We start from the raw sequence: 71,298 nt of genomic DNA on the forward strand, positions 1-71,298 counted from the left end.
CTGTCTCTCTCCCTACCTCTCTCTCTCTCTATTCTGTCTTCAAGGGTGCTGGCCAGCTTGCGCTCTGTCAGAAGTAATTTCACAATTCTGGCAAACCTCAACAGCTCCACTGTAAAGTTAGTGTACAGAGTTAGTGTAGTCCCTCTCGTCTCCTCCCCTCCCCCGATCTCCTCCCCCTCTCCATCTCTCCTCCTCCCCTCCCCCATCTCCTCCCCCCTCTCCCTCACCTCCTCCTCCCCTCCCCCCTCTCCTCCCCCCTCTCCCACCTCCCCTCCCCCCTCTCCCTCTCTCCTCCCCTCCCCCTCTCCCTCTCCCTCCCCCCCCCCTCCTCCCCTCTCCCTCTCTCCTCCCCTCCCCCATCTCCTCCCCCTCTCCCTCTCCTCTCCTCCCCTCCTCTCTCTCCTCCCCCTCTCCCTCTCTCCTCCCCTCCCACTCCTCTTCCACACCTCCACAGACGTCTTGGTAGAGCTGGCTCTGCTGTGCACATGTGATGTCTATATAGATCTTTGTTTCTCCACAGGAGATCACCACTGAATAATCAGTCTTCTGGCCTTAGGACTTCTCCTTCAGGTTAATCCTCTTTGACACCCACATGAGGATCTGCAAAGAAACTGCAAAGCATTCTGGACAACAGTGTCTACAGTTGTTTTAAGTGTGTGTGTGTGTGTGTGTGTGTGGTGTGTGTGGGGTGGTTGTGTATGTACATACATGTGTGTGTGTGTGTGTGTGTGGGGGGGGGGGGGGGGGGGGGGGGGGGGGGGGTTGGGTATGTACATACACGTGTGTGGGGGGGGTGTTGTGTGTGTTTGTGTTTTAGATCAAAAGTATCAGCAGCTGTCTGTGGAGACTTTAGCAGAGTTAGACTGGTGTTTGGACCAGCTGGAGACTATTCAGACACATCGCTCTGTTAGTGACATGGCATCTAGCAAGGTAATGTCCAAACACACACACACAAGAAGGTAACATCCAAACACACACACGCATGACGGTAACGTCCAAACACACACACACGCATGACGGTAACGTCCAAACACACACACACGCATGACGGTAACGTCCAAACACACACACGCATGACGGTAACGTCCAAACACACACACATGCATGACACTAACGTCCAAACACACACACACACACACACACACGACGGTAACGTCCAAAACACACACACACACACACGACGGTAACGTCCAAACACACACACATGACGGTGATGTCCAAACATACACATGCATGACGATAATGTCCAAACACACACGATGATAACGTCCAAACACACACATGCATGACGGTAATGTCCAAACACACACATGCATGACGGTAATGTCCAAAACACACACATGCTATGATGGTAATGTTCAAATACCCACATGCATGACGGTAATGTCCAAACACACACATGCATGACGGTAATGTTCAAATACACACATGCATGACGGTAATGTCCAAACACACACATGCATGATGGTAATGTTCAAATACACACAGGCATGACGGTAATGTCCAAACACACACATATGCATGATGGTAATGTCCAAAACACACACATGCATGAATGCACAGACATAATAAATTACATTATTATAAATTATCCTTACAGGTCTCCCTTTTCCTGTGTGTGTGTGTGTATTCTCAGTTTAAAAGAATGTTGAACAGGAGTTGTCTCACTTGTCAGAGATGAGTCGATCTGGCAACCAGGTGTCTGAATACATCTCTACCACATTTCTAGGTAGGTTTGTGTAGTTGTGCATGTGCACACGTGTGTGTTTGTGTTTCTGTGTCTATATGTGTGTGTTTATGTATCTGTCCAACTATTGTTGTCATGGTGACCGGCGTCGACCAGAAGAGGGATGGGTTCCCTCAAGGTTTCTTCCTCATACTCTTAGGGAGGTTTTTCCGTGTCACTGTCGCCCTTGGCTTGCTCACTGGGGGCTTGGACTCAGACACTTGTAAAGTTGCTTTGTGACAACAACTGTTGGTAAAAAGCACTATATAAATAAAATTTGACAGATTGATTGTTTGTATGTGTGTCTGTGTACATGTGAGTGTGTGTGTGTGTGTGTGTTGTGTGTGTGTGTGTGTGTGTAGGTGAGTAATTATTTTACTTTTACCAGCAGCTATGTGCTACCAGTGATGGCTAAGTTACCTTGAAAAAGTAATCCGATTACTGATTACTCCTTTTAAAAGTAACTTAGTTACGTTACTGATTACTTGATTTTAAAAGTAACTACGTTAATTACAAGTTACTTTAATAGTTACATTCAGCAGCAAAATAAATTTTTCCAATACTCACTTTATTGGAAGTGCATTTTTAAACAGTAACAATGTATTGAAGCAGGTTCGGTAAACCGAGGCAGAAGAAACTGCTTAATCCAAAAATCCTGTAGTCGCTACAGTATCTCCTGACATTACGTTTGTGTAGCTGCGCGGTATTATTTGTAAATTTATTTGTAAACGTAATACAAGCGTTCAGTCAGACAGCTTGTGAAACAAAATACCATTACAATTTCAAGCATTTTAAGTAGGCGACGTTAGTCAAAATTCCAGCACTTTTCAAACGTTGGAACACAGTGCAACATTAAAATTCATCAGGTAAATGTTCCTTCCCCTGTTTTTGAGTGGTGTTTCTTTACACTACCACATATCGTTACGGGAGGACACAGCAAAGAATGACTTGTAAAACGTGCTCGCGCTCTCACAGGGTCGCGCGCAGCGTGCGGAGTCGAGCGCTACGGTCAGACGCAAAAGTAGAACTGAGCCAAGAAGAAAGCAAAAATATATATTTTTACTAGGGAAAATAAAAATAGTAACGCACAGTTATTTGGATAAGTAACTTTAATCTGATTACGGGACTGGAAATAGTAGCGCGTTATATTACTCGTTACCGAAAAAAGTGGTAAGATTAGAGTAACGCGTTACTAAGTAACGCGTTACTGACATCACTGTGTGCTACAGATCTGTCCTCATTCACCACTGATGCCTTCTTACCTCATCCAAAATGGAGGAAAAGCTAGGTTTAGGATTAGGGTTTGGTTTAGGTTTAGGGTTAGTAAAAAGTAAAAATACAGGAAATGGTGTTCATTGAAAAAAAACGGTGATGTAAGGCACTTTGTTGAGAAACCACATTACAAACAGGGTTAGGGTTAGGGGTTAGGTTTAGGGCTAGGGTTAGGTATCTGTAAGACCAGATTAAAGACCTCAACGACAGTGAATCAGGCTAAAAGAGAATAACACAGCATCAAAAAGGTCATCAAATGTAGTAACCCATAGTAACCCACTAGGGGCCTGTTAAAATATGCTACGGAATAAAACAGAAGCTTCCTCAACACAACCACTACTTGTACATTGTGTATTTTTTTTTACACTAAACACAGTCACTGTGTATAAACACTACACACCATCACTGTATTTAAACACTACACACAATAGAATAGAAATTTAGAAATGGCTGAAATTAATAACAATACTGCGTCAATAAAAGAAGAATGTGAGGCTTATCTCTGTGTGTGTGTGTGTGTGTGTGTGTGTGTGTGTGTGTGTGTGTGTGTGTGTGTGTGTGTTTGGCCCTGGTGTCAGACCAACAGAATGAAGTGGATATTCCATCTCCCACTGTAAAGGACAAACCCATGTGCCACATCAGTGGCGTGAGGAAGTTGTCACGCACACACAGTCTGGGCAGCAGACCACTGCCACGCTTCGGGGTTACGACTGAACACGAACACGCATTGGCAGAGGTGACACACACACACACACACACACACACACACACACACACACACACACACACACACACACACACACCCAGTCTGGGCAGCAGACCACTGCCACGCTTCGGGGTTACGACTGAACACGAACACGCATTGGCAGAGGTGACACACACACACACACACACACACACACACACACACACACACACACACACACACACACACACACACACACACACACACAGTCCTGTTATTGTCTTTCTAGGGCCCTGTATTGACATAATAATTAATGTAGCTATCCCTAACCCTAGTTAATGATCCCTAAGCTTAACTTTCCAAAACCAACAATGAATTGTTCTGTTCATTTTTCTTTTTGAACCATTTTTGTGTAAAAAGTAAATAAAAAATGAATTGGCAAGTAAAAAAATGTCTGCTGTTCAGTCTGTCTCTGTCCCCATCTGTCTTCCCCCTGTCTGTCTATCTCTCTCCTGTCTCCCTGCTCCTTCCTTGTCTGTCTCTCTCTCCCTCTGATTGGCTGTCTATCTCTCCCCTGTCTGTCTGTAGGTGATGGAGGATTTGGATAAGTGGAACTTTAATATATTCCGTGTGGCTGATCTGTCCAGTAATCAGCCTCTCAGCTGCATCATCTACTCCATATTCCAGGTGCGTGTGGGTTCTTCTTTGCTGGTCATTTTGACTTTCCTGATCAATAATGTGTGTGTGTGTGTTCTTTGTTGGTTCTTTTTTGCTGGTCATTTGGACTTTCCTGATCAATAATGTGTGTGTGTGTGTGTGTGTGATAGGAGAGAGATCTTCTGAAGACATTCCGTATCCCTGTCGATACATTTGTGTCCTACATAATGACACTGGAAGATCATTACCATAGCAACGTAGCCTACCACAACAGTCTCCATGCTGCCGATGTTACCCAGAGCATCCATGTGTTGCTCTCCACGCCTGCACTTGATGTGAGTGTGTGTGTATGTGTGTGTGTGTATGTGTATGCGTGAGAGAGAGAGAGAGAGAGTGTGTGTATGTGTATGCGTATGCGTGAGAGAGAGTGTGTGTGTGTGTGTGTATGCGTGAGAGAGAGTGTGTGTGTGTGTGTGTGTGTGTGTGTGAGAGAGAGAGAGTGTGTGTGTGTGTGTGTGTGTGTGTGTGTGTTGTGCATGTGTGTGAGTGAAAGTGTGTAAGTATGTGTGCATGAGAGAGTGTGTGTGTCTGTCTCATTTCAATTCAGTTCAATTCAATTCAATGGTGATTTTTTTTCAATGGTCTCATTTCAATGTCTTTTTATTGTTCTCTCTGTCTTTATTGGTCTGATTACACACTATTCTTTCTGTATTTGTCTGATTTTGCTGTCCGTCTGTCTATTTGTTTGATTTCACTCTCTACTGTATCTCTGTATTTTTCTGATTTTACACTATTCATTGCTCTTTATGTGTTTGTCTGATTTCATTCTCTCTATTGTTCTCTCTGTCTGTATTAGGCTGTTTTTACAGATCTGGAGGTATTTAATGTTCTGTCTGTCTGTATTAGGCTGTTTTTACAGATCTGGAGGTCTTCAATGTTCTCTCTGTATTAGGCTATTTTTACAGATTTGGAGGTCTTTAATGTTCTCTCTGTCTGTATTAGGCTGTTTTTACAGATCTGGAGGTCTTGGCTGCTCTGTTTGCTGCTGCCATTCATGATGTGGACCATCCAGGAGTCTCCAATCAGTTCCTCATCAACACCAGTAAGGCTAGTTCCATTTCAACACCAGTAAGGCTAGTTCCATGCGAACACCAGTAAGGCTAGTTGCTCATTAACACCAGTAAGGCTAGTTGCTCATCAACACCAGTAAGGCTAGTTCCATGTCAACACCATTAAGGCTAGTTCATCATCAATACCAGTAAGGCTAGTTCCATGTCAACACCAGTAAGGCTAGTTCATCATCAACACCAGTAAGGCTAGTTCATCATCAACACCAGTAAGGCTAGTTCATCATCAATACCAGTAAGGCTAGTTCCATGTCAACACCAGTAAGGCTAGTTCATCATCAACACCAGTAAGGCTAGTTCATCATCAATACCAGTAAGGCTAGTTCCATGTCAACACCAGTAAGGCTAGTTCATCATCAACACCAGTAAGGCTAGTTCATCATCAACACCAGTAAGGCTAGTACATCATCAACACCAGTAAGGCTAGCTCATCATCAACACCAGTAAGGCTAGTTCATCATCAACACCAGTAAGGCTAGTTCATCATCAACACCAGTAAGGCTAGTACATGTTCAACACCAGTAAGGCTAGTTCCTCATCAACACCAGTAAGGCTAGTTCCTCATCAACACCAGTAAGGCTAGTTCATCATCAACACCAGTAAGGCTAGTTCATCATCAACACTAGTAAAGTCAGTTTTGCCTTGTCACCACTATGGCCACTAAGACAGGTTTATCACCAGTAAGGTTAGTTTCTCATAGTTTCTTGTCATGCCCAGAAATGCAAGTTTCCCATTGTCACCAGCAAGGCCTGTCATTTAAACACCAGTGAGGTCACTACCATTAAAGCCTTGTAACATTATTATGTCAGGTTTATTGATACTAGGACATGTTGTGGATAAGTGTCCTTCTGCTTCTGCTTCTGAACAGTTCTGATGTTTCAGAAACTTATGACTGGCTTTTTCTTGTTTTTTTCTATGTGAATAATGGTCATTCTCACCTGGAGTTTGATTAGATCTTTAGAGCTTGACCAATGTCACTAAATCCTCTGCAACTTGAATCCTATTGATTTTGATATTTGATCCCACTCTCTCTCTCTCTCTCTCTCTCTCTGTTAATTCCTGTTTCTATCTTCCTCTGTCCCACCACTCCAGACTCCGAGTTGGCTCTGATGTACAATGATGAATCTGTGTTAGAGAATCACCACCTGGCTGTGGGGTTTAAGCTGCTCCACCATGACAGCTGTGACATCTTCCAGAATCTCACCAAGAGACAGAGACAGAGTCTGCGCAAGCTCGTCATCGACATGGTACACACACACTGGGGTATAGCACCATCCAAAACAATAGTACATGCTCATTTATATGAATATTTATTTTGTATATTTTTAAAATAATGTTTATTTAAGAAAACGAAGAACATATTAGAAATAGCTCATGTTGCTCATACCTGGGGTGGGGGTGTTGGAGCTCCACTTACTTGTGTTGATGTGACAGTAAGAAGGTGGAAGAGAGACAGGAGAAGGGTGGAGGAGAGACAGTAGGGTGGAGGAGAGACAGGAGAAGGGTCTTCCTGTCAGTGGTGGAGATGCTGCTGCCCCAGCAGACCACTCCATAAAATATGGCTGATGCCTCCACAGCATCAAAGAAGGACCTCAGGAGTGTGTGCTCCACTCCAAAGGACCTGAGTCTCCTTAGGAGATACAGTCTGCTCCGACCCTTCCTGTAGAGAGCAGCTGTGTTGTCAGTCCAGTCCAGCTTGTTGTTAAGGTGGACACCAAGGTATTTGTAGGACCTCACCATCTCAATGTCTGTGCCCTGGATGTTTACAGGCACAGGATGAGAGTGTTTAGTCCTGCAGAAATCCACCACCAGTTCTTTAGTTTTGCCTGCATTGATCTGCAGGCAGGTCTTCTGGCACCATGTGACAGTCCTGCGTCAGTCCTCTGTACTCCCCATCATCTCCATCACTGATGAGGCCAACGATAGCAGAGTCGTCAGAGAACTTCTGCAGGTGGCAGCTGGCAGAACTGTACTGTAAATCTGCAGTGTAGAGGGTGAACAAGAAGGGAGCAAGAACTGTTCCCTGTGGAGCCCCCGTGCTGCAGACAACAGTGTCACACTGACAGCCCTTTGTCCTCACGTACTGCGGTCGGTTAGTGAGGTAGTCCAGAATCCATGTGGTGAAGTGGTGGTCCAGTCCAGTGGGCCCCAGCTTGTCCTTCAGGAGCATGGGTTGGATGGTATTGAAAGCACTGGAGAAATCAAAGAACATGATTCTCACAGTGCTCCCAGTGGTCTCCAGGTGGGACAGAGATCTGTTTAGCAGGTGAATGATGGCATCCTCCACCCCGATGCCAGGTTGATAGGCAAACTGGAGTGGGTCCATTGATGAACTCACAAGTAGGCGGAGGTGGACAAGGAGTAGTCTCTCCAGGGTCTTCATCAGGTGAGATGTTAGTGCTACTGGCTTGTAGCTGTTGAGGTCTTTGGGGTGTGGGGTCCGGGTCTTTGGCACCGGTACCACGCAGGATGTTTTCCACAGCTGTGGGACTCTCCCTAACCTCAGGCTGAGATAAAAAAGGTACTGGGTTACTCCACACCGCTCATCGGCACAGGTCTTCAGGAGCCTTGAGTTGATGCCACCTGGACCTGCAGCTTTCCTGACCTTTATCGTCATCAGTGCACTTCTCACCTGGGATGTTGTCAGTGTCAGACTGGAGTGGGGCAGGAGAATGATCAAACCTATTGAAGAAGAGATTGAGATCATTCACCCACTTCTGGTCCCCCACTGTGAGTCAGACTTTTTGTGACCTGAAGTAGTGTTGAGACTATTCCTAACGTTGTTCTGCTGCAGTTGGTCCTCCATCTTCCTTCTGTAGATGGTTTTACCATCTCTGATCTTCCTCCTCAGCTCCTTCTGCACAGATTTCATCGCCTCCTTGTCACCTAATCTAAAAACCCTCTTCTTCTCCTTCAGTAGAGCCTTTATATCAGGGTTAATCCAGGGTTTGTTGTTGGAGAAACACAGCACAGTCCTGGTGGGTACAGTTTTTTCCACATAGTCCGTTATGCAGTGTGTAAGGCCCTCAATGTCGTCCCCGTGAGGATCACACAGTTCCTCCCACAGTGTTGTGGTAAAACAGTCCTTCAGAGCCTCTTCAGCCTCTGTAGTCCATTTCTTCACTGTGCGAGTGACAGCTGGCTCTCTGTGTACGAGGGGTTTGTACACAGGCAGGAGATGAACCAGGTTGTGATCTGATCTTCCCAGGGGAGGGAGGGGTGAAGAGTCATATGCCACCCCTGTACTGGCATAGAACAGGTCGAGTGTTTTAATGTCTCTGGTGTGGCAGGTGACGTACTGGGTGAAGGAAGAGCTAGGTGCCAACATCTAATGTTGTTTTATTCAGAATAGAACACAAATCACAGATCAAAAGTTTAAACTGAGAGAATGTATCATTTTAAGGGAAAAATATGTTTCAAAATGTCATGGTGTCAACAAATCCCAAAAAAGTTGGGGCAATACCATTTTTACCACTGTGTGGCATCCCCCTTTCTTCTTACAACACTCAACAGACGTCTGGGGACAGAGGAGACCAGTTTCTCAAGTTTAGAAATAGGAATGCTCTCCCATTCATGCTGGAGGCATCTACATCAGATCCACGCAAGATGTTCAAAATCTTCTCTTCTCTCCTCACACCCTCCCCCCTCCAACTCCTACTTCTCTTACTGCAGATGATTTTGTCACCTTCTTTGAAGAGAAGGTCAATACGATTCGCAGCACCTTTTCCCTAGTCCGTGTGCCCACTGTGTCCCCTCCTACTCCTCCCTTTTCTCTAACCTCCTTCTCTCCTCTCTCAGCTGAGATAGTGCTTCAGCTGCTGACATCCAGCAGTCCCACCACATGCCCTCTGGACCCCATTCCATCCACACTCCTCCAGACAATCTCCCACGAACTCCTCCCTTTCATCTCGACCATCATCAACAACTCCTTATCTTCAGGAATTGTGCCATCATCATTCAAGGCGGCTAGGGTGGTTCCAATCCTAAAGAAACCCAACCTTGACACCACCAACATCAGCAACTACAGACCGCAACTATCTCTCCTCTCATTCCTCTCTAAGATCCTTGAACGGGCTGTACACAACCAGCTATACTCTTTTCTCTCACAGAACCAGCTTCAGGACCCCAACCAATCTGGCTTCAAGCCGGCACATTCTACGGAAACTGCATTCATTCCAGTAACTGAGAAACTCCATGCGGCTAGAGCAACTGGACTATCATCAGTTCTGATTCTGCTTGACCTTTCGGCGGCCTTTGACACAGTCAATCACAAGATCCTCCTGTCCATCCTTTCAGGCCTTGGTATCACTGGGAATGCATGGACGTGGTTTGCATCCTACCTGGAGGGACGTTCCTACCAAGTAACATGGGGAGGATCAACATCCACGCCATGCAAACTCTCCACCGGTGGTCCACAAGGCTCAGTGCTGGGTCCACTTCTTTTTTCTCTTTATACCCGCTCACTGGGTGAGACAATTTCTGCACATGGCTTCTCTTATCACTGTTATGCGGATGACACCCAGCTCTTCTTTTCCTTCCCACCCTCTGACGCACAGGTTTCAGCTCGAATCTCTGCATGTCTAAAAGACATTGCCTCTTGGATGGCAGCTCACCACCTAAAGCTTAACCCAAGCAAGACGGAGATACTGTACATCCCTGGAAGAGCCAGTCCTCATCGTGATCTTTCTATCTCATTCGAGAACACTGTGATCACTCCATCCATGGAAGCGCGTAGCCTTGGTGTAGTTGACGACACTCAACTCTTCTTCACGGCCCACGTTGCTAACACAACACGATCATGCAGATTTGCCCTTCACAACATTCAGAACACGTGTGTAGAAGTATAGGAACATGTGTAGAAGTATATGAACATGTGTGTAGAAGTATAGGAACACGTGTGTAGAAGTATAGGAACATGTGTAGAAGTATAGGAACATGTGTAGAAGTATATGGACATGTGTGTAGAAGTATAGGAACACGTGCAGAAGTATAAGAATATGTCTGTAGAAGTATAGGAACACGTTTAGAAGTATAGGAACGTGTGTAGAAGTATAGGAACATGTGTGTAGAAGTATAGGAACACATGTTTAGAAGTATAGGAACGTGTGTAGAAGTATAGGAACACGTGTAGAAGTATAGAAACACGTGTAGAAGTATAGGAACACGTGTGTAGAAGTATAGGAACGTGTGTGTAGAAGTATAGGAACACGTGTGTAGAAGTATAGGAACACACGTGTAGAAGTATAGGAACGTGTGTAGAAGTATAGGAACACACGTGTAGAAGTATAGAAACACGTGTAGAAGTATAGGAACATGTGTAGAAGTATAGGAACATGTGTAGAAGTATAGAAACACGTGTAGAAGTATAGGAACACGTGTGTAGAAGTATAGGAACGTGTGTAGAAGTATAGGAACACGTGTAGAAGTATAGGAACACGTGTAGAAGTATAGGAACGTGTGTAGAAGTATAGGAACATGTGTGTAGAAGTATAGGAACGTGTGTAGAAGTATAGGAACGTGTGTAGAAGTATAGGAACACATGTGTAGAAGTATAGGAACACATGTTTAGAAGTATAGGAACGTGTGTAGAAGTATAGGAACATGTGTGTAGAAGTATAGGAACACGTGTAGAAGTATAGGAATGTGTGTAGAAGTATAGGAACACGTGTGTAGAAGTATAGAAACACGTGTAGAAGTATAGGAACGTGTGTGTAGAAGTATAGGAACACGTGTAGAAGTATAGGAACACGTGTGTAGAAGTATAGGAACACGTGTGTAGAAGTATAGGAATATGTCTGTAGAAGTATAGGAACATGTGTATAGAAGTATAGGAACACGTGTGTAGAAGTATAGGAACGTGTGTAGAAGTATAGGAACGTGTGTACAAGTATAAGAATGTGTGTAGAAGTATAGAAACACGTGTAGAAGTATAGGAACATGTGTGTATAAGTATAGGAACGTGTGTAGAAGTATAGGAACGTGTGTAGAAGTATAGAAACACGTGTAGAAGTATAGGAACACGTGTGTAGAAGTATAGGAACGTGTGTAGAAGTATAGGAATGTGTGTAGAAGTATAGAAACACGTGTAGAAGTATAGGAACATGTGTGTAGAAGTATAGGAATATGTCTGTAGAAGTATAGGAACATGTGTATAGAAGTATAGGAACACGTGTGTAGAAGTATAGGAACGTGTGTAGAAGTATAGGAACGTGTGTAGAAGTATAGGAACACGTGTAGAAGTATAGGAACACGTGTAGAAGTATAGGAACATGTGTGTAGAAGTATAGGAACGTGTGTAGAAGTATAGAAACACGTGTAGAAGTATAGGAACATGTGTGTAGAAGTATAGGAATATGTGTGTAGAAGTATAGGAACACGTGTGTAGAAGTATAGGAACACGTGTAGAAGTATAGAAACACGTGTAGAAGTATAGGAACACGTGTGTAGAAGTATAGGAACACGTGTAGAAGTATAGGAACACGTGTGTAGAAGTATAGGAACACGTGTAGAAGTATAGGAACACGTGTGTAGAAGTATAGGAACACGTGTAGAAGTATAGGAACATGTGTAGAAGTATAGGAACACGTGTGTAGAAGTATAGGAACACGTGTGTAGAAGTATAGGAACATGTGTAGAAGTATAGGAACATGTGTAGAAGTATAGGAACACGTGTGTAGAAGTATAGGAACACGTGTGTAGAAGTATAGGAACATGTGTAGAAGTATAGGAACATGTGTAGAAGTATAGGAACACGTGTGTAGAAGTATAGAAACACGTGTAGAAGTATAGGAACGTGTGTAGAAGTATAGGAACACGTGTAGAAGTATAGGAACGTGTGTAGAAGTATAGAAACACGTGTAGAAGTATATGAATATGTGTGTAGAAGTATAGGAACACGTGTGTAGAAGTATAGGAACACGTGTAGAAGTATAGGAACACGTGTGTAGAAGTATAGAAACACGTGTAGAAGTATAGGAACACGTGTAGAAGTATAGGAACACGTGTGTAGAAGTATAGGAACACGTGTGTAGAAGTATAGAAACACGTGTAGAAGTATAGGAACGTGTGTAGATGTATAGGAACACGTGTGTAGAAGTATATGAATATGTGTGTAGAAGTATAGGAAGATGTGTAGATGTATAGGAACACGCTTGTAGAAGTAGAACTGATAGAAACTGATATGTCTCTGTGTATATATTCACATGTATGTTCATATTTGTTTATCTATGTGTGTTCATATGTCTTTATATATGTGTATGTAGGTGTTGGCCACAGATATGTCAAAGCACATGACACTTCTGGCGGATCTGAAGACGATGGTGGAGACGAAGAAAGTGACAAGCTCAGGTGTTTTGCTGTTGGATCACTATACTGAACGCATACAGGTATGTGAGAGTTCTGAGTGTGTATGTAGAGTATTGGATAACTATACTGAACTGATTCAGGTATGTGAGAGTTCTGAGTGTGTATGTAGAGTATTGGATAACTATACTGAACTGATTCAGGTATGTGAGAGTTCTGAGTGTGTATGTAGAGTATTGGATACCTATACTGAACTGATTCAGGTATGTGAGAGTTCTGAGTGTGTATGTAGAGTATTGGATAACTATACTGAACTGATTCAGGTATGTGAGAGTTCTGAGTGTGTATGTAGAGTATTGGATAACTATACTGAACTGATTCAGGTATGTGAGAGTTCTGAGTGTGTATGTAGAGTATTGGATAACTATACTGAACTGATTCAGGTATGTGAGAGTTCTGAGTGTGTATGTAGAGTATTGGATAACTATACTGAACTAATTCAGGTATGTGAGAGTTCTGAGTGTGTATGTAGAGTATTGGATAACTATACTGAACTGATTCAGGTATGTGAGAGTTCTGAGTGATGTGTATTTGTGTGTGTGTGTGTGTGTGTGTGTGTGTGTGTGTGTGTGTGTGTGTGTGTGTGTGTGTGTGTTTCCCAGGTCCTTAGGAACATGATGCACTGTGCTGATCTAAGTAACCCCACCAAACCCTTGGAGCTGTACAGACAGTGGACACAGAGGATAATGGAGGAGTTCTTCAGACAGGGAGACAGAGAGAGAGAGACAGGCATGGAAATCAGTGCCATGTGTGACAGACACACAGCCTCTGTGGAGAAGAGTCAGGTACACACACACACACACACACACACACACACACACACACACACACACACACACACACACATTCTCACACACATACATATACACACATTCTCACACACACACACACACACACACACACACACACACACACACATTCTCACACACACACACACACACACACACACACACACACACACACACACACACACACACACACACACACACACACACAGCCTCTGTGGAGAAGAGTCAGGTACACACACACACATTCTCACACATGGACTACAGAATCCAGCTTGTATATTATGATCACCGTTACCATCATGTTTAGTCTAGATCCTCCATGTATGGGGCTAATTCCTGCCCTGTGGTTAGGGTTAGTACATTAGGGTAGAGTTCGTTTTGTGCTTGCAGCGACAAAAGATGCAACTAAACCTTGTGTGTGTGTGTGTGTGTGTGTGTGTGTGTGTGTGTGTGTGTGTGTGTGTGTGTGTGTGTGTGTGTGTGTGTGTTTTAGGTGGGATTTATAGATTATATAGTGCATCCCTTGTGGGAGACCTGGGGTGATCTGGTCCATCCCGACGCTCAAGATATTCTGGACACACTGGAGGAGAACAGAGACTGGTACCAGAATACTGTACCACAGAGCCCTTCTCCACCTCCAGACGCGGACAGAGGCCTGACAGATCGCTTCCAGTTTCCCATCTTCCTGGATGATGATGCACACAACCACAACGACACACACAATTACACACACACAACACAACCACAGGTGGAGTTAATTAGTGCTGATCAGCCTGAAAAAGAGGGAGAAGAGGGGAGAGGAGATGGAGAAGAGGAGAAAAGAAAGGCAGAGGATGAAGAAATCAGACAGAGAGAAGGAGAAATTAAAGAAAACAAAGACAGAGAATATAAGGAACAGAAGAATATAGATGAAAGAGAGACAGAAGAGAAAGAGGGAACAGATGAAGATGAACAAGAATTTATGAATGAGGGAGGAAAGAAAGAGGAAGAAGAGAGAGAGGGAGAGGAAGAGGAGGAAGAGAGAGAGGGAGAGAAAGAGGAGGAGGTGGGAGAGGAAGAGGAGAGAGAGGGAGAGAAAGAGGAGAGAGAGGTAGAGGAAGGGAAGGAAGAGAGAGAGAAGGAGGAGGAGAGAGAGGTAGAGGAAGAGGAGGAGAGAGAGTTAGAGGAAGAGGAGGAAGAGAAAGAGGGAGAGAAAAAGAAGAGAGAGGAAGAGGAGGAGGAGAGAGAGGTAGAGGAAAAGGAGGAGGAGAGAGAGGTAGAGGAAGAGGAGGAAGAGAGAGAGGGAGAGAAACAGGAGAGAGAGGAAGGGGAGGAGGAGAGAGAGGTAGAGGATGAGAAGGAGGAGAGAGATGAAGAGGAGGAGGAGAGAGGAGTAGAGGAAGAGGATGAGGAGAGAGAGGGGGAGGAAGAGGAGGAGGAGAGAGGAGTAGAGGAAGAGGATGAGGAGAGAGAGGGGGAAGAAGAGGAGGAGAGAGGAGTAGAGGATGAGGAGAGAGAGGGAGAGGAGGAGGAGGAGGAGGAGAGAGTGGGAGAGGAAGAGGATGAGGATTAAGGCCCTGAAGCAGCTGAAACAAAAAGGCAAGATAAATACAGGAGAAAAACAAAACAGCAGAAGAGAATTTTTCACCCAATGAAGTTAAGGACAGTGAGTCAATTTACACTGTACAGGACAACTCACTCTACTGCACCACATACTGGATCAGTGCTGAAGTTTGGTGAGCAATATGGTCCTGCCCCCTTAGAATTGATACCCCTCCTACCCTACCCACCAGAGCAGGGGTACTCAAATAGAAATGATGACGGGCCACATTTATTCAATCACTGAAGGGGCCGGTTACGGGGGACGGGGGGGGGGGGGGGGGGTCGAACGCATTTGGGCGTCTGCTACCTGTTTCCCCGGCATCGTCTTGAGATCGCGGTGCGCGATTTCAAAATAAGAGCGTATAGCGCGATTGAAAAAAAAGATTCCAAAAAAAAAAACACTTTTCAAAACAGCTCGCGGGCCAGAAATAGATAGCGGGCCGCTATTTGAGTATGGGGGCACTAGAGCAATGGAGAAGATCCAGACAGACAAGACAAAGAGATACTATCTAGGGAGAAGGCTGTATCTAGGGTTCAGACTGTATCCAGGGAGTATGCTGTGTCTAGGGTACAGACTGTATCCAGGGAGTAGGCTGTATCTAGGGTTCAGACTGTATCCAGGGAGTATGCTGTATCTAGGGTACAGACTGTATACAGGGAGTAGGCTGTATCTAGGGTTCAGACTGTATCCAGGGAGTATGCTGTATCTAGGGTACAGACTGTATCCAGGGAGTAGGCTGTATCTAGGGTACAGACTGAATCTAGGGAGTATGCTGTATCTAGGGTACATACTGTATCTATGGTACAGACTGAATCTAGGGAGTATGCTGTATCTAGGGTACAGACTGTATCCAGGGAGTAGGCTGTATCTAGGGTTCAGACTGTATCCAGGGAGTATGCTGTATCTAGGGTACAGACTGTATCCAGGGAGTAGGCTGTATCTAGGGTACAGACTGAATCTAGGGAGTATGCTGTATCTAGGGTACATACTGTATCTATGGTACAGATTGAATCTAGGGAGTATGCTGTATCTAGGGTACAGACTGTATCTAGAGAGTAGGCTGTATCTAGGGTACAGACTGAATCTAGGGAGTATGCTGTATCTAGGGTACAGACTGTATCTAGGGAGTAGGCTTTATCTAGGATACAGACTGTATCTAGGGAGTAGGCTGTATCTACGGTCAGACTGTATCTAGGGTACAGACTGTATCTAGGGAGTAGGCTGTATCTAGGGTACATACTGTATCTATGGTACAGACTGAATCTAGGGAGTATGCTGTATCTAGGGTACAGACTGTATCTAGAGAGTAGGCTGTATCTAGGGTACAGACTGTATCTAGGGAGTATGCTGTATCTAGGGTACAGACTGTATCTAGGGAGTAGGCTGTATCTATGGTCAGACTGTATCTAGGGTACAGACTGTATCTAGGGAGTAGGCTGTATCTACAGTCAGACTGTATCTAGGGTACAGACTGTATCTAGGGAGTAGGCTGTATCTAGGGTACAGACTGTATCTAGGGAGTAGGCTGTATCTACGGTCAGACTGTATCTAGGGTACAGACTGTATCTAGGGAGTAGGCTGTATCTAGGGTACATACTGTATCTATGGTACAGACTGAATCTAGAGAGTATGCTGTATCTAGGGTACAGACTGTATCTAGGGAGTAGGCTGTATCTACAGTCAGACTGTATCTAGGGTACAGACTGTATCTAGGGAGTATGCTGTATCTAGGGTACAGACTGTATCTAGGGAGTAGGCTGTATCTACGGTCAGACTGTATCTAGGGTACAGACTGTATCTAGGGCTGCTGGGTTCATGTGTATATGAAGTGTGTATGACAATGCTGCTGTCTTCTAGGAGCGACAAACAGACAGGAGGGAGAAGAAAAGGGCAAATACCATCATTTGTAAATCTATCACTGCCAACATTGTGTTCCAGCCTACAGAGGGGGTATTACACCACAGGGTTAGGGTTAAGGGTTAGGGTTAGGGTAGGGTCAGCGTTAGGGTTATGGGGTGGGGTAGGGTTCGGATCAGGGTTATGGGGTGGGGTTTTGTAGCACTTTGAACTTTTAAAGGAGGCAAACCATCTCCAGCAAGAGCGCAAAAGGACTAGTTTGGCCATCAAATGGTGCTGTGTCAGTGGGCTGGACTGAAATGCAAGTGTGAATGGTGTATAGGAGTGTGTGTGTGTGTGTGTGTGTGTGTGTGTGTGTGTGTGTGTGTGAGAGAGAGAGAGAGAGAGTGGTATACAGGAGTGTGAATGTGAATGGTGTACACAGGAGTGTGTGTGTGTGTGTATGTGTGTGTGTGTATGCGTGTGTGTTTATGCTTACTGTTGGATATGTATAATGATCTAACCTACACTGTGCTCAGAAACCCTTTTCCTTCCATTTTTGTCGGATAGGAAAATGTTGGAGCTAAATGTGGAGAAATGGACCTTTGACCTGGAATGTTGGACACTGCATGAATCTGTAGCATTGCATCCTGGGAAGGGAGAATACACAGAGCTGAATGGGCCTGCTGACACTTTGGTGTGTGCAGTACTAATGTATTTAAATGATGTAAATATGGTGACATCACAAGTAAAGTGACTGATTTGACACACTACTGCAGCTGAACTTGATGTGACTGCCTACACTACCAATATATACCAAGAGATGACAAGAGTTTCTAAACAAGCACTTTTTTATTATCTATTATTTTGATATTTTATTACATTATTACAAAGCTGATAAAAAGTTTAAATACACACTACACACACAACCCAAATACAGCATTCCATTTAAGTATGCTGTATGCTTAAGAACAGTTTTGGTATCTTAATCTTACACACAGACACAGTTGAGTAGTACACACAAAAATACATAATTCCTAATACTCATTTAAATTATATATGTCAAAGAAGCACAAATATGTGGGAGTGAGTCTGTCTGTCAGATGTGTCCTTTTGGCAGGATTTCTGACTGCTGGGTGATGTATACCTAAGGACGTTAGACAACAATATGGCATTCACAACTGTCAAGGGGTAAGTCCATAGGTCAGGGGTTAATCCAGGAGTTCCACTCTGGGAACTGGTTGATCTCTGCCTCCTGATGAACCCTGTTCACTCCAAGCATCATGGACAGTTTGAATCTCACACGCACCGGCTTCTGGAACACAAGACAACACACACCAGTCACACCTCTAGAACACACACACCAGTCACTCTTGTTTCTGCAACAACACACACCAGTCACACCTCTGTTTCTGCAACAACACACACCAGTCACACCTCGGGAACAACACGCACCAGTCACACCTCTGTTTCTGCAACAACACACCAGTCACACCTCTGTTTCTGCAACAACACACACCAGTCACACCTCGGGAACAACACGCACCAGTCACTCCTCTGTTTCTGCAACAACACACACCAGTCACTCCTCTGTTTCTGTAACAACACACACCAGTCACACCTCGGGAACAACACGCACCAGTCACTCCTCTGTTTCTGCAACAACACACACCAGTCACTCCTATGTTTCTGCAACAACACTAAGCAATAGCCTAAGCATGGAGACCCAGGTTTCTCTCTCCCCAGCCACCTTTTTCAGCACTTCTGGTGATACAGAGGCATTTCAGGACAGCGGAGAGATATAATCTCTCAAGCAGGGTCTGGGTCTCCTCCCAGTTGGAGATGGAGTTAGGTTTGCACAGAGTTATGGATCTTCGATGTGTCTCGAGCTGTCACACTGGTAATGATATTTATGACAATAATGTAATGCATCACATTGTCAGGAAGCAGAGTATCATGACCCTAGTGTGACCCCTAGCCTGTTTTCTTACCTTAAGAGGGTTGGAGAGCAGCAATACCTGAGAGATGGCAGCAGGGGGCAGTATGGGGTTGTATGCAGGCAGATCAGTTCTTGTTGCAGGTTGCAGTCTGACCTGCATCGTCTACAACATGGATGAAAGGTCAAAGGTGAGAAAGGTGAGTGTGGTTAACTCAAATCAACTCAACTCAGCTTTATTTATAGAGCACTTTAAGAATGGCAGCCGAAACAAAGTGTTGTACATAAGAATAAATCATTAGACATAAAACAAATAATAACAAAATATGAATAAAACAATATTAACTAAAAAACGGTAAAGGCAATCATTAGAACAAATCAAAGAATAAAACTAAAACAGTAAAAACTAAAAACATACAAAGTCTCATGTTGTGTTAAAAGCCAATGAATAAAAGTGGGTTTTAAGACTGTTTTAAAAATGGGCAGTGAAGGGGCTTGTCTAACATGCAGTGGTAGGTTGTTCCATAATCTAAGAGCAGCGATGGAAAAGCTCTATCCCCTCTGAGCTTACGCTTTCGGCACCTCCAGGAGCAGCTGATCAGCTGACCTGAGGCAACGAGCGGTGGTGTGGGGATGGAGCAGTGAGGTAAGGATCTAAAACAAAATAATCTTAAAATGAACTCTAAAATGCACAGGTAGCCATGTGCTCTCTCTTGCGTGATCCCGTTAAAAGTCGGGCAACAGTGTTTTGCACTAACTGAAGATGTTTGAGAGTGGACTGGCTGACTCCAAAATAAAGTGTGTTACAGTAATCCAGCCGAGACGTAATGAAGGCATGGATTACCGTTTGAAAGTGCTCATGCGAAATGATTGTCTTTACCTTTGCCAGCTGCCTCAAATGGAAAAAACTGGACTTAACCACTGCACCTATTTGGCAGTCCAATTTAAAATCACCATTTTAAAACCTAAGTTGGTGATAGTTTGCTTCACATATAATGTCAAAGGGCCCAAATCAATAGGGGAGGCATCACTGGAACCACTAGGACCAAACACCATCAATTCTGTTTTCATTAAAATTTAAGAATTTTAAAGCCATCCAGTCTTTAATATCATTTAGACATAGCAGAAGTGGTTTTATAGAGGCATCTCTCTTCTTCAGTGGGACATATATCTGGGTGTTGTCAGCATAACAATGAAATGAGATGTGGTGTTTCCTTATAATTGAACCCAGTGGAAGGAAATACAGAGAAAAAGTAGAGGTCCTAAGATAGAGCCCTGTGGAACCCCATGCGGCATGGGAGCTGAGGAGGATTTAGAACCAGCAAAGGTCACACACGAAGTTCTGTCTGTCAGATAGGACTTAAACCATTCTAGAGCACGACCACAAATGCCCACTAGGTGCTGCATCTGGGAAACTAAAATATTGTGATCCACTGTATCAAATGCCACAGTTAGATTCAGCAGGAGAAGAATCACATGCTCACCAGAATCATTGGTCAGGAGAATATCATTAAAAACCCTAATCAATGTTGACTCTGTACTATGCAGGGTTTTAAAACCAGATTGAAAAACCTCCAGGATATTTTGCTCTTCGAGAAACAAATTTAGCTAAGCATAAACAACTTTCTCCAAGATTTTTATATAAAAGGCAGTTTGGAGATAGGCCTATAATTAGCCAATACAGTGTGGTCAAGGCCAGGTTTCTTGAGCAAAGGTTGCACTACAGCATGTTTAAAACTCACAGGAACAATACCTGAGGACAGACTGCTGTTAATAATAGCCAAAACCTGCTGCCCTGTACTGTAAGAAAAGTGAGGAGGCACAATATCACAGGGAGAACCTGAAGGCTTCATATGGCCCACCACATCCTCCAAGTGAGACAGACTCACAGGCTCAAAACTATCAAACACAGCCAGGCAGGGGGCAGAATAAGAGGGGTCAGAGGCAGGAACTGTAAGAGGAGCTCCTGCAGTGACAACCTTATCAATAAAGAAGTGCAGAAAGTTATTACACATATTGAGTGATGCCTCCAAACTGATGGGCTGAGGAGCCTTAAGAACAGAGTCAATGGTTTTAAATAGCACATGGGGTTAGACGTTGTAAGGATGGAGGAGATGGGGTTAGACGTTGTAAGGATGGAGGAGATAGGGTTAGATATTGTAATGGTTGAGGAGATAGGGTTAGAGGTTGTAGGGGTTGAGGAGTTTGGGATAGATGTTGTACGGGTTGAGGAGATAGGGTTAGATGTTGAGGAGAAAGGGTTAGAGGTGTAGGGGTTGAGGAGAAAGGTTTAGAGGTGTAGGGGTTGAGGAGATAGGGTTAGAGGTTGTAAGGGTTGATGAGATAGGGTTAGAAATTAAGGGGTTGAGGAGATAGGGTTAGAGGTTGTAAGGATTGAGGAGTTTGGGATAGACGTTATACGGGTTGAGGATATAGGGTTAGAGGTTGAGGAGAAAGGGTTAGAGGTTGTAAGGGTTGATGAGATAGGGTCAGAGGTGTAGGGGTTGAGGAGAAAGGTTTAGAGGTGTAGGGGTTGAGGAGATAGTGTTAGAGGTTGTAAGGGTTGAGGAGATAGGGTTAGAAATTAAGGGGTTGAGGAGATAGGGTTAGAGGTTGTAAGGATTGAGGAGATAGGGTTAGACGTAAGGGTTGAGGAGATAGGGACAGCAATTGTAGGGGTTAACCCTAATCCTAACCCTAGAACAGGGGTACTCAACTAAATTTTTCCGCGGTCCAATTTTGGCAGATACCTGTGACCTGAGGTCCGGGGTGGCGAACGTAAGTTGTTGAGCGGGGGGTGGCGAACGTAACACTCGTGACGGAGTGTTTTTTCAATAGCCCTGAAATAAATGCTCCGTTTTTTTTTTTTTGGTTCATATCCAGTTAATCAGGAATGAGATTGGATCCGGACAGGACTGCGTTCGGGTCCGGATCCGGACCGCGGTCTGCCAGTTGAGTACCCCTGCCCTACACAGCAAAATCAGCAGAGTTAAATGTTTGGTGTTGATGAAATATTTGAGAGTAGAGAGTCAATCTGACTATTGCCCGAGTTAATCCAACTCTGAACAGAGTCTCATCTCTGTGGTTTTACTCCCAACTCCCAAAAAAACAGTGTCAAAATAAAGTGTTAAACAAGCTCTCCTTTAAAATAACTCTGAGAGTGTAAGTACGTCAAGATCTCCTTTAAAATAACTCTGAGAGTGTAAGTATAAGGAATGCCACCTGATCTTCCCTAACCAGCCTCACCTGCCTCTCATTACCACGCCCCCTTTCAGTCACACTTATACACCTACCCCAGCACGTCTCAGTCGCGAAGTATTGTTGACTCATGCCACATACCGAGCGTTTCTATCTCCTGTTTGATTCCCCGTGTTCTGACCCTTGCTCGCTCCATAGACCTCGTCTCCTCCCTAGCCCTTCTGTACCTCCTGGATTCTGCTCTCACGTTACGACCCTGGACCGTCACGACCACCCCAAGAGAACGTTACCGCTGCTAATGCTAGTGATCTACTGATCATTCTCTGTGTGTGTGATTTATGTAAATAAAAGCGACCTACTTCCGCATTTGGATCCCTCTCCGCCTGGTCAATTCGTTACATCAGCTTACATATTTCAGATCCTTTGATAAGTAGTTCTCCAATGAGAATAATAAAAGAGCTTGCATAGTGCCATATTGTTATACGTTGAAAATATGAGAATGTCATTCGGTATTTTTAATGGTTTTATTTTGTGTGGTGCACATGATGAGAAAAAAATGATAAAACATGTAGTATGTGATTCTATTTTTCAAGTTAAATTGAATTAATTGCACACCCAAAGCTGCAGTATGCAAATCAATATCAGCATGGTAAATCAGTTGAGAAAAAATTGACACTGTAAGGTAGTCAGTTTATAACACTGGACTCTGGTGCTGAAAAGTTTGAACACTGAGTAGTGTTGCACAGTGGTACATTTTAACTCTTTTAAGTAGTTAAAAATAACTCTATTGCAGTGTAATTACTACAACACTTTGAAAAGTGTTAAAATAACACCCTGGGGTGTGGACCCATATAGACACTTTAAAAGTGTTGAAATTAACTCCCATAGAGTTATTTTGTGTCTTTCGAATTTGCTGTGTAGAACATAGGAAGTTAAAGCATTGCTGGATGAGCCTATTTTGATTATGTGTTGTTACCTTTGGAACAGCAGCCAAGAACAGGAAGTCTGAAACAGGAAGTGCTGAGGTGTTCACAGTTGAGATGACGATGACAACAACATCAGGCCGAGAGGGAAGAGCTTCTTTGGTGAAGTGGAAAGACACTCTGATGCCATGGCGATCAAACACTGTTATTGGCTGTAGGGGACCTAAAGGACATATGCAGCATGCTGGTGACTGGGAAAAATGAACAACAAAACAAAATCTTTCTGTATTGTTGAACTGTCACTAACTAGTCTTAATGGAGTCCAGAGAAACAGTGACGTCCAGAAGGGATGAAGGAAGATGTGGTTTATATTCTGAGCTCACTGGCTGAGACTGCATGTCACCCAAAGCTTCTGTAAACGGCTTCACTTCCCTGAAGATAAACATCCCCAATCAGGTTGATGATGAAGAGACATGACAGAAAAACCCAGTTTGCCAGTTATCACTCACTTGACTGGAAGTATTGATGCATTGTGGTTATTGTAGTCTCCTTTTCCATTAGCTATCTCCATACTGCCAGCCTCCCTCATATCCTTAGTTTTATCCTCCAGCTGAAAGATAACATGGCACCCAAAACCAGTGTGTATATGCTGAGTCAGCTTATAAGCACTGAGCAGAGATTCTCCTCACACCCTTTAATTGCCAGGGAGACGTGTTCTGTAACCAGAATGACAATACCTGTGTGAGCTCATCAAGGTACGATGTCACTCTGAGTGCCCTGGGGTTGCTGGGTTCTGCAACTGAGCAAAAAACATCCTTACAAGACTGAAGAGTAATGATACTAGTCCCAGACTGAAGCACTGAACAGTAATGATACTAGTCCCACACTGAAGCACTGAAGAGTAATGATACTGGTCCCAGACTGAAGCACTGATGCGTAATGATACTGGTCCCAGACTGAAGCTTAAGAACCTGCCCTTTTCAGAAATAAAAGAAGTAGAGGAACAGTAACAATTGGAGGAACAGTAATAATGGAGGAACAGTAATAATGGAGGAGTAGAGGAACAGTAATAATGGAGGAACAGTAATAATGGAGGAGTAGAGGAACAGTAACAATTGGAGGAACAGTAATAATGGAGGAACAGTAATAATGGGGGAGTAGAGAACAGTAATAATGGAGGAGCAGTAATAATGGAGGAGTAGAGGAACAGTAACAATGGAGGAACAGTAATAATGGAGGAGTAGCGGAACAGTAATAATGGGGGAGTAGAGAACAGTAATAATGGAGGAACAGTAATAATAGAGGAGTAGAGGAACAGCAATAATGGAGGAGTAGAGAACAGTAATAATGGAGGAACAGTAATAATAGAGGAGTATAGAACAGTAATAATTGGAGGAACAGTAATAATGGAGTATAGAACAGTAATAATTGGAACAGTAATAATGGAGGAACATTAATAATGGAAAATCAGTAGTAATTGGAGGAACAGTAATAATTGATGAGTAGAGAACAGTAATAATGGAGGAACAGTAATAATGGAGGAGTAGAGGAACAGTAATAATAGAGGAGTATAGAACAGTAATAATTGGAGGAACAGTAATAATGGAGGAACATTAATAATGGAAAATCAGTAGTAATTGGAGGAACAGTAATAATGGAGGAACAGTAATAATGGGGGAGTAGAGAACAGTAATAATGGAGGAGCAGTAATAATGGAGGAGTAGAGGAACAGTAACAATGGAGGAACAGTAATAATGGAGGAGTAGCGGAACAGTAATAATGGGGGAGTAGAGAACAGTAATAATGGAGGAACAGTAATAATAGAGGAGTAGAGGAACAGCAATAATGGAGGAGTAGAGAACAGTAATAATGGAGGAACAGTAATAATAGAGGAGTATAGAACAGTAATAATTGGAGGAACAGTAATAATGGAGTATAGAACAGTAATAATTGGAACAGTAATAATGGAGGAACATTAATAATGGAAAATCAGTAGTAATTGGAGGAACAGTAATAATTGATGAGTAGAGAACAGTAATAATGGAGGAACAGTAATAATGGAGGAGTAGAGGAACAGTAATAATAGAGGAGTATAGAACAGTAATAATTGGAGGAACAGTAATAATGGAGGAACATTAATAATGGAAAATCAGTAGTAATTGGAGGAACAGTAATAATGGATGAGTAGAGATCAGTAATAATGGAGGAGTAGAGAACAGTAATAATGGAGGAACAGTAATAATGGAGGAGTAGAGAACAGTAATAATTGGAGGATCAGTAATAATGGATGAGTAGAGAACAGTAATAATGGATGAGTAGAGAACAGTAATAAAGGAGGAACTGTAATAATGGAGGATCAGTAATAATGGATGAGTAGAGGAACAGTAATAATAGGAGTATAGAACAGTAATAATTGGAGGAACAGTAATAAAGGAGGGAGACAGCCTGTGTGAGACAGGAATGCTTTACCAAGGGGACACACATCCTCCTTTAACAGTAGTAGAGAGCTGCTGTCCTCAGTGTGGTCAACAGGGGTGCTATCTCCTAGCCCAGAGAAATCAATCAAGTGGTAAGTCTTGATTGGACTAGTTGTTTCTGTCACAATAGAGAGGCATTAAAGATCAGTTTACATATGATGCACTTTGACATATTCAAGTGTGTGTGTGAGTGAGTAGATGTGTAAAACAAATGGCCAACCCTGGCTGTTCTGGAGAAGCACCATCTGAGTCTCTGGTTCTTGATTCTGTGTTTTTGCTCTGTATAGGTTCATCACATCTGTTACTTTGTCATTCCCCTGCAGTATCACAGCTACACACACATACACCTCTATAAACACCACAAAATAAAGATATAGAGTAATTTTTGGGTGAGTGTGGGGGTTGTGGGTGAGTGTTTGGGTGTGGAGGTTGTGGGTGAGTGTTTGGGTGTGGAGGGTGTAGGTGAGTGGGTGTGGAGGTTGTGGGTGAGTGAGTGTGGAGGTTGTGAGTGTTTGGGTGTGGGTGAGTGTTTGGGTGCGGAGATTGTGGTGAGTGTTTGGGTGTGGAGGGTGTGGGTGAGTGTTTGGGTGTGGAGGTTGTGGGTGAGTGTTTGGGTGTGGAGGTTGTGGGTGAGTGTTTGGGTGTGGAGGTTGTGGGTGAGTGTTTTGGTGTGGAGGTTGTGGGTGAGTGTTTGGGTGTGGAAGTTGTGGGTGAGTGTTTTGGTGTGGAGGTTGTGGGTGAGTGTTTTGGTGAGGAGGTTGTGGTGAGTGTTTTGGTGAGGAGGTTGTGGGTGAGTGTTTGGGTGTGGAGGTTGTGGGTGAGTGTTTGGGTGTGGAGGTTGTGGGTGAGTGTTTGGGTGTGGAGGTTGTGGGTGAGTGTTTGGGTGTGGAGGTTGTGGGTGAGTGTTTTGGTGTGGAGGTTGTGGGTGAGTGTTTTGGTGAGGAGGTTGTGGGTGAGTGTTTGGGTGTGGAGGTTGTGGGTGAGTGTTTTGGTGTGGAGGTTGTTGTGAGTGTTTTGGTGTGGAGGTTGTGGGTGAGTGTTTGGGTGTGGAGGTTGTGGGTTATTGAGTGGATGTGAATGAAACCTAAAGTTTTGTCATCGTTCATGCTGTCGCTTGCCAGTCTGAAGAGGATTGGTCTCAGCTTATCACAGTGCTCATAGAGATCCTACACACAAACACATTTAACCTATCACAGTGCTCATAGACATCCTACACACAAACACATTTAACCCATCACAGAGCTCATAGACATCCCTAAGACAATATTCATCCAGTATTATTTAAACTTTCATACAATACAAACACCTTTTTAACACTTCAATAACATTTACACAGATCAGTCCAATATATGTTGTCCATCACACTACACATATTTTGTATTTGCCTTCTATATGACACATTTATACACAACAGTGAGTAATTGTGAAACAGACATGTGCTGTGTTGTGTGTGTTGTAGGAACACACCAACACTCACCTTTATCTCCTGAGTGTGTTGTGTGTGTTGTAGGCTCAGGAGGGATTTTAGTTGTGATGTACAGTTCTCCACCTCCTCAAGAGTGCTGACACATCTGCTCTTTTTCTCCACCTTTTCCTGCTCCTGCATGTACACATACACACACACACACACACACACACACAAATGTAAGCACACCCACACACACACACTTGTACACACACGTGCGCACACAAATATGCACCCATACGCACACACACGCAGACACGTATGTGCCCACATGCACACACATTAAACAATGACTTGGGAGGAAATAGATTTATTGATTGCATACTGTGTTAAGAGAAGAGCCTGAGTATCTAACCTTCATCTTCTGCCGGGTTCTGCTGAAGCATATAATGTCCTAAATGACACTTGATTTGTGTTGTTGTTTGTATTCAGTGCAGTTTTGGGTCTTCTTTAGTGCAGTGCTGGACATTTGAATCCAGGTTAGTGCAGTATATTGCGTGTGAGACCAAGTGTCTAAATGTACATTGCTCACCAATTAAGGGAGAGCAAAGAGAGCAATTTAGGAAAGCAGGTGGTGATCCTACTGAGCCTTACTTAGCTTGGGTTAACCCTAAACCCTAGCCCAAGCTTGGGTTAACCCTAAACCAAGGGTGCCCATTACGTCGAAGGAAGTGTGGGTCGATCGCAAAGGAAATGTGGGTAGATCACATGACATTAAAAAGTAGTGGATGAATGACAGGCTATCATCCATCTGCACTGACGGTTGTATTTTGATTGACATACATGGTAGCCAATCTGACGTCTAGGGTTTGTCCACCCCCACGATCGACACACGCCGCCAAAAAATAAATCGGTCGATCTTTCTGACTTGGTCATCTTATAAGTAGCTCGCAAGCTGAAAACTTGTGGGCACCCTTGCCCTAAACTCTAGCCCAAGCTTGGGTTAACCCTAAACCCTAGCCCAAGCTTTGGTTAACCCTAAACGCTAGCCCAAGCTAAGCCTGATCAATGGGTGGTCTACCACAGTTGTTTACCATGGAGGGTCTACCACAGTGGTTTACCATGGGTGGTCTACCATGGGGAGGTCTACTACAGTGGTCTATGATGGGTGGTAGATCTTTGTGGTGCTGCCCCCTTGCTGTGGAACTCTGCTCCCTCTGTGCTTCATTACTAGTATTGGTGCTACCAGTAGTAGTAATGAGGCGCAATGCTAGCAGTAGTAGTAATGAGGAGTGGTGCTAGCAGTAGTAGTAATGAGGAGTGGTGCTAGCAGTAGTAGTAATGAGGAGTGGTGCTAGCAGTAGTAGTAATGAGGCACGGGGCTAGTAGTAGCAGTAATGAGGCGTGGCGCTAGTGGTAGTAGTAATGAGGAGTGGCGCTAGTAGTAGTAGTAGTAATGAGGCGTGGTGGAAGCCGTAGTAGTAATGAGGCATGGGGCTAGTAGTAGTAGTAGTAATGAGGCGTGGTGCTAGTAGTAGTAGTAGTAATGAGGCGTGGTGCTAGTAGTAGTAATGAGGCATGGTGCTAGTAGTAGTAGTAGTAATGAGGCGTGGTGCTAGTAGTAGTAGTAGTAGTAGTAGTAATGAGGCGTGGTGCTAGTAGTAGTAATAGTAGTAGTAATGAGGCATGGTGCTAGTAGTAGTAGTAATGAGGTGTGGTGCTAGTAGTAGTAGTAGTAGTAATAATGAGGCATGGTGCTAGTAGTAGTAGTAGTAATAAGGTGTGGTGCTAGTAGTAGTAGTAATGAGGCGTGGTGCTAGTAGTAGTATTAGAAATGAGGTGTGGTGCTAGTAGTAGTATTAGAAATGAGGGCTGGTGCTAGTAGTAGTAGTAGTAATGAGGCGTGGTGCTAGTAGTAGTAGTAATGAGCAGTGGTGGTAGTAGTAGTAGTAATGAGGCGTGGTGCTAGTAGTAGTAGTAGTAATGAGGCGTGGTCCTAGTAGTAGTAGTAATGAGGCATGGTGCTAGTAGTAGTAGTAGTAATGAGGCGTGGTGCTAGTAGTAGTAGTAGTAATGAGGCGTGGTGCTAGTAGTAGTAGTAGTAGTAATGGAGTGGTGCTAGTAGTAGTAATGAGGCATGGTGCTAGTAGTATTAGTAGTAGTAGTAATGAGGCGTGGTGCTAGTAGTAGTAGTAGTAGTAATGAGGCGTGGTGCTAGTAGTAGTAGTAGTAGTAGTAGTAGTAGTAATGAAGTGGTGCTAGTAGTAGTAATGAGGCATGGTGCTAGTAGTAGTAGTAGTAGTAGTAATGAGGTGTGGTGCTAGTAGTAGTAGTAGTAGTAGTAGTAGTAGTAGTAGTAGTAGTAATGAGACATGGTGCTAGTAGTAGTAGTAGTAATGGAGTGGTCCTAGTAGTAGTAGTAGTATTAATGAGCAGTGGTGCTAGCAGTAGTAGTAGTAGTAGTAATGAGGCGTGGTGCTAGTAGTAGTAGTAATGAGGCGTGGTGCTAGTAGTAGTAGTAGTAGTAATGAGGCGTGGTGCTAGTAGTAGTAGTAATGAGGCGTGGTGCTAGTAGTAGTAGTAATGAGGCATGGTGCTAGTAGTACTAGTAGTAGTAGTAATGAGGCATGGTGCTAGTAGTAGTAGTAGTAGTAGTAGTAGTAGTAGTAATAAGGAGTGGTGCTAGTAGTAGTAGTAGTAATGAGGCGTGGTGCTAGTAGTAGTAGTAGTAATAGTAATGAGGAGTGGTGCTAGTAGTAGTAGTAGTAATGAGGCGTGGTGCTAGTAGTAGTAGTAGTAGTAATGAGGAGTGGTGCTAGTAGCAGTAGTAGTAATGAGGAGTGGCGCTAGTAGTAGTAGTAGTAATGAGGCGTGGTGCTAGTAGTAGTAATGAGGAGTGGCGCTAATAGTAGTAGTAGTAGTAGTAATGAGGCGTGGTGCTAGTAGTAGTAGTAGTAATGAGGAGTGGTGCTAGTAGCAATAGTAGTAATGAGGAGTGGCGCTAGTAGTAGTAGTAGTAATGAGGAGTGGTGCTAGTAGTAGTAGTAGTAATGAGGAGTGGTGCTAGTAGCAGTAGTAGTAATGAGGAGTGGCGCTAGTAGTAGTAGTAGTAGTAATGAGGCGTGGTGCTAGTAGTAGTAATGAGGAGTGGCGCTAGTAGTAGTAGTAGTAATGAGGCGTGGTGCTAGTAGTAGTAGTAGTAATGAGGAGTGGTGCTAGTAGCAGTAGTAGTAATGAGGCGTGGTGCTAGTAGTAGTAGTAGTAATGAGGAGTGGTGCTAGTAGCAGTAGTAGTAATGAGGCGTGGTGCTAGCAGTAGTAGTAATGAGGCGTGGTGCTAGCAGTAGTAGTAATGAGGCGTGGTGCTAGTATTAGTATTAGAAATGAGGCGTGGTGCTAGTAGTAGTATTAGAAATGAGGGCTGGTGCTAGTAGTAGTAGTAGTAATGAGGCGTGGTGCTAGTAGTAGTAGTAGTAATGAGCAGTGGTGCTAGCAGTAGTAGTAATGAGGCGTGGTGCTAGTAGTAGCAGTAGTAATGAGGCGTGGTGCTAGTAGTAGTAGTAGTAATGAGGCGTGGTGCTAGTAGTAGTAGTAATGAGGCGTGGTGCTAGTAGTAGTAGTAGTAGTAGTAGTAATGGAGTGGTGCTAGTAGTAGTAATGAAGCATGGTGCTAGTAGTATTAGTAGTAATGAGGCGTGGTGCTAGTAGTAGTAGTAGTAATGAGGCGTGGTGCTAGTAGTAGTAGTAGTAGTAGTAATGAGGCGTGGTGCTAGTAGTAGTAGTAATGAGGCGTGGTGCTAGTAGTAGTAGTAGTAGTAGTAGTAGTAGTAGTAGTAGTAGTAGTAGTAATGAGGTGTGGTGCTAGTAGTAGTAGTAGTAATGGAGTGGTGCTAGTAGTAGTAGTAGTATTAATGAGCAGTGGTGCTAGCAGTAGTAGTAGTAGTAGTAGTAGTAGTAATGAGGCGTGGTGCTAGTAGTAGTAGTAGTAATGAGGCGTGGTGCTAGTAGTAGTAGTAGTAGTAGTAGTAATGAGGCGTGGTGCTAGTAGTAGTAGTAATGAGGCGTGGTGCTAGTAGTAGTAGTAGTAGTAGTAGTAGTAGTAGTAGTAGTAGTAGTAGTAATGAGGAGTGGTGCTAGTAGTAGTAGTAATGAGGAGTGGTGCTAGTAGTAGTAGTAGTAATGAGGCGTGGTGCTAGTAGTAGTAGTAGTAATGAGGAGTGGTGCTAGTAGCAGTAGTAGTAATGAGGAGTGGCGCTAGTAGTAGTAGTAGTAGTAGTAATGAGGCGTGGTGCTAGTAGTGGTAGTAATGAGGAGTGGCGCTAGTAGTGGTAGTAATGAGGAGTGGCGCTAGTAGCAGTAGTAGTAATGAGGCGTGGTGCTAGCAGTAGTAGTAATGAGGCGTGGTGCTAGTAGTGGTAGTAATGAGGAGTGGCGCTAGTAGTGGTAGTAATGAGGAGTGGCGCTAGTAGTGGTAGTAATGAGGCACGACGGTAATAGTAGTAGTAGTGATGAGGCGTGGTGCTAGTAGTAGTAGTAATGAGGAGTGGTGCTAGCAGTAGTAGTAATGAGGAGTGGTGCTAGCAGTAGTAGTAATGAGGAGAGGTGCTAGTAGCAGTAGTAGTAATGAGGCATGGTGCTAGCAGTAGTAGTAATGAGGCGCGGTGCTAGCAGTAGTAGTAATGAGGTAGTGGCGCTTCTAGTGTTAAAAAACACATTACTACATTCATGAACCTCAGGCGCGCACACAAAAATAAACACAGACAAATGCATACTTCTTTCACTGCTATACACACACCACATACTCTTTCTCTCTCTCTCTCTCACACACACACACACACACACACACTCACTTCTTTCAGTGTGCTTTTAATAAGTCTGTTAGCTGTTTGCAGGTCCTCTGGGCAGCTACTCTTCAGCAGACGAGACAACAACTACAACACAGACAACAAACTCAAATTCAAATTTATTTATATAGCGCTTTTCACAACACATGCTGTCACAAAGCAGCTTTACAATCTTATACTCAGTTACAGATCCTCCTATGTGTGTTTACTATTCACAGCAGATCTTATCTGTGAAATATTCTTACTCTTGAAATAGTCCACAAAGTAAAATATCCATATTGAAATACTTTACAGAGAAGAATGCATTTACCTGTGATTTGTCTTCATCATCAAACACGGACACTTCCTGCCTGGGACACGGAGGCATTACAGTGCTGTCTGGAAGTTTAGGGTCTTTTTTCACAATACCTTCAACGTTAAAATGTAAAGTGTGTTGAGTTTGGAACGGTGGTATTCTGTTCTGAACAGCAATGTGGTCTTTAAGTATTAGCATTGAGGTTAGCATTAGTGTCAAGGTTAGCATTAATGTCAAGGTTTTTATTTTAACCCCAGCATGCTGTGTTTGAAATTTCCCCCAGTCTCTAAATAAAACCTACAGTTACTTAGGGTTAATGTTAGCCTGTACTCACAATTTAGTAACGTAATATGGTAACTTTAGAGTTCAGTATGGACACTAGTATAAGCAGTGGAACTGTTTAGTATGCAGTATGGATATCTGACCTTGTGAAACTTGTTTAGTACGCAGTATGGATATCTGACCTTGTGAAACTTGTTTAGTATGCAGTATGGACATCTGACCTTGTGAAACTTGTTTAATACGCAGTATGGATATCTGACCTTGTGGAACTTGTTTAGTACGCAGTATGGATATCTGACCTTGTGGAACTTGTTTAGTACGCAGTATGGATATCTGACCTTGTGGAACTTGTTTAGTACGCAGTATGGACATCTGACCTTGTGAAACTTGTTTAATACGCAGTATGGATATCTGACCTTGTGGAACTTGTTTAGTACGCAGTATGGATATCTGACCTTGTGGAACTTGTTTAGTACGCAGTATGGATATCTGACCTTGTGAAACTTGTTTAATATGCAGTATGGATATCTGACCTTGTGGAACTTGTTTAGTACGCAGTATGGATATCTGACCTTGTGGAACTTGTTTAGTACGCAGTATGGACATCTGACCTTGTGAAACTTGTTTAATACGCAGTATGGATATCTGACCTTGTGGAACTTGTTTAGTACGCAGTATGGATATCTGACCTTGTGAAACTTGTTTAGTACGCAGTATGGATATCTGACCTTGTGAAACTTGTTTAGTACGCAGTATGGATATCTGACCTGGTGGAACTTGTTTAGTTCACAGTATGGATATCTGACCTTGTGAAACTTGTTTAGTACGCAGTATGGATATCTGACCTGGTGGAACTTGTTTAGTTCACAGTATGGATATCTGACCTTGTGAAACTTGTTTAGTATGCAGTATGGATATCTGACCTTGTTTTTTTAACATGTGATATGCTTCCTGCACCTTCAGCTCATCTTTCAGCCACAGGGTCCAGCCATACAAAACTTCTGTCACCCTTGACTTCACTAGGGCTGTGCTCCACGTGCCCAGGTACTGGACACAAATACACATGCACATAAATGCTTAAACATTTTTCACCAAGTTACTGTTCCACTCTGTTCATTTCACACAGGCTGTTAAGACAACAACTCAAAATTTTTATGAAATAAACATTTCCAATATAAAGCACTTAATATATCTGATAAATATTAAAATAAACATTTCCTACATAAACTTAATTAAGATCTGAGCTCATGCAAAGACTGGAGTTTATTCACTTCGACACTGGTGCAAACACCAGATATTTTTCATTTCTGAGCTAACCCTGTAGATTATTACTCCGAGTTAGGGCTAACCCTGTAGATTATTACTCCGAGTTAGGGCTAACCCTGTAGATTATTACTCTGAGCTAGGGCTAACCCTGTAGATTATTACTCTCTGAGCTAGGGCTAACCCTGTAGATTATTACTCTCTAAGCTAGGGCTAAGCCTGTAGATTATTACTCAGAGCTAGAGAGTAATAATAGAAGACTGAGAACTGTAATAATAGAAGTCTAAGACTGTAGAGCAGGGGTGCCCATTACGTCGATCGCGAAGGAAGTGTGGGTCGATCGCAAAGGAAGTGTGGGTAGATCGCATGACATTAAAAAGTAGTGAATGAATGACAGGCTATCATCCATCTGCACTGATGGTTGTATTTTGATTGACCTACATGGTAGCCAATCTGACGTGTAGGGTTTGACACATAACAAACCCCCCCCCCCCCCCCCCCCCCCCCCCCCACCCCCGTCAATGATCGACACACGCCACTAAAAAATAAATAGGTCGATCTTTCTGACTTGGTCATCTTATAAGTAGTTCTCAAGCTGAAAACTTGTGGGCACCCCTGTTGTAGAGTAGTACTCTGATCTAGGGCTCAACCTGTAGATTAGTACTCTGAGCTAGGGTTAAACCTGTAGATTATAATTCTGAGTTAGGGCTAACCCTGGAGATTTTGGGTTAGTACCTTTGGTGACAGCACTTTGATAAGTTCATTCAGAAATCGGAATTTAGTGGCTTCGGTGTGAAAAGGTTTCCCGCAGTTATTCATGCACATCTCCAGTAACTGGTGAAAAAAAACACAGGAACACGCAGGAACATACAGGACAACACAGGAACACGCAGGAACATACAGGACAACACAGGAACATACAGCCTTTATTACACGCACCTATGGCAGCTGTAAAAGAAAACATTACTCACTCACTAGTACATCAACTAATACTATAATAATTAGGGGTGGGCATAGATTAATTTTTTTTTCATCTAGATTAATCTCACTGAAATCTTAAAATTAATCTAGATTAATCTATGTTAAAATGGCTCATATGCGTGCTACCCAAGTAATGACTAAAAGTCAGTTTTTGAGATAGGGTTTCTTAATACAGAGGGTGCGTTAGACCAGGGGCTCATCTCCTGTTTCCAAAATGCATCAATGACTGCTTGAGGAAGCTGTTCTACTTTGATACTTGAAGAAAAAAAAAACATGCTCAATAAAATGTAGGCTACTCGTGTTCAACGGTTTATTCAGTTAAACATGAATTTGTAAGCCTACATACTGTACATTAAAAGGGGTTGATAACATGTTTATTCAGCTAAACATGATATTTGAAATGTAAGCCAACATTTAGTACATTTAACCTCATGGATGTAATTTGGGGGGGACTTTTTCAAAAGCCGGTTTTGGTCCTCTGCAGTTTTAACGGTTGATAAAAAGAAATATTTAAATAGCGACGAATCTAGCGCTAGGACCATGCAGAAAACGACCGCTCCGAGCTCCGCTCCGGTAACACTTTACGTTCCTAAAAATGAATTTTCCATGAAACAAACCTGGCGACTTCGTGGCTGCATCCATGTAAACATGTACGATTTGTAATTCACAGGTTTGAAAACTCGTTCTCGCCCATACTGTGCAATCTGGTTAGGAATACAGCCGAGCTAAACTATCAAGTTTAAAGTCATCATAGTTTGCTTACCCATTTTGACCCAGTTCCCAACCCAACTTTAAGAATAGATTAACGGCGATAATTTTTATATCGCCTGATAAGATTATCAAATTAACGACCGCCGTTAACGGCCCACCACTAATAATAATACAATACTACTACAACAGACACACATGCATATTGTTTTGCAGATCTTACAGTAAGTGCTTGTAGAGCTTCTCTCTCCTGAGGAGACTGGATTTTGTGTGCCAGTAGCCTTGTAGCAACCTGGGGCCTGAACACATTCACATAAGCATTACACATCACATAAATAGAAATGTGCATGATTTAAGATTCTGCCAGAGTCAGCACTACAGTAACTTAACCCCTAATCTTACCACCTAAACCCTAACCTAGCACTACAGTACCTTAACCCCTAACATTAACACCTAAACCCTAACCTAGCACTACATTAAATTAACCCCTAACCTTAACACCTAAACCCTAACCTAGCACTACAGTAACTTAACCCCTAACCATGACACCTAAACCCTAACCCCAATATTCGGGTGAGGTCTCCCTCTAGCAGTAGCTAATGTGACACTTCAATGCCACTATGGTCATAACCCTAATCTAATCCTAACCAAACTACCCATCCCTAACCCTATTATCATAACCCTAACTAACCCTAACCTTAACTAAACCAAACCCTATGTTCATAACCCAACTGGCTGTGCTATGGTAATGATGTTTGTATGGGTGTGTGTGTGTATGTGTGTCACCCATCTGACTGTGCTGTGGTAATGTTTGCATGAGAGTGTGTGTGTGTGTGTGTGTGTGTCTCACCCATCTGGCTGTATGTTAACCTGCTGACAGAATCTTTGGATATAGTCCCATCTCTCTGATGTGTTCTCTGGGTCTGTTACCTTATCTGTGACATTATAAAATCAAATAAATATAGGTGTATTTACATAAATGTATGTATATTTGAATAAAAGCATCATCTTATCAACAAATATTATTATTTATTAGTGTTGTGTCGTTTGCGAACGATTCGTTCGAATGAATCAATCATTTGAGTGAACGTACTGAATCAAATCACTTCCTCAGCTGATTCGTTCCTTTTTCAGTTCAGTAGTTGAGTTCAGCAGTGACCGTGCAGGCCGGCAGGGGAACTGCTGTGTGGTCTGTGAATCACCGAATCACCCGCAAATCTGGAGGTGGAGACTCTCATTGCGAGGGAACTGTGCTTACTCAGTGATTCGTTCACTGAACTGAGGGCTCTCGTTCATTCTCTGATTCGTTCACTGAACTGAGGACTCTCGTTCATTCTCTGATTCGTTCACTGAACTGAGGACTCTCGTTCATTCTCTGATTCGTTCACTGAACTGAGGGCTCTCGTTCATTCTCTGATTTGTTCACTGAACTGAGGGCTCTCGTTCACTCACTGATTCGTTCACTGAACTGAGGGCTCTCGTTCACTCTATGATTCATTCACTGAACGTACTGTAATTGTGATTCACGTTTGTGCTGCCACTCACTCACATTTTCTTTTTGATTGCACATTTAAGTTGATATTTTCTTCTGAATGTACATCTTAATTTTGCTCCTAATTTAATATTTATTTTGCACTCAGTTGTAGGTTAGTTCATACTTATTTTTTGTATTATTGTCACGGTGAGGCGGCCCCCTACCAGTCGCCTCCGTCCACAGCGGCTGTTGTTGTTGTTTGGTGACGTCATGTGCGTCCCTCAGGTGGGCGGAGCCCGTGATCCGTCTCACCTGAGGGTCGTTTGTTTGCCTGTATATGTCTTGTCTTTGTACCAGTTGACCGCTGGTCATTATATCCTTAATTTGGAGATATTGCACGGGTTTTTGGTTTGCTGTCTGCCCTGGGAAAAACTCTTCGTGTTTGTCGTTTGTTTGTTGGAAGAGCTCCGCCGTGCTCGTGTTGTATGTGTGGCACGGCGAGGACCAGGGCAGTCTCCCTGGGTAAGCTCTTCGTCTTGTCTGGTGTTAATGTGTATGCATGAATGGTAACGTTGGTCAGTGTGCGTCGCTCGTTTGTGTTTGTGTTGAATGTTTCATGTGTGACGCGGGTACCGCTCGTCACCGTCGCCTCGCTCCCCTGTCGTCTTGTGTTTAATGTGGGGGAGCGACTGCTAACCTGAGCGGTGCGTCACGGTCTACCGAGCGTGCACGTATGGGTCCGGTTCCGTTCGTTGTTTGTACACAGTTTTGTTTGTCTAGTCTTTGCGTGTGTGTTGTGTCCTAGCGTGTTGTCAACTGTTTACGTGTAATTCCACGCATGCTCCTCCCCCTGAATGTGTGTTTGGGGGGGACCAGCTGTGGTCCCGTGCCATGGGGTGTGGCACGGAGGACGTCACTCCCGAGGGAGGCCCTGAATAGGGTAGGGCGCGTTTGTGTGGTGTGTGTGTGTGTGTGTGTGTGTGTGTGTGTGTGCGCGCTGTTCTCTGTGCAGGTGCTTCTCCTTGGTGGTGTTCCTGGACCTTGTGGGGATCTCCACCTGGCAGGAGCCCCCTTGTGTTGTGGGGTGACCGGAGCCCGGTCATGAAGAGCCCCTCCCTAGGGGGCTGGGGCCCCCGGATGTTTGGGGACCATGGGGCTCCGGTCTGAAAAGCTCCTGCTGAGGAAGGAGATCCTCCCTCCTGCCCGGGGTGACCAGGAGGCCCTTGGGGCTGCTCCCTAGCCCGCGTCGGGGGTGCTCTGGGCCTCGGTCTCTGGCGCTCCTGGGTTGGGTGGAGGAGTCCACCTTGCGATGAGAGGCCCTGGGAGGGGTTGGCTCCCCAGGAGGCTGGGGTGACCCCTAGCTCTGGGAGGAGGTAGGTCCAGGAGGTGAGGTAGCCACGCTTTGGAGAGGTAGCCTGCACACACACACACACACACACACACACACACACGAGGGACGAGAGAGGAGCCATAGCCCCTCATCCTCACACCTGTGGGGCTCACCGGCTGAAGGCCGTTTAGGGCGTGAGGGCCCTGTGACCGACTGGGGCGTGGTTTTGTGTTGTTAATGGCCCGGTCGGTCCAGGGTCCCGCCCGGGGAGGCGAGCTGAGTAATGTGTGTTTTTGTGTTCCAGCCCCCGGACTCAGGAGGTGTGTTCCTGCCTGTCTCTGCCTTCCTGCCCCTTCGTGTTTTGTGTGCAGCCGCTGTGTGCCACACACCCAGTGGAGGGGAGTGCGGCTTGGTGGGGGGGGTCTGTCACGGTGAGGCGGCCCCCTACTGGCCGCCTCCGTCCACAGCGGCTGTTGTTGTTGTTGTTTGGTGAAGTCATGTGCGTCCCTCAGGTGGGCGGAGCCCGTGATCCGTCTCACCTGAGGGTCGTTTGTTTGCCTATATATGTCTTGTCTTTGTACCAGTTGACCACTGGTCATTATATCCTTAATTTGGAGATATTGCACGGGTTTTTGGTTCGCACACTTTCTATTAAACCATCCTTTTCCCCTGAGACTTGGCGTGATCGCTTCCTTTTAGTTGCTCACCCCCGCCCGTCACAATTATGTTACAGTGATCCCGCGCCACTTCACGCTTCAGCTTTTGCGAATTCACTCTTTCGTGGATTTTTATAAGATATTAATGGGAAAAATAATTCACGGGTCTTCGTTTTTTTGCCGGTTGTCTGCGGAATTTGATCGGCAGAAAAAATATATATTTTATGATTTTTTACATGTATAAAAATATATTATAAGTATTAATTCTAACAATAAAGGAATGTTATAAATAGTAAAATAGTACGAATTTACTCTCGGAAATGAGAACCAGCATCGCTTGCCTGAGATGCAAACAACACGACTGGTCGCTGGACAAGCACACATGCACAGAACAGTGTGGGAATGGTTATTAAGGGAATGGAAAAGGTTTATGTAACGTAAAGATGTTGGGAGGGTTTATAAAGCCTTAATATAGTGTATAATTACTTAAATTAATGTACCGTTTCTACTTTGCGGATTTTCGGTTATCGCGGATGGTTCTGGAATCTCCAGGATGCGATGAATGAGGGATTACTGTATTTGTAATGTGATATATATTTCCTATAATAAACCCAACATTTAGTTGCATATTTTTTATTTATAAATTTAACAACACTCTCATCTCCTGTTCCCTGAGGCCGTGAACTAAACTGAAACATAAATCGTTCAGCCGTGTATCAGTTAGGTGGGTCAGAGTTCTGCCAAGCACTGAACGAATCTTTTGAATGAATCTTTTTAGTGAACTGATTCTAATGATTCAGTTAATCTAAAACAGGGATGGGCAACTTCCATGATAAAGAGGGCCAAAATTTTTTCAGCACTATCATTGAAGGGCCACATGACCACGCACTTCAAATAATTGGATATGAAAGACACTACAAATTATTCTCAATAAGTAAATGAATTCAGATCTGTATGTTTATTGCACCAACATACATCTATTTTCTGCATATAAATGCATTAACATGTCCTTAATAAGCAACAAAGACAAAACATTTGCTTAATAAAAAAGTGCAAAAAGGAATTTGAACTCCTTCATATCAAAGAACTGCAAAGCGTAGCGCGCTGCAGAACGAGGAGGCGGACACAAACGCTGAGAAGAGCGAGATTTAATAAGGGGAATTCCATAGGCGAAGTCGTTTGTACAGGCACTGGTCAAAACGGGAGAGCCGTCCAAGTGGTCAACAGGACAGGCAGGAGTTGTAACAGGAGAGCCATTCACAACGGAGAAACACAACGGAGACGGAAAATACCAGAACAGCAATGACAGATAATCCACAAAACCAAACAAACCACAAATAACCGACAACGTGCGAAACACAGAAATACAAGTACACAGGACTAAACTAGACACAGCTGAACACAATGACGACATGGGTGTGGCAGACAGAGGGAAGGTGGCGAGTGTAAAATGGAGACAAATTAAGTATTATATCACGATCGATTCTTAGTGTTGACTTGTAACTCCTGCGGTGGCCCAACTCAATAGCAGCCCAAAAAACCGCACCCCGCGACCCCCGAATTTTTACCCGCAGCTGGACTTTCAAACAAGCCCAATTTTGAAAACCGCGAACCTGGCAACTATGCAGCTAGGAGAGGGGGCGTAGCCCTACGTGACAAGAACAAAAAAGTCCTGCTATATCGTTTTTTTTCTTCTTTTAATTATTAAATTATTATTGATCTATTTGCGGGCCGCACTGAGTGAGGACGAGGGCCGTGTGCGGCCCGTGGGCCGCCAGTTGCCCATCCCTGATCTAAAAGAACTGCTGTGCCCATCACTAATATTTATAGTTGCACAAATTGTAACATAACCTTTGTTACTGTCAATTTATTGAACAAGTTATTTAAAACAAGAATTCTGACAGAAAAGTGAACCTCTAGGTTAACTACTGACAGTCATCTCGTGAAGGTGTGGATTTGATCTGCCCCTTTGTGACGGGCAAGGAGTGTGAATGAAAAATGAAGCGATCACGCCAAGTCTGAGGGAAAAAGGAGGTTTAATGATAACATGGACCAACTAAAGACTCGTGACCAGATCCAAATGAAGGATACAATAACCAACAGTCAACTGGTACAAAGACAAGTATATAGACTAGGGGTGTATTCAAATAAGGATTTTCATAGTCGAATCTGATTTGTCTGCTTTTCCCTTTAGTCGACTAATAGTCGAATCGGGTTTATTTTATTTATTTATTTTTAGAGCACCTTAAAAGGTCGTTCTCATTCAGGACTTTTTTCCCTCTTCAAAGTAAAAACCTAAAACACTTAGATAAATGAATAAACATGGTAGGTTGGCTTTATTCAGCTTTTATTTATTTACTTTTTTTTATGAAACGTTAGAGAACATTAACCGTCAGAGCGCATTTCGCATATCGAACTGTCAGACAGGCACCGTGCAAAATGTCAAAAATATTTTAAATAAAATATGCCTGCCTGAAAATATTTTAAAAGTTGCCACACAACAGCAAAATACAAGGAAAGGTTCAAGTAACGGGGTTTAAAAGCAAACAACAACAAAAAATGTTTATAGACCTACTTGAGACGCACCGCGACGACACGACCGAAACGACAAACTTTTTTTTTCGCCTTACGCGTTTTAAATGGTATGCCATGTTGGCTGTTGTCGTGCGAAATGAAAGATGTTGATGACATAAGTTGCACTTTACTTTGTTTGATTCATCTTTATGTTTTTCAAAATACTTTTGAAGTTTTTTAGTAGCCATTATAATCTCGGCAGATGCTGCGTATTCTGTAGCGTGTTCAGCTCCGCTCGTTTGGATTGTGCAACAGCAGGGTGTGATTTATTAATGTGTAGTAAGGAAGATGCCTATTGTTAATGCGCAAACATCATTTTTTAAATATTTATTAACAGAAATTTGGATGATTTTATTTGACAAAAGGCTATATATAACGAAAACAAAGACATTTCATGTAACAACTAATGCTTAGCTGCATCCTTGGGCACCCCCATGCAGTTAGAATGGTACATTCGACTAAGACGTTCATAGTCGACTAGGGGGTATAGTCGACTATAGTCGAATCAGCGACTATTGCAGGTCACCCCTAATATAGACGGACAAACGATCCTCAGGTGATGGCCTGATGATAGGCCCCACCCACCTGGGGCAGTCATGGCCTAGTTGTAGGGAACTGGTCTTGTGACCGGAGGGTCGTGGGTTCGATTCCCAGACCTGAGGCCATGACTGAGGTGCCCTTGAGCAAGGCACCTAACCCCAACTGCTCCCCGGGCGCCGGGCTAGGGCTGCCCACCGCTCTGGGCATGTGTGATCCACAGCCCCCTAGTAATCACTGGTGTGTGTGTGTTCTAACTGCACAGATGGGTTAAAAGCGGAGGACAAATTTCGATTGTGGTGTAAAAATCACAATTGACAAAATACGGCACATTTACAAGCACAACGCAACAAAAACAGGACAACTGCTGGTGTGGACAGGGGCAACCGGTTGGGAGGGCATATTGTGACACCCTGACACTTAAAAAAAAAAATAATAATAATAAATAAAAAACAAACACACACACCCTCTTCATGGTTTCCTGTTCTGTTCAAATGAGATATCATCTGAAATATTTTTACAGGACAGAGAAAACCACTGCTGTGAATCTCAGGTTTGTTTAACCTGTTAGTGCAGTGGTTCCCAAACTTTTTCTGCCGTGCCCCCCTTTAGTAGATGAGAATATTTTTGTGCCCCCCCTACACCCCCCCCCCCCCCCCCCCCCCCCCCCATATTGACTAGGGATGCACCAATTCACGTTTTTCACTTCTGATACTGATTCAGATATCTGAGGCTTCGTATACTGATCCGATACCCAGTGGCGGACTTAGCAATTTGGGGGCTCAAGGCGAAATTAGGTAGGGGGCCCATCAACATTAATATGCGAAAAATAAGTCAGCTAATCAGGGGGCCCCTACAGTGGGCTGCAGTGGGAGGGGCCCAAGGCAGTTGCCTAGCCATGCCTCTATGCAAACACCACCTCTGCCGATACCGATCTGATAGAGTAAAACTGTGCTGAATCGACTTAAAGCATTTTTTTTTTAAACACAGACATACTGAATTACAAGTTTATTGAAAACTCTGCACCAGTATAGCACACTTAAACACACATAAAACATGTAAAAACAACACAACTTGCATTTGTTCAGTCAGTGCAATTATGAATATAACATTGAATGTAAAATAAATAATACCAAAGAACCTGAAACTTACAAAAACAATAGGTTCACAACTTTGGTCAAACATGAAAAAATAAACTGCAAGAAACCTTTTAAATGGTTCAAGAATTCTAAATATAATTTAAAATAAATAAGGAGATGAAATAAGAGAAACAGCAATACATATGCGGCTCGTTTGCAAGCGCAGACATCACGCAGAGCACAAAGCATGTAACGGCCAGAAATATGTGTACTGTCTCTTTAAGGGAGCGAGTTGAGCGCGCGTATGGAATATTGTTTTTTTAGCTTTCTGCCGTAGACCGAGTCAGACCACTGCTCTTTATTTTATTTCTGTAAGTAACGCATTAAATGAGCTTTGGACAACTCACCAGTTCATGTATGAACAGTGAAGTATTGCTGGAGCCCAGGTTTATTTTGGTCAACCAGCAAATCAACGGAATAAGTGGAATACCACCAGCGCGAGTATTAGGTTGAACTAACTCCGAAAAGCAAGCAATACAAGCATAGAATTAGACTGAATAGATCTGTTTTTATGGATCGGTCACATTGTCCCCGATACCCGATCTAGAATTTTTTCAGATATTAATATCGGAATCGGTGCATCCCTAATATTGACACATGTGCACGTTTTACTTTCAAGCTCCGCGCCCCCCCTGCAATAGCTCCGCGCCCCACCTAGGGGGCGCGCCCCCCACTTTGGGAACCACTGTGTTAGTGTAACTCTTTGTGTGTCTATGAGAGAGAAAAAATCTCAGGTTTGCTACGGGTATCCCATAAGCAGTGAGTTTAGCCCCTAGCACCAACCCCAGTATGACCAGTGTAGGAGTTTGTGTATAAAACAGGTTACAGTATGTAAATCTATTAACCATGTAAAATAAGTGAAAACGTCACATATGTATACAGGCACATGAGTACCAATAAACATATAATAAATAAACAATAATGGCTCGCACTTCTACTACATATAAGACTTCACCTTCACTGTACCATTAGTACGGATTGTAATAGTGAAAGTGTTGGTTAAATAAAACCTTAAGACACGCGAGAATCCAGTTCTCCACTCACAACAGGGTTAGGGTTAGGATTACCCTAACAGTTACCTTAACCCTAACAATTACCCTAACCGTAGGGTTAGATACAGAGGAGAACAGAGCGTCTCCGTGATCTATCAGTACGTTATTAGATGTTTGACACATACAGCTGAGGGGAGACACTCAAAACAGGAATTTATAAGTACAAGCACATGACAGCACGTTTGCGGCTTCCGCTTTAATCTCCCTTCTAAAATCTCTCTATTTAACAACTACATAATGATAAATGTAAAGAAACGAGCGCAAAAGACTAAAGCAGCACTGGCACGAAATCGGTCAGTACGTTTATTCTAAACTTCGCCGTTTGATTTGCAGCACATTACATGGACAAAACGAAACTTTATCAAAACGACAACAGTGCCGCTTCAAAATACGTTGGTATATAAGAAAGTGATTGAAAACATATTTAACGAATTTGTTAATTCTTAATGAGAAAGTAAACGTACTTAACCAAGTGTCTAGAGTCTCCCCGCTGTCCACGCTCGCCATGTTCGCGTCTCGTGAAGCACGTGATGCGCTGCAGGACCGACCTGCCCACAGCCCCGCACCAGCCAAACACAATAAACACAACACAACACAGCCCCGCACCAGCCAAACACAATAAACACAACACAGCCCCGCACCAGCCAAACACAATAAACACAACACAGCCCCGCACCAGCCAAACACAATAAACACAACACAGCCCCGCACCAGCCAAACACAATAAACACAAAATGGGCTATTGGCCCTCCCCCAAACTTTATTAAAAAGATATTAAACACATTTGCTCCTTGTATCTTTACATACGTCATTACATACGTCATGAAACAACTGTTTCCATACACAGAGCTCAACAAGAACTCAGTATTTACACACAACAACTTTATTGTGTACAAAACACAACCGTGTCGTAAGTTTGGAGAGCAAACAGGCTGTGAGTTAATGTTGTAGAATCCTCTCCAGGCGACAGCATACTTCCTGCTTCCCCAGAGATATCATGATCTCGCTCACACCTGGTCCCTGCTGTACGTGAGAGAGAAGGAAACACTGTCAAATTAGTGTTAAGGTGTGTATAGGTGTGTCTGTGTAAGGGTTTGTGTGTTTGTGTGTGTAAGGGTTTGTGTGTGTGTGTGTGTAAGGGTTTGTGTGTGTGTGTGCGCGTAAGGGTTTGTGTGTGTGTGCGTGTGTGTAAGGGTTTGTGTGTTTGTAAGGGTTTTTGTGTGTGTGTAAGGGTTTGTTTGTGTGTGTAAGGGTTTGTTTGTGTGTGTGTGTGTGTGTGTGTGTGTGTGTGTGTGTATGTAAGGATGTGTGTGTTTGTAAGGGTTTGTGTGTTTGTGTGTGTGTAAGGATTTATGTGTGTGTGTGTAAGGGTTTGTGTGTGTGTGTGTGTGTGTGTGTGTGTGTGTGTGTGTATGTAAGGGTGTGTGTAAGGGTTTGTGTGTTTGTGTGTGTGGTTACCTGCTCACCACTAAGTGCCAGACGGAGGATCTTCATGACTGAACTGTATTTAGTTTTCTTCAGTTTTTTGACAATAAGCTTCAGTTCAGCAGTCAGAAACTCTGCAGTGTACTGATTCCCACAACCCTGTATCACCCTACACACACACACACACACACACAAAAAACAGTACAGCAGTCAGAAGCTGCAGTGTACAGATTCCCACAACCCTGACAAGAACACAGGTGCAAAACTAAACACACACACAGTAGTGAACACACATACACTCACTGGCCAATTTATTAGGTACACCTGTCCAACTGCTCATTAACATAAATGTCGAATCAGCCAATCACATGGCAGCAACTCAATGCATTTAGGCATGTAGACATGGCCAAGACGATCTGCTGCAGTTCAAACATCAGAATGGGGACGACATGCCAGACGGGCTGGTCTGAGTATTTCAGATCTGCTGATCTACTGGGATTTTTATGCACAACCATCTCTAGGATTTACAGAGAATGATCAGAAAAAGAGAAAATGTCCAGTGAGTGGCAGTTCTGTGGGTGCAAATGCCTCGTTGATGCCAGAGGTCAGAGGAGAATGGCCAGACTGGTTTGAGCTGATAGAAGGTCAACAACCGAGGCACACAGAAGAGCATCTCTGAACTCACAACACATCGAACCTTGAGGTGGATGGTCTACAGCAGCAGAAGACCACACCGGATGCCACTCCTGTCAACTAAGAACAGGAAACTGAGGCTAGAATTTGCATAGGCTCACCAAAATTGGACAACAGAAGATTGGAAAAGCGTTGCCTGGTCTGCTGTCTCGATTTCTGCTGCGACATTCAGAAGTACTCGAATGGCCTCCACAGTCCAATAGAGCACCTTTGGGATGTGGTGGAACAGGAGATTCATGGATGTGTAGCTGACAAATCTGCAGCAACTGTGTGATGCTGTCATGTCAATATGGACCAGACTCTCTGAGGAATGTTTCCAGTACCATGCTGAATCTGCCATGAAGGATTAAGGCAGTTCTGAAGGCAAAAGTGGGTTCAACCCGGTACTAGCAAGGTGTACCTAATAAAGTGGCCGGTGAGTGTACATTTGCTAATATGGGAATTTCACATTTTTGTATGGTGTTAGTTGTGCCACGCCCCCTACCCCCAGGATGAATACATTTGCATGTTACTGGATGCAGCCTCACTGTATGGTGTGAGCAAGGATGTGTTGCACTTCTGAACTCATCTCCTCCAGCTGTTGCTGGGATACAGAGGGGCGGAGCCACAGGTATGAGTACATTGGAGTGAGCAGGTCTTTCAGTGAGGTGATGTGACCCTGTGTTAAAGAGTTAAAAACATTTAAAGACTATGGTAGACAAAAGGCAGGGATAAAGTGTTACTTAGGCAAATTTACCTTCCTCATATGCAGCACCCTCTGGATGTAACTGGGCTCCAGAACACACTGGTCTCTAAGCAGACTTCCATAGGTGTGTGTGAGGTGATCCTTTAACTCATTCACCAGGTGGCAGCATAAACCTTCATCTTCAATCCTTCTCTGCAAGTGAATCCTGTACACATAGATGATATAAGGACTATTGTAACTCACTATTGACTGGAATAAGTCAGGCCTCCATGACCCGTCTACAGCTTGTGCAGAACACCGCGGCCCATTTTTTAACTGGTACAAGAAGGCGAGAGCACTTAACGCCAATTTTAGCTTCTCTTCGCTGGCTCCCAATTCACTTAAGAATCCATTTTAAAGTTCTGGTATTTGCTTTTAAATCTCTTAACAGACTTGCCCCATGCTACCTATCTGAACTATTACATTTATATGTTCCATCTTGGTCCCTTAGATCAGCTGACCAGATGCTTTAAACTGTTCCAAAGATAGACAGACACTCAAAGGTAGACACTCAGAACCATGGTTAGTAGAAAACCCTAGAGATGTATTTACATTTCCTTGTTCAGCATGTTGTAGAGGGCCATATCCAGTGTTAGTATCTGTCTCCTCTATCTTGGGCTGACCTAGCAACTTATTTATGTGTGGGCTATCTGTTGGGCTATGACCTGTTGAACTCAGGAAGTTTGTCCAAGTCGAGTAGAGCAGAATGCGTCGTGATCTTCGACACATTAAACTCACTGATAAGATCATCCAGCCTCCGGCCCAGACGATTACCTTGAACACACAAATCAATGCCAAATTCACAACACACAACTTACTTAAACACAAACATACCAGAAATACATACAAATTTAGAATAATAATAATACACATACTAATGAAATGACACACACTCCCTCAACCTCTACATCCCTGACTCCTTTTCTGATTCACTCACTTAACTACTGATCCCTTGACTCATTATTTGACTAACTCAGTGTTTTAGTCAGTGACTCACTGTTGAATCCAGATCCACAGTGAGTAATCAGGTCTATGAGTGCTTCGGGCAGCGCCCCCTGCTGTTTGAAGTGCTGGATATAGATGTCTCCCTGGCGCTTGGACAGCTTGCTGCCATCACGGTTCAGTAGGAGGGGCAGGTGGGCGTATGTGGGTGGAGTCTCGCCCAGGGCCTGGTACAGCTGCAGGTGTTTACAGGTGGATATAAGCCACTCGGAGCCACGAAGTACGTGAGTCACACGCATGTGTGTGTCGTCCACCACACTGGCTAGGTGGTAGGTTGGAAAACCATCAGCCTTGATGATCACGGGGTCACCCTCGACTTCCGCCACATCATGCCTCGTCCAGCCAAACACCATGTCCTCAAACGCTTCGGAGTTCGGAGACAGCCGGAAACGGATCACATGGGGCACGCCAGCAGAGAGCTTCTCCTGTACCTGGGTAGAGTTCAGCTGCCTGCATCTGTTATCATACCTGTAAAAGCAAAGAGTGTGTCCACCAGTTACCAGTGGAAGAGAGTAACACACACAGCTCTGCTCAAACACCAACCACACACACAGCTCTGCTCAAACACCAACCACACACACAGCTCTGCTCAAACACAAACCACACACACCGCTCTGCTCAAACACCAACCACACACACCGCTCTGCTCAAACACCAACCACACACACAGCTCTGCTCAAACACCAACCACACACACAGCTCTGCTCAAACACCAACCACACACACAGCTCTGCTCAAACACCAACCACACAAACCACACACACAGCTCTGCTCAAACACAAACCACACACACAGCTCTGCTCAAACACCAACCACACAAACCACACACACAGCTCTGCTCAAACACCAACCACACACACAGCTCTGCTCAAACACCAACCACACACACAGCTCTGCTCAAACACCAACCACACACACAGCTCTGCTCAAACACCAACCACACACACAGCTCTGCTCAAACACCAACCACACAAACCACACACACAGCTCTGCTCAAACACCAACCACACACACAGCTCTGCTCAAACACCAACCACACACACAGCTCTGCTCAAACACCAACCACACACACAGCTCTGCTCAAACACCAACCACACACACAGCTCTGCTCAAACACCAACCACACACACAGCTCTGCTCAAACACCAACCACACACACAGCTCTGCTCAAACACCAACCACACACACAGCTCTGCTCAAACACCAACCACACACACAGCTCTGCTCAAACACCAACCACACACACAGCTCTGCTCAAACACCAACCACACACACAGCTCTGCTCAAACACAAACCACACACACACACAGCTCTGCTCAAACACAAACCACACACACACACAGCTCTGCTCAAACACAAACCACACACACACACAGCTCTGCTCAAACACCAACCACACACACAGCTCTGCTCAAACACCAACCACACACACAGCTCTGCTCAAACTCCACAGTAACACGGTGTTTTGCGTGTGGGTGTGTGTTAGTTACAGTGGTGTTTTGCGTGTGGGTGCGTGTTACCGTGGTGTTTTGCGTGTGGGTGCGTGTTACCGTGGTGTTTTGCGTGTGGGTGCGTGTTACCGTGGTGTTTTGCGTGTGGGTGAGTGTTACCGTGGTGTTTTGCGTGTGGGTGCGTGTTACCGTGGTGTTTTGCGTGTTACCGTGGTGTTTGGCCATTGCGCAGTGCATCCCTCTTCAGGAGCTCAAGTCTCTGATTGGTGCAGAAGCAGTGGTAGGCGTGGCCTGACTCCAGCAAAGTTGTAGCCGCAGCAGAGTAGAAATGTAGTCGCTGGGACTGCACATATGGACCATACTGGCCCCCACTGCACACACCCTCATCAGGAGGGATACCTACACACACACACACACACACACACACACAACATATGGACCATACTCACCCCCTCTACACACACTCCTCAGGACGAATACACACAGTGGTGTTAACATGTCGGCAATTTGGTAGTAGTGGTGGTGTGATGTTGCTATAGTGATGTTCATGAGTACCAGCCCACTCCAGCATGTGTTGGATGTCCTGTGCTGCCCCAGGAACAAGGCGAGACTGGTCTGTGTCCTCCAGACGCAGGACAAACGTCCCGCCCTGCTGCCTGGCAAACAGGAAGTTATACAGTGCTGTGCGCAGACCACCCAAGTGCAGAAACCCTGACAACAAACAAAACACTTTAAGTGTGTGTTCACTAAGACCATCAGTGTGTGAACCATTTAATAACTTATTAAATAAGGGGGGGGGGGGGGTCCACATTTGAATGTTTTGTAACGCGTCGCGAAACACACACACACACACACACACACACACACACACACACACACACACACACACACACACACACAGTCTCTTACCCGTGGGACTCGGCGCGAAACACACACACACACACAGTCTCTTACCCGTGGGACTCGGCGCGAAACACACACACACACACACACACACACACAGTCTCTTACCCGTGGGACTCGGGGCGAAGCGGACTCTAACTTCGTGCTTGTGTCCACCGGGAGCCGTGGCCGGTACCGTGTAGGTTCGGGCGTGTTTATTCCAGTGAGAGCGGGTCGTGGAGGTCGTGGAGACGCCGTTTGCAGCGTTAGATGTTCTGCAATACAGGTGGAAGATCCCGCTGAAACCAAAGCGGCTCCGCTGTGAACACATGACCGCCATGATCCGGGAGGATCAAACACACCAGCTCGGACTCATTTAAGACACCACAGCACACACACAAACACACACTGGTCTCACGTATACTCCAGTATCACTGGTCTCACATATACTCCAGTATCACTGACCAGCGTGGTTGACAGCGGAACACGTACCGGAACTGACGTAATCCTCACATTTCAAAACAAATGTCCTTACTCTGTTTCGACATGCTTCAAAATAGCAATCACCTTGCCTCACAAATGGTATGATCTGCTTTTCTTTCCCTACCCTTATGGTGATAATTTTCTGTCAAAAAAATAAATAAATCATGACATATTCTGCAAATATTATACTATTTGCAAACAAACACAAAACAGTGTACAAATAAAAATTCGACTTACAAATACAAAATGCAATTGTTGTAAATTCATATGTGAATTTCAAACAAATGCAGAGCTGCTTTGTAAAACATCACTCAACAAATATAATATATAAAAACATTCCCACCTCATGATTCTCAAATACGTACAACATGTTCCACGACTTGTGTGATTTGTGGATTACGTTACCTTTGGCACACTTGTAGCAAGATCACCTTTTGTCGAGATTTTCTCACAAATACACACTGCCGTCAAATACATTGATCATGAACAGTAGGTGGCGCTGTTGGTACACTTTACAAAACGTGACTGCACAAGAAGCACCCAGCTGACTGTGAGTGAGCTCTTGATAATGAGCAATCAACAGGTGAGTGTTTCTGTATTTTTGCTGGTCTGATAGTAAGCACCATTGTCTGTAATTTAGCCTTATTGGTGACTCCTAGCTCATTCTTTTAAAACATCCCCTCAAAAATAATATACCATTACCATAGCCTAGAGTTACCTGGAGCTAGTCGTTAATAGGTGAAGTGGGACTGTAGGCTAGGCTAGTTAGCTAGCAATCAATTAAAGTTAACCTGTTTGTGCAGTAGCACCGTCTACTGGGTAATATCATAATATTATCAAACATTCTTAAAACACAATACTATTTTCAGTCATCTTCATACAACTCTTCGTGAGAAATCCCATTCTGAACACGTGTTTACACATAACTTGACTCTCCTTAAATTGTTCTTTTAAAAAGTCTACAAAGTAAGAACACTTCATATTTTGCCATAGAAAATTCATTTAGTATCAAAGCATCAGTGTCACTCTTTCAAACAGCATACTGAATGTTAGTAATATTTATTAGTTATTTGTTTGCTCTCGTCATCGTATAAAAACACACTTTCATTTCCTTTGTTTAAAATCATTTTTGAGCTATCGGTGATCATGCAACATAGTTCTATATACTTTAATTGGTTAATTGGTTAACAGGTGTGGTGCTGGGGTATGGAGTCAAATTAGGGTCTTTAATGGTGACGAAAAAAAAATAATATCGCAAATATAAGATTAGCATTTTGCATTTTACGTTCCTAATTTGTTTCTGCAATACTTTCCCTCTTTTGCGTTTCTTTCTTTTCTTTGCGTTTCACATTTTATGTTGCTGCTTTTGTTTTGCAATACTTTCTCCCTTTTGCGTTTCTTTCTTTTGTTTGCGCGTCACTGCTTTTCTTTGCGTCTCGCATTTTACGTTCCTAATTTTTTAGACATCAGGTGCCAAAGCACCACCAACTCTGCCCTTTATCAACGAAAGTGCCCTTTTAAAACTTAGTTTAAAAATATATACATATATTATTATTATTATTATTAACATTTTACTGAGGTCGGTTTGAAATGATCTTTTGAAAACCTGAGCGAATAAAAACAATGCCCTGAAATGCGCCACCACGTCGCACACACCCGACCTCTCTCTTCCTTTAACACCAGATGCCTGCAGCAGCAGTTCAGTTCAGCGAGTGGAAGGAAGCTGAACTGACGCTGAACGTTCACAGCACGCCTTTCGCTCTTGGCCACGCCTCTTTCCCCGCCCCCACACAGAGGGTAAAACCGGAGCAAAGAAAAGAGAGAAGCGCAAAAAAAAATTATGAACGTAAAATGCGAGACGCAAAGAAAAGCAGTGACGCGCAAACAAAAGAAAGAAACGCAAAAGGGAGAAAGTATTGCAGAAACAAATTAGGAACGTAAAATGCAAAATGCTAATCTTATATTTGCGATATTATTTTTTTTTCGTCACCATTAAAGTCCCTAATTTGACTCCATACTGGGGTAAATGTTGAAACTGCGTTGCCAAAACGGTTCAGAGACTGTGTCGTATTATTGATGTTTTTGTTGATGATGCTTGAAACAAATTACCTCACATTAGTGGTATGTTGATTACTGACAATTCCTTTATATTGCTTTTGTGGGGAAGTTGGGAAGATTGTGGGTTATGCTGAGGTGTATTTTCTTCTTTAGCAATGCTGTGAGGATGAATGAAGAAGACTCTGTCTTAGTTGTCAATAATAAGTTTATTACAAAAGTAACAGCATCAAATCAAGCACCATGGTCTTGCTTGAGCGAGGTCTCGGGCCAATTATGAATCTCCTCTCTCGAACACTGCAAGTCTACTCATATTTATATGTGAGTTAAACAAAGGAGTCCTCACATCTGTAAACCATCATACATATTGATAAAGGAAGACGTGATAAGCCCTTCTTACCTCCAGTGTTATGTAAATGAGGCATGTGTCAGCTGTGGGTGGTTGCTGTTGACACACCTTTCAATACACACCTTTGGCTGCCTCATGAGACTGCGAGCTCTCTTGCAAGAAGAAGTCTGCTCATCTCAGGATATGTTTGAGATTTTATTTGTGAAAGGTTGAAATAATGTGAAATTGACACAAACATAATATTTGAATTATAGTGGCTTATAAGTGGCATTTTCATCAGTCAAAATAGCTCTGATTTTTTTTTACCTTATTTGAAATAGTTTTTGTCTTTTGAAAAACTGCCAGTAGGTAAATATATGTTTACATAAATTTATACAAAAAAAATCCTCAGCTACTTATCAAGATGGTACTTTTTGCACTCCTACCCCAAGGGGAGGCCAGGGTTTTTTCTTCTCCATCTGAGTCAATGGATCTACACAGTTCACACTATCACCAACCCCCCCGGCTGCATGTACATAACAAAGGAATGGCCTAATGGGATGTGAAGGTGCGGCGCCCTGCTTTTGACAGGCTCTTGGTAGCTGCTGGGGGGATATGGAAATGCTTGTAGTCCTAGTGCTAGACCCCCCATTTCAGGCCTATAGTGAAGTACACATAAGGAGCAATGCATTTCATGTGCATCTGGACTTGTGAAACATTTCTCACATTTGTGAAAACACATCAAAGCTCAGATTTCCTGTATTTTGCATTGCCAGAAGATGAGGCTTAACTTGTCCAAACATGTGATCATGGTGAAAAATAAAAATGACATGTAATCAGCTGAACTCCCATTTCAGCTAAAGGTATGCTTACGGGAGTAATCACCACACCTTACAAATCTGTTTAGATGATTTTGCTCTTTCAAATTATAACCAAACATCACAAGTTTTTTGCTAATATCAAAACCTTTTTTACTCTCCTTGTTTCCAACCACAATTCCCAGCAGCTATAGTTGTGTGAAGTTAATAAGCACATTTCCGGCTTCTCAGGATGTACCACAGCACTAATCAATTTTTTTTGGAAGGCATATGACCTCTTTCAGGTGCCAGATACTAGGTGCATGAGAGCTTATTTTGAAGATATCCCATTTTGCTTTAAAACAGGTGAAAATACCACATCTTGGCTGTCTAAATGGGCATAATGGCAGGTTGTAGAATTTTACTGTTGGCATTTATCATGTCAATGGAAGTGTTTATTTTGGCTTTTAAGTTAGTTGTTGGTGGAGAGAAGTTGCAGGACGGCACTCAATCCCTTCTTTCAGAGAATACATGTATGATATAACAACACTCACAACTAATCTTCAATATACTCAGTGGTTGCTTGACTGATAATCTAAAGCTAGGTGTCATGCACAAAACAAAATTACTCAGTGGACAGGGAGTCAGGTGATGGGGGGGGGGGGCACAGTTACATTTTTGTTACACCAACAGGGTATGCAATAGCAAAGTCGTCTTGAGAACAACATAAAACCTTCATTTGGGAGACTTCTAGGGGGTCTAGGCATATGTATTCTGGTCCACCAATGCAAAATACAGAAAATCTGAGCTTTGATGTGTTTTTTCTCAAATGTGAGAAGTGTTTCACAAGTCCAGATGCACATGAAATGCATTGCTCCTCGTATTTACTTGATACCTTTGTGTTTATAGGTTCACATGTTCAGTTGCACATGTTTAAAAGTTGTACACCATGACTTTTATTTTGAAAAGAAGTCTTGACACTGAAGCGCTTACGGACTAACATAAATTCTTTGTCAATTCATAGATGTGATCTTTTCACATCTTCTAAATTTATCTTTATTGAAAGCCATTGTGTGGGGATAAATTCACAATATGCATAATAGGTATCTATCGCATACACATCTGATTTCTTTAAATAATGAGCCCAATCTTTCGTCTGGCGAATGGCGAATATAGAACGCTGAACCAACTTTACCGCGGTCCCCTGAAATCCCCTGTAAGTTGTTGAGCGGGGGGGGGACTCTTTGAATTCCGGGAGATTATATGTGACTCGCAGGCATCAGGGAGCCACTACCGAAATGCGGGAGACTCCCGCAGCTTCAGGGAGACATGGGATGGGAAAATTCAGCAACTCCCAGCAGCAAAGTGACAGTAGTACAGAGTGACAGTAGTGCACAGAGTGACAGTAGTACAAAGGACAAGACTCCAAACTTACACAATACATATATACATATAGAATATAAGCAAAAAAGAACTATAACCAAAAAGTGTATTGTTATCGAGAGCAGTGCTGATTGTACAGTCTAACTGCAGCAGGGGTGAAGGATCTCCGGTAACGCTCTGTAGCACACTTTGGGTGATGCAGTCGGTCACAGAAGGTGCTGCCCAGAGCTGATAAAGTCTCAATTATGATATTATGATCAATTGTGATATTATGATCAATTGTGATATTATGATCAATTATGATATTATGATCAATTGTTATATTATGATCAATTATGATATTATGATCAATTGTGATATTATGATCAATTATGATATTATGATCAATTGTTATATTATGATCAATTATGATATTATGATCAATTGTGATATTATGATCAATTATGATATTATGATCAATTGTGATATTATGATCAATTATGATATTATGCACTGTCACGATGACACTGGAACACCAGCTCATGTCCTCAATGCACTCAAACGAGAAGAGTCTTTACTAGCCAACTCACCTCAGGCTTAGTTCAGTTATTTGACAAGTTAGAGGGGAAAAACGGTAACGGTCGGGGAATGAGGTTTAGATAAACACAGAGCTAGTCAAGTTAACAAAAAGACGAAGCACATTGTTAGGTTAGCAAGCTAAGTTTAACCTATTTTAAAGGAGAAAATCAAGACGTGGTAACAAATAAACTTACGAAAATATCTTTCATAAACAATGTTGGCTTGAAGCAAAAATAATTACGTTACCCAGGGTTGCCAACTTTTGACGTTCGCTTGGAGTGAGATTTTAACCTGGAGCCGGTGGCGAGTGTATTTTGTTGAGCGGGGGGGGGGGGGGGGGGGGGGGTCTAACTATTTTCAAGAACTAGTAGACGAGGTAGTAGACGGGGTAGTAGACGAGTAGTCTAACTATTTTTAAGAACTATTTCTTAGTCTCAGGAGTAAACTATGGTAGCTAGATTGATAAACAGAATATGCTTTCTTACATTAGTTAAGTGAACCTGCAAATTGTATTCCTCCGTGTTCTTCCGAAATAACTGCTGCAGATTGCCAGCTTGAAAAAAGGAAACTGCGTGCAAAGTAACTTACTTATATTACTTCGTATTCACACAAACGTTTGTAAGTTTAATATTACTCAAATAAAATGATTGTGCTTTTCATTAATAAAATAAGTAGATTTTATTCCAAACATTTAAAAATAACATTAACACAAAAAATAGCCACAAATTCAAGAACTCTATTCTCTTAAATAAATTTCACATAATACATTTGTATCAGATCTACTGGACATCATGACGGAGGGTACATGAAAACTCCTGTTGATTTATAACACCATGTCGTCCAGATGTTGAAACATGAATGAATCACAATTCTGTGCATACTGTGACCAGCCAGGTTCCCCAGTTCTTACAAACACTCTGCCATATCACGCAGGGATCTGACCCTGTCTCAGGTGGGGCAGAGACTGCCTGTTTCATGTACTCTAAAATGCTGGAAATTTTGTTAACTGATGTTGCGACCCCTGTTGGGAAAGCAAACAACAGCCCTGTTCCTATCTGCAGGCCCGTCCACGGGTCCCAAAGATGACAACCCTGGTATTACTCAGGCATCTGTGTGTGACCCAAACATAACGCCTTTATCTCTGCAGGGTGCCTTTAATGTGAATTGAATGAAAGACGGGCGCTATCATCAGCAAATAACAGCACTCATACCAGTCCTTTGGATGATGGCCCACATGTAGCCTGCTAAAGTCTCTAGAGACACATTACCTGGAAAAACAATTGTCCTATTGTTGTGTATGGCTGAGCATTTGGTTGTGACATTACCTAGAATCATAGTAGTTAAGCACTGTGAAACTCCTACAGTTGTGCCCTTCAGATTGTGTGAGCATAGGCACGTGTCACCTCGACACTGTGGTATGTCAGTCTCCCCTTGTGATAGAAGTTCTGTGTTCCTACAGCTACATCCTTTAGGGCTGTCCTGGTTCTGAGCTAATGGCCATAAGCAAGCAGATTTTGCATGCCTGCGGGAGGTTCATGCGTACCTGTAACATTCTCTAACATGTGGTGTGTCAGTGGAACAGAGAGCTTGACAGATACAACAAGGCCCTTTGACCTCCAAGTTTTGTTTTGAAATAAGCTGATGCACAGGTTACAAAACCCTGTCATTGTTTGCTCTGATTTGCAAGATTGCTCTGTGAACATCAATGTGAGTATGTGTGACCATAGTAAAGTCTACTTGTTCTTCTACATATCTAAGGTCTTCTTTATCATATGTGTCCTTCAGAGTGTGTACTGTTGTTTTGGGAACTTGTACCGTTATTGTGACTTGTGAGCAGTGGTTCCTCTCCTGCAGGATGGCTAATGCCCCCCCACTTTATTAATGGGAGCACTGCTTGTCACCCTCCTTTACACTATATTGATTTCAACCATGTTCGGTTTGTAAATCTGAACGTTGTTGTGCATGACGTTGAACGGACACCCGTGTTCCTCAAACTCAGGTTTACAAATCCAGGTTCATCTTTGTCTAAAAGCACTGATACACATACTGAGACATGTGTTGCCGGTATTCATTGAGCCTACTCTTCTCGGGTTTGTTTGCTCTGGGACCTTCCTCCAGTGTGTCCAAGTTGCTCTTTCAGCTCTTTTATCTCTGTTGTGGTCGTCAAGAGGATCTGGAATGGGCCTCTTCCCCTCTGTGTCTTCCAGCTCTTCCTTCTGAAGTCCTTCACCACCCCAGTCTCCTGGTTTCAGGCCGTGCTGCACTCCCTTCAACGTCCTTGGCAGGGCCTCCTTCATAGACCTGTGAACTTGTGATAAAGTAGACAACAGGTTCACACAGTAATTCAACATTTTCGTTGTACTCGCTTGTGGCACTGATGGTCATTCTCTCTTCATGCCTGTTGGAAGTTCATAAAAACAATTGTGCGTTTTGTGAGTAATTTGTGAATATTGTAATTTGTGTAATTGAGTAATTTGTGTTATACATGTTATCCTCCATACACACATCATACACATTCATACTAATCATCCCTCCTTTTTGACACGTGTCAATATTTCATGCAGGGACCCCTATCCAGTCTGCTGTGGGAGAATTATTGTCAGTACATTTAATACACATGATGTTCTGTTGCCTCGTCTGCAGTGTTAATTTTGACAGCAATTTTTGATTTAGTTTTAGTCTTAGTCTTCCGACTAAAATGTCATTTAGTTTTAGTCATAATTTAGTCATTGATTTGTTTTTAGTCTTTGTCTAGTTTTAGTCGACTATCATTAGAATTTAGTCGACTAATTATCAAAAGAATTTAGTTGACTAAAATATAAATGGTGTAATAATCATTATATACACTTGCACAAAATGAAACATTTTATTAACCAGTTACTGAATATTATTGTTGTATATGTGCAATATATACAAAATATATTGACCTGAACTTATAGTTATTGAGCATAACAATAACAAAACATTGATGACCAGTAGGCCCGCTCTAGCTAAAAACATATGGAGTTATTTATGAACAATACATATTACATTCTATATAAAACTGGGTGCCGTAAAAACAGCAATGCCGTAGCCTGCAGATGTCATTTCATTTGTCGTATTTTTCCCAACATCATTGTCCCACATGGTTTACACACCGTCTGCTTTTTCTCAAAGTCAAAGTAGAAATGTGTCCATATATCGCCGCTCATCTTTCTCCCTGCTGACATTGTTGAGTTAACTTCGAGTTGAATTTCATGAGTGACCACAGTTTACAGGCTGGTTTGGTCTTCCCGGGTTGTATGCGATGTGAAGACGTTAGTTCTGATTGGATGGTTACCCAGTTTGTCCCGCCTCTCCGTGTACGCTAAAGTAGTTACGGTTGGATCTCTTCCTAACTTATCTCCACCTTTCACTAAACTAAATGAGGTCTGATTGAATGTCTTCGCTGGCCAATATTTTTGTCTCGTTTTTATTCGTTGACGAAAATGTCCATTAATTTCGTCATCATTTTTATCCCTTTGTATAGTTTTTATTTAGTTATCGTCTCGTTTTCGTCATGAAAAAAGGTTCGTTGACGAAAACTATGACGAAAATTATTCGTCAACGAAATTAACACTGCTCGTCTGCACACTCATTTCCTAGAGAGACAGAATTCTTGTTGTTAGTTTGTACATCATATTTACACACTGATGTTTGTTTCAGGAGGAGGAGCATCGACAAGTTCAGCTATTAATTTGTGATGTGTGATCGTCTTGCCCTGTGCCATTTTGTATGCTCCAGTTGGAGCAACCAGTTCAGCTGCCTGTGCTGAATAATGCTCTGGCAACGCTCCTGATTTGATTGTGTTGTGTTGTAAAACAACTGCATATCCTACACAATGTTTTACTGTTGCTGTGTCTCGCAATGCCGGTCCGTCCACAAACGGCTCCAAGTCTGGATTATCTAAGGGAATAGTAAGCTACTGGTCACAGTACTGTACGCAGTGTACCATCATGTGGTTGTAACGATACAAAAGTCATACAACTTTACGTCTCATCTGCTGTTTGCATGAATGGGAGATCTGGATTAGGCCCAGTGTTGGAATTTGCTGTAATGCTCTCTTTAGCTGTTCAAAGGCTTTTTCTGCTTCTCATGTCCAACTAAGTGCACTGTGGGCTAGTAAGCCCCTCCCATGAGCTACTGTGTTCAGCAGGGTCTCGAGGCATGCATGGTCTGCAGTAGGAGCACATTCCTAAAATATAATGAATTGCAATTTGGTCCTGGGCCAGTTTGTTGACTTTTGAATGTTTTAAATGGCTATCACTTTCTGGGATAGATAGATGACCCAGGAATTAGATTTTAACCTGCACACATTGCAATTTGGTTTGTACAACTTTGTGTTTTTTGGCTGCTAAATGCTTTAACAACTTAGTCATGTTGTGTTGACACTGGCCTCATATGGCAAACATTACTGAGCAGAGATTTAATTCCAACGACCGCAGGCTGCATTGCAGTGCCTCAGCACCTTGGAAGGGGAGGTGACACAGGTCTACTGTTATATCCAGGTCTACTGTTATCTGCAGAGTGGCACAGGTCTACTGTTATCTGCAGAGTGGCACAAGTCTACTGTTATCTGCAGAGTGGCACAGGTCTACTGTTATCTCCAGGTCTACTGTTATCTCCAGGTCTACTGTTATCTCACAGGTCTACTGTTATCTCCAGAGTGGCACGGGTCTACTGTTATCTCCAGAGTGGCACGGGTCTACTGTTATCTCCAGAGTGGCACGGGTCTACTGTTATCTCCAGAGTGGCACGGGTCTACTGTTATCTGCAGAGTGGCACGGGTCTACTGTTATCTGCAGAGTGGCACAGGTATACTGTTATCTCCAGAGTGACACAGGTCTACTGTTATCTCCAGGTCTACTGTTATCTCCAGGTCTACTGTTATCTCACAGGTCTACTGTTATCTGCAGAGTGGCACAGGTCTACTGTTATCTCCAGAGTGACACAGGTCTACTGTTATCTCACAGGTCTACTGTTATCTGCAGAGTGGCACAGGTCTACTGTTATCTCACAGGTCTACTGTTATCTCCAGAGTGACACAGGTCTACTGTTATCTGCAGAGTGCCACAGGTCTACTGTTATCTGCAGAGTGGCACAGTCTACTGTTACCTCCAGGTCTACTGTTACCTCCAGGTCTTCTGTTATCTCCAGAGTGGCATTTCACCCAACCCTCCTGAGAGCACACACACACACACACACACACACACACAAGTAACACCAATGATCCTGAGAGCGCACACACACACACACACACAAGTAACACCAATGATCCTAAGAGCAAATACGCACACACAAGTAACACCAATGATCCTGAGAGCACACACACACACACACAAGTAACACCAATGATCCTGAGAGCACATAAACACACAAGTAACACCAATGATCCTGAGAGCACACACACACACACACACAAGTAACACCAATGATCCTGAGAACACACACACACACACACACACACACACACACACACAAAGTAACACCAATGATCCTGAGAGCGCACACACACACACACACACACACACACACACAAGTAACACCAATGATCCTGAGAGCAAATACACACACACACAAGTAACACCAATGATTCTGAGAGCACACACACACACACAAGTAACACCAATGATCATGATCAAAAGCGGATCATTCGTTTGCACCAGGCGGCGTGCTGCTTCTAATGCTTATGTGACTCGTTTGCCATCTGTTATGTCGATACGTGATAGTTGTGCTCACTTCGGACCATGCTTTAAACCAGGGGTAGGCAACCTTTGAGACATGGAGTGCCAACTTTAACATGTATAGTCAATGAGTGTGTCACTATCAACAAATAAAATTGGAGTGGGCGGGGGGGAGGGGGGGGTAGCGAGTTAAAATTGTTGACGGGGGGGGCGGTGAGGGGTTGTGTGGCGAGTGTAAATTGTTAGCGGCGGGGAGGTGTAAATAAACACAAATTAAGTATTATATCACGATCGATCGCCAAGTATAAACACCTCCGCCGCTCGCGCAGGTTCGCGCGATGTGTGCGGAGTTGCGCTACGGTCACTCCTGAAAGTATAACAGGTTTGCCAACTCTCACGCATTGAGCGTGAGACACACGCCATTGACTGTCTTCACACGCTCTCACGCCCAGTGATGCCGCTAACGCGTTACTTAGTAACGCGTTACTGTAGTCGGACTACTTTTTTCAGTAACGAGTAGTCTAACGCAACTACTATTTAAAAACTAGTAGTCAGATTAAAGTTACTTATCTAAAACATCGTGCGTTACTATTTCTGCATTTCGGGGGAACGTAGGTTATATTTATTCATTCTTATTTTTTGGCTACACGTTTCTTACGCGGTTACGTCATCTCTGCTCTGCGGCGCCAAAGTCAGATGGAAGGAGAGGTTCGCCTTTAGCAGCTGGAAATACAGGCATTATTTTGATTTTATTTCGGCTAAGGAAGACAACATTAAGGTCCGTTGTACACTCTGTCCTGGCGACAGAGTGCTGTCTACTTTCAAAAAACACAACGTCAAACCTGAAAAAAAACCGGGGCTTGGCGGCGAACGTAAATTGTTACCGGGCGGGGTGTAAAAAGGACTAAATTCAGTATTATATCGCGATCGATTGATCGCCGGTGGTTGGCGCCAGATTGAACTAGTAACTCATTGAATCATATATGTGGATCAGAGGTAAATAAACTAGATTTTTTTTCGTCGTGAGATATCGGAAGTGTGGCGTGTAAGCGTGTGAAGACAGTCAAATGCGTGTGTCTCAATGCGTGAGAGTTGGCAACCCTGTAAGTGGGCGGAGTTGAACAGAAAGACTGTCTTATTTATTTATTTAAAAAACATGTAAGCCTATTTCAAGAAAAAGTTTACAAATGCCAGTGTCATTTTTGATGTTCTGGTTAAAATACATGTCAATAAAGTGAGTATTAGCAGAACTGGTAGTCATTTTCATGTTATAGGGGCGGGGGATCAGCCTCTGCTAAAAGTAACTAAAAGTAATCTAACTTAGTTACTTTTAAAAGCAAGTAGTCAGTAACTTAACTGAGTTACTTTTTAAAGAAGTAGTCAGTAGTCAGTAGTCGGATTACTGTTTCAAAGTAACTATGGCAACACTGCTCACGCCATACTTCCGATTTCTCACGCCAAAAAAAAATCTAGTTTATTTACCTCTGATCCATATCTATGATTCAATGAGTTACTAGTTTGCTCTGGAGCCCCCCCCTCCCGTCAACAATTTACACTCGCCACCTCCACCAGGTTCAAATCTCACTCCAAGCGAACTTGAAAAGTTGGCAACCCTGTTATAATCCATAATTAACAATCCAGCCTTGACACGGTTTATGTCACATGCAGCGCCGTGCGGCCGTTACGGTTATTTAAACAAATTTAAACATGGGTCTGTGGCGGGAGCTGAATGCAGAGCGTTGAGGAGCGATTTCGATTGGAGGATCGTGCTCCCTGTCTGAGATTTTTAAATATTTTTTTGCTGATGCTGGTCCAGCGTGTCGCATGCCAGTGATTATGCCTCGGCGTGCCAACGGTGGCATGTGTGCCATAGGTTGCCGACCCCTGGTTTAAACCCTATATAGTAGTTTAGCTTTCTGTGGACTTTATTTCTGAGGCATTCTGTCGTGGCTGTTCGTTGTTTTTTTTTTGTATATATTATGGTTTTGTATGGTGCGTGTCCAGGTCACCCCTGGATATATGTGTATATATGTATGTCTATCACCTGTATATAAATCACCTGTATATAAACTCATATCACTATGCGCTCTTGGTCATATGTGTAGTTGATCATACGGATTAGCTGTCACTAGAGAAGGTTCACAATTTTTCATCAGTGTTATGGGCCCAACCTAGACTGGGTCGTAACACTAGGTTTTCATCAATTATATGTTTACATATTGCACTGTGTGCACTTTTAAGGAGCAGTTTTTCAATCTTGTTATACTATGTATATTGTGTATGCTGTGTATAATGACAATAAAGGCTTTCTGTTCTATTCTATTCTAACCATGAATTCTGTTTTTTACCCATTGAGTTTAAGGAAGTTGCAGCGTAGCCAGTGTGTCATCTCCCGGATGCAGGACAGCAATATGGAAGGACGGAAGGAATCTGTTGATTTGATATTGAGGTAGATCTGAGTGTCATCAGCGTAGAAGTGAAAATTAAAGACTAAAGGAATGGATAATATTGCCAAGAGGTTGTAGTGATACATCTTCTGATGCATAGCTAGGGCACATCATCAGTGATGTTACCTGAGGTCATGGGGTGTTTCGGGTCTTTCAAACATCGTGCACCCTCGCTGAGGCGACCCAGCCAAGGTTTATCAGGCCTCAGCTTGTGCCCTAGCAGCACTTGACAACGGCTTCCCTCTCCTTATCCAGAGCCACCTAGAGGCTTTCTCTGCTGTGTGCAAGTGTGTCCTGATTAGATTTGTCTTCTCTGCTGGTAAGGTAGGCTTGAGTTTTCCAATTTACTTTTGGGCTTAGACTGCTTGTTACCAGGTTGTTTTGCTGGTTCTAGAGCTAATTGCTATTACTAGTTTCAGGTGTGGTTTCAGGTTAGCCCAAGGTGTGAAACTGCTGGGAGTGGCCTTACTAGCCACCAGGCAGATATATTGAGAGGTGTACAGCAACTAGACATGTTACTTCCTCTACCTCGTCCCATTCTACATCAACACAGAGGCAATCGTCCTCAAAGTATTTCTTTCTCTCACTTTACCATCAAGGTACTACATTGCTGCACTTTAAACGTGTTTTTCAATACCCGCTCTTTCATCCCACAGAGCCAGACATGCCCATCGTTACCGCAAGAAGCGCAATGCAAGGAATCTCCTCCATCCCCCAAGGTCGTCACATTCTCAGACCAGGGTGATGGGTGGACTCTGGAATTGCCAATCTGCGGTTCGGAAAGCTGACTTCATCGCAGCCTTAGCATCTCATCATTCACTGCACTTCCTGGCTTTGACTGAGACCTGGATCACTCCTGAGAACTCTGTGACTCCAGCAGCCCTATCCTCTGCCTTTAACTTCTCCCACTCTTCGAGACAGACTGGCAGGGGTGGTGGCACAGGTTTGCTCTTGTCTAGAAAGTGGAACTTCACTCCACTTTCATTCTCACATCTCTCTATTTCTTCTTTTGAATATCATGCTGTTACTGTATCTTTCCCCACTAAACTGCATATAATTGTCATTTACCGCCCTCCTTCTCTTCTAGGTAACTTCATAGACGAGTTGTATGTTCTTCTGAGTCTCTTCCCCATTGATGGAACCCCATTGATTCTCCTTGGTGACTTCAATCTTCCATCGAACAAGCTGCAGTCATCATGTCTCGAACCGCTGCTCTCATCCTTCAACCTTGCTCTCAACCTGACCCCTCCAACGCACAGAGCAGGCAACATCCTTGACCTGATCTTCAGCAGACCGGCCCCAGCGCTGGATATGACAGTAACCCCCATACACTGCTCAGATCATCACTTTCTATCTTTCACATTCTCCCTTACTGCTCTCCCTGTCAATGCTTCTCCTTCAGGCTTGTCATTCTCTCGACATAACCTGCATCCTACTCCATCTCTCACTCATCTCTGGCTTCAACTATCCTTACTACCCTTCCACATCCTGATTCCTTTCTATCTCTTTCCTTGGATACAGCTCTCTGCGATGGTCTTGAGCACTTGATCATGACGCCATCAGTATCTGCCTTCCCCCAGAGCTTTCGGGCAGCAACTGAATATGTGCTCGAGGGTCCCTCTTCTTTGGCAAAGGGGGCAAGCAGGAGAATCCACCAGGCCCCAGCAGTGCAGGTTGGATGGGCTGGAGATACATCATAGATGGCCTGGACCAGGAACTTGATGCGGTGTGACTCTGCACACCATAGCTCCGCCCACGAGATCTTCCTCTCTACAACTTGCTCCCATCTAGTCTAAGCACCTTGCTTCCTCATCCCCACTGCTTTGCTGGACCTCTCCTCCTCCACCGCTGCTCTCACCTCCTCCTGGACTAGTTGCCTCCGCTCCGGTCCCTGAGCCTTATCAAACTGGATGGAAGGGGTGGTTCCTAGTCCAGCCCTGCCTCGGGATACTTTTCCTACCAGGACTCTGTGGCGCAGACGAGACTCAGCCTGCTCCACTGCAGTCTCTGCTCTCCACTTCCTGCCAGTCTTCACTGTCACTCCTGCCCCAGCTACCTTTGGATCTGCAGACTCACGATGTTGCAACACCTCCTTCACACGCAAGACCTTAAACTCCACCTCGATGGATTTCAGGGGGAGTGTCAGTTTGCAGGTGTTTCCATGTTGCTCAAATTCCTTGGCAGTCCTAACCATCTCCTCAGGTAGCGACTGACTCTCCTTTCCAGATGTGAGATAGTGGTGATCGGGAACTCCTAGAGCAGCAGAGGCCACAGTATCCTTGGCAGAATCCCGTGCTGATAAATCCACACCCTGAATTTTCCTGGAAGGTCTGTCTTGTCCACCTTCATCAGCCATCCATCTAGCTCTTCACAGGTATTCTTGATAGAGGCCTTGTCCCTGAGACTGCTGTCAAAAAACTTTCCCAAGCTTTAGAACGGCTTCTCTGAGATTGTCGGGATTGGTGTTCCTGCGATAGAGAAGCGGAACTTCTCTACTACTCTGCCTCTCCAAGACCAATGATCTAGATTTGGATGGTTTGAATTACATCCTGGCCCATGTCATCAAACTCTCCAGTCCTGCTAAGAGCCATCTGCCTCCAGGCACAGACTCCGTGGTAACTGATAGGTCGTCCATGAAGGCATGAATTGGTGGTTTGCGGACCCCAGACTTGAACTTGGGACCTCTACACTCTGGCTCTGCAGCTTTCACAAGCATATTCATTACCATGGCAAACAAGATCACTGAGATGGTGCAGCCTGTGATGATTCCCCTCTCCAACCTGTGTCACTCCGATGTAATTGACCCTGCAGAGACCCTCAGACTGAGGTCTCCATAGTACTCCAGGATGATGCCTTTTACTCTGCCTGGAACATGGTGCCTCTCCAGGGTCTCAAAAACCAGCTTGTGTGGCATTGAGCCATAGGCATTGGCCAGGTCTTGCCAAAGCACCACCAGATTGCCCTTGTTCTCCCTGGCCTCCCTCAGCAGCTGAGTGACCACTCCAGTGTGCTCTAAGCACCCTGGTACCCCAGGGTTGCCCCCTTTTTGCACAGAGGTGTCGATGTACACTGGGGAAAATAAGTATTTAGTCAGTCACCAATTGTGCAAGTTCTCCCACTTAAAAAGATGAGAGGCCGGTAATTGACATCATAGGTAGACCTCAACTATGAGAGACAAAATGTGAAAAAAATATTGAGAAAATCATTTTTCTTAGTAATCACTGTACCTGTTCTTCAAGAAGAAATCAGCTAGTCGCTTAGCAACAATACTGGAAAAAAATCTTCCCTTCAACACTGAGGAGCGAGATTATAATTGGCTGATGTTCTTGGAGTCTTCCTCTTTGGGCATCCATACACCTTCTGCAAAATGCCACTGGCGAGCTGTTTTGCCCTTCCTCCAGATAATAATAATAATAATACATTTTATTTGATGGCGCCTTTCTGACACTCAAGGTCACCTTACATAATAACAATAATAAGAATTAAGACAGAGAAAAGATACAAATAAATTAAAATAATGGAAAAAATAGACAGAAGATCAGAATCATACATTAAAAGCAACTCTAAACAAGTACGTTTTCAGACCTGACTTAAAATATGTAATAGAGTCAGAGTTTCTTAAATCGGGTGGTAAGACATTCCATAGCCTAGGAGCAGAGTTACTAAAAGCCCTGCCCCCCATGGTGCTTAAGCGGACAGCGGGAACAGACAGGTGAGTGGAGGCAGACGATCTCAGAGATCGTGAGTGAGTGGTAATGTTGATGAGATCTGTTATATACGGAGGTGCAAGGTTATGAATAGCTTTGAAAGTAAGAAGTAAAATGTTGTAGATGATGCGTTGCCTAACCGGCAGCCAGTGCAGCTGTTGTAAGACAGGAGTGATGTGGTGAGAAGAGGGAGTTCTTGTAATGATACGTGCAGCTGAATTTTGAACCAGTTGAAGTTTGTGAAGTGATTTATGTGGTAGACCAAAAAGAAGGGAATTACAATAATCTATGCGGGATGTAACAAGGCTGTGGACCAGAATAGCAGTAGTGTGGGAGGAAAGAGAAGGCCTTAAACAATTGATATTTCTAAGGTGAAAGTAAGCAGATCTGGTAATATTGTTGATATGTGACTGAAGTGATAAGGTACTATCCAGGATGACACCCAAACTCTTTACCTGAGCAGAGGGAGAGACAGAACAATTATCAATGGTGAGAGAAAAACTGTTAGCTTTGGATAGATTGGATTTAGTGCCAACAAGTAAAACCTCAGTTTTATCACCATTTAATTTGAGGAAATTGAGAGAGAGCCATGTTTTTATTTCAGCTAAACAATCTGTAAGGAAGGGCAGAGGAAGATTGGAAGTAGGCTTACTTGAGAAATAGAGCTGTGTGTCATCCGCGTAACAGTGAAAGTTGATATGATATTTACGGAAGATGTTACCAAGGGGGAGAAGATAGATTATGAAAAGAAGGGGGCCTAGGACAGAACCCTGAGGCACACCAGAAATTACAGGAGAAGGTTGAGAAGTGAAGGTTTTGAGCTGAATAAACTGTGTGCGGTTTGACAGATATGATTTGAACCATTGTAACGGTGTGTCAGTTATGCCGATGGAGGACAGTCTATGAAGAAGAGTGGAGTGACAGACAGTATCGAAAGCAGCGCTCAGATCTAAAAGAATAAGAATAGAAATTTGACCGGAATCAGCTGTGCAGAGTAGATCATTGGTGACTTTAACAAGTGCTGTTTCTGTGCTGTGAGAGGAACGGAAACCAGACTGAAATTTTTCATAAAGATCATTGTGTGACAGATAGGAGTGAAGCTGAGCTGTTACAACTTTCTCAACTATTTTTGAAATGAATGGGAGATTGGAGATAGGGCGTAGGTTATTAAAATCGGTAGGATCAGCACCAGACTTTTTTAAAATTGGGTTGATAGCTGCAGTTTTCAAAGCCGCTGGTACAGTCCCAGTTGTGAGAGAAGAGTGAATGATTGCAGTAATAAGAGGAAGCAGGGAAGAAAGACAGGATTTTACCAGTTTAGTGGGAAGAGGGTCCAGTGAGCAGGTAGATGGCTTAGCCTTAGTAATGAGATCATAGAGTTCTGAGGTAGGAGGAAGAGAGAAAGCTGAGAAGGATGTAGAAGAAAGTAAGGAAAAATTAAAATAATTAGGGATAGTCAATGTAGTAGATGGAGATTCGAAAGACTTGTAAATCTTCTTAATTTTCTCATTGAAAAATGACATAAGAGAATTGCAGAAAGAAGTAGAACAGAGATACGATGGAAGAGAGTCCGGAGCTTGCAGTTTTTTTATAAAATGCATACAATGATCTAGTGTCTCCATTCATAGAATTAATTAATCCAGTATAGAAGTCTGATTTAGCCTGTGATAGTGAGTCCTTATAGTGAAGCATATGGTCCTTATACATGTCCTTATGAACGGATAAACCAGTTTTGCGAAACAATCGCTCATATTGTCGTCCCTTGGTTTTCAAGAGACGAAGCTCAGGTGTAAACCATGGGGCTGAGCGTGAGAAGTGAACCATACGCGTTTTCAACGGGGCAAGAGATTCCAGAATGGCCTGAAGACCAGTGTTATATGATGACATTAGTTCATCAGGGACCATTTGTTGTTGGAAATCCAAGTGGGAGATTATATTGGAGGACAGAGAGACAGAATCAATATCCTTAATATTACGGAAGGTGATGAGACGGGGAAGCTTCGTGATGAAGAGAGGCAAACTGACATTAAAGGAGATGAGAGAGTGGTCAGATATAGCTAGCTCTTCAACCAAATGGTTAAAAGGAATGACACCAGAGCAGCAAACGAGGTCAAGAACGTGACCTTTACAGTGTGTGGAAACGTCAATATATTGTTCCAGTCCAAAGCTCCCCAGACAAGTCTTTGGTGAGGGGATTGTTAGTGCTGTCCATATGAATATTAAAATCGCCCATAACTATAATAGCAGGTGAGAGAGTGATCAGATGAGTTAGCAGCGCAGCGAATTCCTGAAGAAAGTCTTTGTTACCTTTAGGAGGCCGGTAGATGTTCACAATGATGGTAGGTGTGGAACCAGCAAGTTGACAGACCGGTGACTCAAAGGAGGCGAAGACAGGCGCAGACACCGGAGAGATTTTTCGGTCCTCCCGGTGAAATATCGCAAGACCTCCTCCTCGGCCAGAGTCACGTGGTTTACAGATGTAAACATATCCAGCAGGAGCGGATTCATTAAGTTGCGTAAAGTCATTTTGTTGTTGCCACGTCTGTTAGACAGAGAATGTCATACTTACGGTCAACAAGGAGATCCTGGATAAGAAGTCCTTTGCTCGATAGAATAGAATGGTGATTTAGAATGGTAAATCAAATTCAAAAAGATCATGTCCTGTCTCCAAACATGAATTCTGCTAACATCAGTGTACTTCTAAAGCCAGGCAAAGACCCTACACTTCCTTCCAGCTATCGCCCCATTTCACTCATAAACGTAGATCTTAAAATTATTTGCAAAGCACTTGCCAGAAGATTAGAGGAAATCACCCCACTTATAATACATCCAGACCAGACAGGTTTTATCAAGGGTAGACAATCTGCCAACAATACACGCAGACTAATAAACATAATAGATTACTGCACAATTAACAAATTAGAGACTACCATTGTATCTTTAGATGCAGAAAAAGCATTTGACCGGGTAAACTGGAAATATTTATTAGCAGTTCTACACAAATTTGGATTTGGCCCATCCTTCATTAACTGGATCAAAGCCTTACATAGTTCTCCTAATGCACGGGTTAGGACAAACGACATCACCTCACAAAGCTTCACTCTGCAAAGGGGCACCAGGCAGGGCTGTCCACTATCACCCTCACTTTTCGTTCTCTTCATTGAGCCATTAGCAGCAGCAATTCGACAAAATGCAAATATTACAGGAATTAACACAGGAACCACAAACCATAGGATAAGTCTCTACGCAGATGATGTATTACTTTTCCTACAGAACACACAAGCTTCCCTTCCGAATACAATCAAACTTATAGACAGCTTCTCTTCTATAACAGAATATTCCATCAACTGGGGCAAATCAACAGTTTTGCCTATAAACTGTAGTTTCCAGAACACGACCACCACTCCACTACAATCAGGTAATATTAGATATTTAGGCATACATGTCTCTGCTAAACTGTTAGACTTGGTGCAGTTAAATCATATCCCTCTATTAAAAACAATAGAAGATGATCTCACACGTTGGAACGCTTTACCTATATCACTCATGGGGA

General features: G+C 43.4%; 3 protein-coding genes and 1 long non-coding RNA gene across 12 annotated transcripts; 2 read left to right on the plus strand and 2 right to left on the minus strand.

Moving 5' to 3' along the window:
• Positions 1–50: 50 nt before the first annotated feature.
• On the plus strand, positions 51–930 carry LOC143499006 (uncharacterized). Its single transcript, XR_013126035.1, has 3 exons — positions 51–116; positions 521–570; positions 818–930. It is a non-coding gene; the product is annotated as an uncharacterized LOC143499006 (long non-coding RNA).
• A 734-nt stretch (positions 931–1,664) lies between these two features.
• LOC143499005 (3',5'-cyclic-AMP phosphodiesterase 4C-like) lies at positions 1,665–15,438 on the plus strand. Its single transcript, XM_076993945.1, has 9 exons — positions 1,665–1,729; positions 3,577–3,734; positions 4,272–4,370; positions 4,511–4,675; positions 5,343–5,442; positions 6,560–6,714; positions 12,730–12,852; positions 13,432–13,614; positions 14,111–15,438. Exons 1-9 carry the CDS (start codon positions 1,678–1,680, stop codon positions 15,167–15,169), a joined length of 2,094 nt encoding a protein of 697 aa, XP_076850060.1. The 5' UTR covers positions 1,665–1,677; the 3' UTR covers positions 15,170–15,438.
• A 2,430-nt stretch (positions 15,439–17,868) lies between these two features.
• On the minus strand, positions 17,869–44,739 carry LOC143499002 (ADP-ribosylation factor-binding protein GGA2-like). 7 transcript variants are annotated; one of them, XM_076993940.1, is made up of 17 exons: positions 44,573–44,739; positions 36,197–36,281; positions 35,570–35,645; positions 34,393–34,491; positions 33,318–33,441; positions 32,128–32,225; positions 31,824–31,904; positions 27,047–27,169; positions 26,654–26,735; positions 25,790–25,900; positions 25,562–25,636; positions 23,830–23,891; positions 23,602–23,702; positions 23,400–23,524; positions 23,146–23,315; positions 19,027–19,137; positions 17,869–18,350 (listed from the first exon to the last, which is right to left on the minus strand). In XM_076993940.1, the coding sequence occupies exons 1-17, from the start codon at positions 44,613–44,615 to the stop codon at positions 18,240–18,242; spliced, it is 1,677 nt and encodes a 558-aa protein (XP_076850055.1). In that variant the 5' UTR covers positions 44,616–44,739; the 3' UTR covers positions 17,869–18,239. The 7 variants fall into 7 exon arrangements, with proteins under 7 accessions (XP_076850055.1, XP_076850052.1, XP_076850054.1 ...); XM_076993937.1 differs by having other exon boundaries at positions 25,562–25,687; XM_076993939.1 differs by having other exon boundaries at positions 23,830–23,885; positions 25,790–25,918.
• A 109-nt stretch (positions 44,740–44,848) lies between these two features.
• LOC143499003 (nondiscriminating glutamyl-tRNA synthetase EARS2, mitochondrial-like) lies at positions 44,849–50,713 on the minus strand. Of its 3 annotated transcripts, none has more exons than XM_076993942.1 (9): positions 50,415–50,713; positions 49,959–50,114; positions 49,613–49,802; positions 47,948–48,420; positions 47,616–47,724; positions 46,963–47,116; positions 46,754–46,884; positions 45,575–45,702; positions 44,849–45,131 (listed from the first exon to the last, which is right to left on the minus strand). In XM_076993942.1, exons 1-9 carry the CDS (start codon positions 50,623–50,625, stop codon positions 44,992–44,994), a joined length of 1,692 nt encoding a protein of 563 aa, XP_076850057.1. In that variant the 5' UTR covers positions 50,626–50,713; the 3' UTR covers positions 44,849–44,991. The 3 variants fall into 3 exon arrangements, with proteins under 3 accessions (XP_076850057.1, XP_076850058.1, XP_076850059.1); XM_076993943.1 differs by having other exon boundaries at positions 45,567–45,702; XM_076993944.1 differs by lacking the exon at positions 44,849–45,131 and having other exon boundaries at positions 45,592–45,702; positions 46,711–46,884.
• Between the last annotated feature and the right edge of the window lie 20,585 nt (positions 50,714–71,298).

Source organism: Brachyhypopomus gauderio, unplaced genomic scaffold, assembly GCF_052324685.1.
Source record: "Brachyhypopomus gauderio isolate BG-103 unplaced genomic scaffold, BGAUD_0.2 sc129, whole genome shotgun sequence".
NCBI lineage: Eukaryota > Metazoa > Chordata > Actinopteri > Gymnotiformes > Hypopomidae > Brachyhypopomus > Brachyhypopomus gauderio.

Bases quoted from the DNA above. Each gene is read 5' to 3' on its own strand.
- LOC143499003 (XM_076993942.1), bottom strand. From the start codon at position 50,625: ATGGCGGTCATGTGTTCACAGCGGAGCCGCTTTGGTTTCAGCGGGATC. The intron at 47,725-47,947 runs GTGAGTCACTGA...TGTGTGTTCAAG, and splicing joins CTGTGGATCTGGATTCAACA to GTAATCGTCTGGGCCGGAGG. The intron at 47,117-47,615 runs GTCATAGCCCAA...CTATGTGTACAG, and splicing joins AAACTTCCTGAGTTCAACAG to GATTCACTTGCAGAGAAGGA.
- LOC143499002 (XM_076993935.1), bottom strand. From the start codon at position 44,615: ATGGCGAGCGTGGACAGCGGGGAGACTCTAGACACTTGGTTAA. The intron at 27,170-31,823 runs GTGAGTGTGTGT...GTGTACATGCAG, and splicing joins TTAAAAGCACACTGAAAGAA to GAGCAGGAAAAGGTGGAGAA. The intron at 25,688-25,789 runs GTTGGCCATTTG...CTATTGTGACAG, and splicing joins GCTTCTCCAGAACAGCCAGG to AAACAACTAGTCCAATCAAG.
- LOC143499005 (XM_076993945.1), top strand. From the start codon at position 1,678: ATGAGTCGATCTGGCAACCAGGTGTCTGAATACATCTCTACCACATTT. The intron at 4,676-5,342 runs GTGAGTGTGTGT...TGTCTGTATTAG, and splicing joins TCTCCACGCCTGCACTTGAT to GCTGTTTTTACAGATCTGGA. The intron at 6,715-12,729 runs GTACACACACAC...ATGTGTATGTAG, and splicing joins GCAAGCTCGTCATCGACATG to GTGTTGGCCACAGATATGTC.